Raw genomic sequence first — 72,089 nt, forward strand, 5'->3', positions numbered from 1 at the left:
GGAAAGGGAAATGGGTAGGGACGGAGGAGGAACAGGGGGATAGGATAGATGAGGGAAAGGGAGAGTTGAGAATTGGATAGGGAAGGAGGAAGCGGAGCACAAGGACGAAGGTGGGATAGAAGAGAGGAGGAAAGATGTATTAAGAGGAGGTATGGAGGCAAACTGTATACTTCTCATTTGTATTTTTATATTCATTTACTTACAAGTTATAGTTTCTGGTGTAGACAAGAGAGAGAGAGACAGAGAGAGATTATAACATCAAATCCTTACTCAAAATACACAAAACATTAATGTATTATAAATAATGGATGAATTAACTATACTGTGGGGCTACCAGCAAGAGAATCACCCTCACCTATTGCCATTATAACAGTACATGAAGCGCGCGCTAAGTGAGAGAGTTGGATCCTAGTTATTTATTTCCACAATCAGAAACCAGTGTGTGTGTAATAATAATAATAATAATAATTAACGGTTTATTGAAAGAGCTTGGCAGCAAGAAGGCTGAAAATATACAGTTACATATTTTGGGAATAGGTTTCGAATTACAAATAATATACAAGTAACATAAGTGATACAAATAAGATATATAATAACTAGATGGGGAAAAGCTCAAACTACAGTGCATTTCAACATAGTGACAGTGCAAGGAGTAGTGTTTACTGGGAGTGAATACACTGGTTTATTGCAAGTGTGTGTGTGTGTGTGTGTGTGTGTGTGATTACATCCGTGTGTGTATGGTTATATCCGTATATGTATAATAACATTCATGTATTTATGATACTGTCGATAAGGAGTTATATCTAGGCTTTGTGATAAATCATTCACTGAAGGCGGCGGAACAAGTGGGAATAGCAGTGAGAAAAGCAAATAGCGATTTAGGAATTATAAAGCAAACCTTCGAATACAAAGATAGGAAAATGCTCCTCCAACTCTACAAATCTCACGTATGTCCCAGCCTGGATTACTATATACAGGCATGAAAACCCTACTTCAGAAGGAGTTAGCATCCCTAGAAAAGGTGCAACACAGAGCGACTAAGATGATTCCGGAACTATGTAATCTTGATTCTCCAAGTAGACTGAGGGCCTTAGGACTAACAACCCTTCAGACAAGACACAATAGGGCAGATATCATTGAAACATTCAAAATCCAGAAAAGGATGGAAAACGTGAACCCAGGACATTTCTTTGTGATGTCACGCACCACCAACACGAGAGGACATAACTACAAATACGCCAAGTTATCAAGCAGAACGAATATAAGGAAATACTTTTTCACGCAGAGGCTGGTAGACCTTCAAAGCGGTCTATTGCCCTAATCTGTGGAGCTAAGAACAGTACTGGGATTCAAAATAGCCCTTGGCAAAATTATCAAGAACAATGGAAGGACCCTACACACGCCACTGGCCTCCTTCCCTCGTCATGGCCACCTCTAGTGGGTGGCTATTTAGGTAAATAAGGCATGATAAAATTCGTGTGTATGTAATGACATCCCTGTATGTATACATATGTCAACACACACACACACACGACCTTCACAACGCCCACCTCCTCAAATAACTCACAGACCCCCAGACTACGCCAGAGCTGAATGCCGACTGCCGTAGCGAAATTACTGTAATTCATGGCAATATTTCACCAGGAACAAGCTGGATAATAGAATGGATTAAGGGGGGATTTTTAACCATGTGGGAAGGTGAAGAAGATGAATTAACCCAGTGGGAATGTTAGGGCGATGAAGTTAACAATGTCACCTGGGGGTGGAGCTACTAGGAGTGTCTCACTATAGCCGTGTGGTGTGAGAGATGGTGCCCCCTGGGGAGTGGAGGAGAAAAAGGAAGGAGGGGGTTTTGAAGAGATATGGGGAGGAGATTTTCAAGGGGTGATAGGGAGATAGAAGGGGGGTTTTGATGGAGAGGGAGAGAAGGGGAGAAGGGAGTTTTGATGGAGATGAAGAAGAGGTGATGAGGCTTTGAAGGGAAGATGAGGAGGGGGTTTTGAAGGGGAGGGTTGAGGAGGTCTTGAAGGGGGTGTGGAGAGTATGGGGAGGTTATGAACTTATGGTGGCGAGGGAGAGGAAGGGAGGACGTTTGGAGGAAGGGATGGGTAGGAAAAGAGGAGGTGGTTGCTAGGGAGAGGGACAATGTTAGACGGGAAGAAGAAAATGGAATAGGTTGGGAGGAAGGGAATTGAGAAAGTTGAGGACAGAGACTTGGAGGGGAGAAGAAAAGGAGGAAAGGGGGAAGAAAGCGTTGGTGGGGAATTTCTGAAAGAGGGGAGAGAGGCGAAGATGTCATTTAACGTTTTTAATGCCAAACTCACAAACCTCTCTCTCTCTCTCTCTCTCTCTCTCTCTCTCTCTCTCTCTCTCTCTCTCTGTGTGTGTTGTGAGCGAGAAGGGAGTGATGCACATCTGTCACTAACAAGGTGTGTATTGCAGGTGCAGGTGATTACTAGAAAGGTGTTTATTACCTGTTATTGGGTGGTTGATAACATCTGAGGACTAATTTGATGACGTCACTAAATGGTGTGTGTTAGTGACGTCACGAAGGGTGTCGACATTAGAGACGGGTAAAAAAGTCAGTCTTGTATCTTTCCTTTAACTCGCACCAAAACATTATCCTTGAATAGAGTTAATTTTGTCTTTGTTTAAGAAGAGTTTGTGGTAAGATTATGACCTTAAATATGTTTAAGTGACCTCTTTTGTTGTCCCTGAACTAAGGTAGAGTCATCTTGTGTAAAACAGTGAGAACTACGCCTGAGTTGTGACGTAATTACTGACTTAAAACTAATGAACAGTTGAGTATAGTTGTTGACTTTTCAGTATTACTGATACTGTACAACACTTTCCTTATACTTACTCTGTTGACGTGGTTATGTCCTTTAGGAAAAGATACTTTCCAGTAAATTTAGTTGTTTTTAAAAATAAGTTTCTGGTATAGAAATACTGAGGTCCAAAGTGGGACAAAATAACTTTAGAGTTTTAAACCATGTAGACAAGAAACTCTTGAGCATACGAAAGTTTTAAATTCCTAATTGCTTCTACTGTGGGTTTATGATGACTAATGCAGAATGAGAGAGAGGGAGAGAAAAAAAATATTGAGCCCATATCTCACTTTTATGGACTGGACAAGGCCGCGAAAACCGCTATAGTGAATGACGCTCAAGAGATACGTTTAAACACCTCTTCCCGCCCCATGTAACTGGATCAAGGCTGGTGGCGGGGTGTAGGTGCTGAGAGGCTCCAGTTCTCACACCCAGCAAGCTCTTCTCATTCCCCGTGATGGACAGGTGTGAGGGTCGCTGTGTTTTACCGTGTGAGAGATTTCTGTCACCTTGAATGTACCCTGACAGCAGTGTTGACAGATTATGTTTACTTATTCTAGGTCACCCTTATGTCTCTCTTTATTTATTTATCTATATATGATTGAAAGTGATGTGGTGGCTGAGAGGATAAACTGCTCACGTTCTGTCCTAAGTTCGATTCCAGGAAACCCCCAGTCCGTCCAGCTGTAAACGACTACCTTTCTTTACAGTTTGGGATGTAAAGGCATCTGAGTACAGTGCCGGGGCCATGCTGCCCCCTTGTGTACCAAAGGCTGTTTATACAGTATGCTATATCCACGCTGTCCCTAGTGGACTATCAAACCTATGGGACCCACTCAGTTTCTACAATGGGAAGGCTTTATTAGTTATCTCCTCTCGGATATTTATACTTTGTACATTAGTGTGTGTGTGTGTGTGTGTGTGTGTGAGAGAGAGAGAGAGAGAGAGATGAAACATACAAGTCGAAATTATAGCCTGGAGCAAATAAATTCTGACAAACTCGGGAAGTGTTGCTGCAGGCCAGCTCTTGCTTCAAGTTCATCGGGAAGACGAGAAATCTGTTTGCAATACTTGGATCCTCAGTGATTCATGATTTAATATTTCCTCGTAATAGGAGACGAAATGACGCATTTATTAAGGGCATACTTTTGAATGGACCAGTCATTACGTTTTGACCCCCCCAATTAGGCTTTGCTGTAGGGTCTGCTTACGAAATAAAAATTTTGACTAACGTTTAATGTGAATTTAAAACGACAAAAAATGTAGGCTAAACGATGGACAAATAGAGGAGACTTTTACAGAGTACTAGAGGCTGGTCTTTCTTTAAATTATATGAATAGCAACCATGAAAGTAATAGCTGAACAGGGAAAGTAATAAAACAGGACGCTGGTGATTTGATCCTAATAAAGTACAGTACTGTCGAAAACTGTTGTATCGACTCAGATGCGCATCAGCTTAGATATTTGGTCTGTGTTTTGATATACTGTATAATTACTTGTTGGAGTAACTTCCTAAACTGCATCTTGACTATAGTTTATTCTACAAAACACACAATGATTTTAAAAGTTCGAAATAACCTTCCAGTACAGCGCGGGAAATTAATATTTAACTTTCAGCAGAAGGAATAAACATGGACGCTGATTTACACCTTCACAAAATATTCCATACTTGACCTTTCATGTAACCTTTTACTTAACTCCCCCTAAACAAATTATGAATAAACTCACGAGTGTTCGATCCATACCAACAAAAAGAATAAGAAAAAGATAACAAGGAGTGTTGTGTGTGGGCTACGTGTACGAGTCTCGGCCTTAACTCCGCCTGTTGTCTCATACGATAATACTCTTACATTCAGTACGGTGATTTACATGGCACCGCTGACCGCCTAAATGTGTTTGATAACCGTGGGAGAGCCGTGATTCGTGAAGCTGTGATGTAACGTGGTCTTATGTGGTGTTGTCTAATAGTTACATGCCCGTCATAGCAGATATTTTTAAAGTTTGTGCATTTTAATTGTATATATCGTATGTGAGGACAGAGAAGCGGAAGATCTTTTTATCGGGTGGCAAGGGCGGATCCAGGGGGGGGGGGGCATCCAACGGGGGGTCCGGACCCCTCCCCCCCGTTTTCACCAGAAATTTCAATAATTTTTTTTTAATGCAGTATTGAACTCAGACGCTTTTGTAAATTGCAAATTGATTGCTATTGAACTCAGAATATCTCCTAATATCAAGTGCACATGACTTCAATTGGCCTCCAAATGCCCATTATATTGGTCAAATTAAAAAAAAATATGGGGGGCCTTAACAGCGCCCCCCCCCCCCACCTCCCTAACCCCCAAGCAGCTAGGGCCTAGCTAGATGGGCTCGCTTTGCTCTTCATGTTACCCCAGTTGAAAATCGGAAAACTACTAGAAAAAATCTAAGTGGCGCCAGAAATGGCATTTTTTCTATTTATTAATAAGTTCAGACAAAAATAAAACGATTTTCATTTCTGACAACTTTTTTTTCATTTTACCCATAACCGAGATAATACGTGGATGATTGGCACCAACCAAACCGACCTGACCCCTAACTTCCTAACCGGTGGGCTCCATCCCCTGCATATTAAATATCTCGGTTCTAGGTCGTTTGCGAGGGAAATACCATAGAAGAAAAGTGTTTTAGAATTTTCTAAACTCCAGTCTATTGTCTGCAAAGAAGAAACCCGAGATTCTGTCCGTGGCAATAAATGCAATAAAAGCTTTCGAGTAGTTTTCTGACTTTCAACTCCAGATATTTCGATTGTGGGTAAAATGTGCTGAAAGTGTCAGATAAAAATCAACGTTTTTGTCTGAATTTTTCATAGAAAAAGGGTTATTGTATTTTCTCAATGTATGTCCAAAAAAAATAATAATAATTTTACCTTTTACGGAAGGGGTAATTTGCGTCTCCGGATAGAACATTATTTAATAGACACCTATTTCTTTTTTCTTCATATTTATTCAGGGTTTTTTGAGGTGAAGGATAGAAAAAATAAATCCCAATGATCGTAAATTAGGGAAGACTAGGTTGGTTATGTCAGGATGTACCTGGTTAGTTATAACACTTGTAGTATCTCTCACTGGCCAGCAGCAACTTACATTTCATAAACGATGCACCACCAATCCTCAGGATTACAATTAACATTTTGTTTACTCCTTTGGTACATCTTTTCAGTTTTATCGTTTTTATGATCTTCATACTTCAGTCACTTATTCTTCTATTTCTGTCACCGTATATTTGTTTCAGTAAATAAACTATAGTGCGTTAAGACGTGTTCTGGACGCTGAGTCAAATATCACAGTTAAAAAACAAAAACAGACAATTGAGGTAGACCGCAGATCGTCCTCAGTACAGTAATCAGTTTTTCATCTAATTCATCAGAGCAGTACATTTAGTAAAAGACGTACGATCAAACTTAACCCTCAGAACTAATGATACCACCCGCCAAAGTGTTGTTAGCGTCCCATAACTACATTATTGAGTATTAGCAAGTGGAGATAAATAGTGGTCAATGATTACCTGGGATCGGGGAGGTCTAATCTTTGCCGAAACCCGAACCTCGCAAGGACGACAGGTAGAATCTTAAATGTATAAAATGGAACCACTTTTTTCTTATATTTACAGTATTAAGATTTATTATTATTATTTTTTTTCACCGGGTCTTACAAATATGTCGGTCTTATAATCCCTCCAGGAGTTGAAAGAACGGCATCTTCCAATTTCAGGTAATTTCGTTTTAATTTCATGTACTGGTAAGACTATTCACAATTAATAATAATATAATAAAGTATAAAAAATCAAGTTTCATTTCTTAAAAATAAGGCTCCATTTCCTCTACTTGTCTTGCAAATTTTACATACAAGGGTATAGCTGGGGAAAATATAACCTTCAATTATTCCTTATCTTCTATATATTTTCCTCAATTTTAATATCATTAGTAATTATATAACAGATTACCTAAATGTCATTACCTTTAATTTTCAAGATTATTGTATTCTTCTCGGTGGTTGATCGGCATAGTTGGTGCTGTCGACAAAATTGTAAACAACGATTGATTGTGCTGCGGCCGAGGTTGGTTGTTATTGTTACGAATTACCTGACATACCGGTGCTTCCTCTTACTAGTGTAGCTCCTAAGACAATATACAGGGGTTTGGTGAGTTATTTACATTAATCAATAGAGGGTTTATTATTTGGTGGCATCATAACTTGTGTTCAAGGACTACAAACAAATAAGTCGTAATGTTGTCTTAAGAATTGATGGTGAGCCTTTTTATCATTAGAGATTTTGAGAAGGTGGTTAGAAGGAGTTCATTTATTCTCTTGAAATCTTAATATTTTATGTTTCTTTTGCATTTGAACTAGACACTTTGAAGACTTTGCATTGAAGTAAAGTTGGTAATGTTGCAGTGCATGTGCAACAAAAGAATTCAAGGTAAACTTTTATTTGGTCACCTTTTTTGGTAATAAATTAAGCAATGGAAATATCAAACCAAATTAATCCTTGTTTATTCTAGAGTCGATTTAAAAAAATGGTAGTAAGAACTTGAACTTATTACATCTATAATACTGAAGCTAGTTATCATGGCTAAACTAATTACTTTTTTAGTAAATTATATTGAATTTAAAGTGTTTCTTACCTTTAGTTCAGGAGAAGGGCTTGTGCATATTAAAAGATAGTAGTTTTCAGTGTCAGTAAAGGTGGAGGGAACTTTAAGCACCAGAAGGACTTAATAGAATTGCACCAAATTTCCTGATGTTGTTTGAATGATACTGTGTAATAAAATCAAAGTGAGAACATTGTATTTTTTCAAATGTTCTTTGTAGCCTATCCTTCAATTATAAATTACTTGTTAATGGGCAGGCATGAAGGAAGAGGGAAATAATGGGGTAAAAACTCTGCGAACACTGATCGTATGGCAGTTCAAGTAATTTCACGTCTCTACGTCCTTTGTAGGTGAAGAAATAAAATACTTACCTTAATTATAGTGCCACCGGATCTCCCATAGTGACCATGTTTTGGTTCACATTGTCTCATATACGGGAGCGTCCGTGGTCTTTGCTTGCGTATCAAGAAACCATTGATGATCTCATCGGGTGTGTTTATTACAATTGATATTGGATTGAATTCGTTCTTTTTTTTTGAGATGGTGTTTGGATGATGGTAAGAAAATCGAAACCACAATGCACAGGTTAGGAAGTTAGGTAGGTTAGGTCAGACTCTACTAGGCTTTGTGCATTCTTGCTTCCATTTTCGTGCTCAGTACCATACAAATAGTACCTCCAGAAATTTTGGTTCAATTCCGTAAGTTATTTCTGGTGCTAGTGGTCTCCACCTTTACCTCAGTGTCTTCTTGACGTCCAAGTACAGGTATTTATGTTTAGTAATAGTCTTGGGCATGGTTCCTGGTTAACTATGAACTTAACGAAAATCGTTCAATAAAAGATAACTTCATGCTTACCTCAAAAAAAAAAAAAAAAATTGGAGGATTTTTAGTTTTAGTGATAGCATTTTGGTATTTTTTATGACAAACACTAATATACATTGATGCTTTACCTTTTTACGGCACCACTTGATTGTGTATGTGAACATGGAATGTTTTGTAGACAGGAACACCCTAATCCTTCCCAGAGACTGTTCCATACACACAAATATAGTACTTCCAGCAACTGCTACATTACAGGTATCCCTCGATATATAATTATGCGTTAGGTTCCTGAAAACCATTCATTAAGTGAATTTTTGTATAGTGAATAAAAAAACATAATGGGAAAAATAGGGTTCAGTTCCCCTTTGACAAGAAAACACCTATATCATGCCTGAGAAACATAAAATGAGTTCACGAACAACAAAAAACTTATCTAACTAATGGTATATCGTACACAAGTACAGTGGTCCCTCGGTTAAAGAGCACAATCCGTTCCAGAAGGTTGTTCGTAAACCGAAAAACTCGTTAACCGAAACCATTGTTTCATTGGGTTTTTGGGTAATTGGTTCCAGCTCACCGAAAATTGCCTAAATTCATCAAAAAAGGTAGAAAAGTTCACTTACTTTAAGGTGTGTATGTAGAAGGCTCCTGGATGATGATGCTGATGTGAATTTGAAGTGGGAGGAGGAGAAGGGAGAGAAGGAAGTGGAGGTGGAGGAGAAGCATTTTACTGCTTCTTGGAAGGTGACTCACCTTCCATGAAAATGTCAGGAACCTCTGGACTGACATTTTCTCCACCATGAACATCCTCTCTCCTTCTTGAAGTGGAAGGCTGAGGGATAGCATCTTGTTCCCTCTGCCTTTTACTGAAGAAAGTGTCAATTGTGGTCTGTGGGGCATCTCTCCTCCTCATCATTAACTTATGTTTAAAGAAGGAGACCATTGTGTCCTCAACATGACACAAAGTTAGTTCAGATTTTTCCACATCTGGGTGCCTTGAAGCCAGTTTCCTGAACTTCTCCCAGTAGTAAATAACATCTTTCAACTCTGAAGTTGACATATGGTCATCGCTTTCCTTTTCCTCCTCACCATTGTCAGCCTTTAACATCTCATCCAGTTGCTGCAAGTCATCAGGAGTAAGTTCCTCCTCATGAGACATCACAAGCTCTTCCACATCATCCTCCTCCACTTCAAGGCCCAATGACTGACCAATGGACACAATCTCCTGGTCCAACTCCGCTTCTTCCTCAAATCCCTCAAAATCATGGATTACTGATGGCCACAGTGCTTTCCATGAAGAATTGAGGGATCTAGTGGAGACTTCTTGCCATGATGACACAATAAATCTTACAGCCTCCAGGATGTTGAATTGTGTCTTCCAGAACTGTTTCAGTGTTAGTTCAGGATCATTGGAAGTTGCCTAATGACACCTCCTAAACATTTTCTTCATGTACAACTTCTTGAAGTTGCTGATCACATTCTGGTCCATTAACTGTATGATTGATGTAGTGTTGGGAGACAAAAACAACACTTTCACAAAGTCAAATTGATACTCCAAATTTCTGGCAAGGTCAGGGTCATGACCAGGAGCATTATCCATGAGGAGAAGAGCCTTTAAAGGGAGTTTATTGGTGGTTAGGTAGCTCTTGACAGAAGGGCAAAACACCTCAACAGCCCATTCATTAAAGAGCTGTCTTGTCACCCATGCCTTGCGGTTGGACTTCCAAAAAACTCCAAGCTTTACCACTTTCTGTTGCTTGAACACCCTGGAATTTTCAGAGTGGTAGACAAGCATAGGCTTCAGTCGGAAATCCCCTGAAGCATTGGCACCAAGCAATAGAGTGAGACGGTCTTTCATGGGTTTATGCCCTAGTAAAGAGGCTTCATCTCTGGTGATGAATGTTCATTTGGGCATCTTTTTCCAAAACAGCCCAGTTTCGTCCACATTGAACACTTGCTGTGGAAGATAATTTTCTTCATCCATAAGTTCTTTAAACTCCACTAAAAACTTTGCTGCCCCTTCCTTATCAGCACTAGTAGCCTCACCATGCCTTACTACACTAAATATGTCACTTCTTTTCTTAAATTTTTCGAACCAGCCTTTGCTGGCCCTAAAATCTTCAAATTCTGTGCCTGAAGAACCAGGTTGATCTGTCTTTAAATGTTCATAAATCTCCCTGGCTCTTTCACAAATAAATTCAATAGAAACTGAATTACCTTTCATCTGTTTTTCCCTAATCCAGATGAGAAGTAACCTCTCTGTTTCTGCAATTAGGGATCTACTTTTAAACACTCTGGTAGATTTGTCTCTCACTTTCACTTCTTTAAATTTTTCTTTCTGTGCAAGAATTGTCGACACAGTTGATGTCGACATGCCATATTCTTTGCATAGCACATTTGTTCTAATGCCCTCTTCATGTTTTTTATAATTTCCTGCTTAGTTTGGATTGAAATCGCTTTTCTTGATCACTTAGGCCCCATGCTGGATTCAAACAATCTCAACACGTGATATTTTAAGTTTAAGTTTAAACTTGCTGTAAATAAAGAATATTTTCTTTAAAATAACACCGCACTGCGCTGTATATTGTCAATATGTAAAATTAATTTCAAAATGACCAATAATTTGCTTGGAAACCACAGAAAAAAAGCGTTTAGTTGGAGAGAGTCTCAAGCAAGATGTTACCTCCACTGAAAAGACAGAGAGACTAACGCTTGTATGGTGTGTTGGCAGGCTGGATGGCGCGCATGAAACTAGTTTCCTTACCTTCAATTATGTTCAATAATTGTTAAAATGACTAAAGAATCTAATATTAAACTTTTAAAATTATTGAATAGTATAAACTTCTTGATATTTACTAAAATAGTAAGGAATTTAAGCCCTAGAACCGATTACTGTATTGGCGGACTAATACTACAGCTGGTTGACCGCCAAGTGCAAGCGAAAACATGTTGAGGTCAGCTCGTAAGAAACTCGCTAATCGAGGGATTGCTCGCTAACCGAAGTTAAGAATCTTATGGAAGGTAACTCGTTAACCGAGGCTCTCTTTAACCGAGGGACCACTGTACTGTAATTAACTAACACATTAAAAACATTAATAACATACTTTCTAGGTGAAAATATTTAGCTAAAACCATTAATGAAAAGCTAAACGGAGTATAACACAACTGCCATTTGTATAGACACTGCTGCGTGGCCTCAAGCCTCGCCACAGTAACACAGCCCAGCTAGGACGCTGCCTCTGCTGACCTTAGCAACAGGGCTCCCACACTCTGCTCCTCCTTTCCACTCTAGTACACAAAGAAATGTTTTTGACCTTATGATAGTTATTTCCTTTACTTTTTTGCACATTATGTATGTAGGATTGTGTCTGCATGTAACTGAGTAAGAAAAAGAAGAAAGTTATGTTTATCTACCCAAAATTACAAGCTGAAGAGTTGGAACATAACCATAACATGACTGCCCCCAGTTCAACTTGTTAACTCATTGGTGCATGAAGAAATATTTATTCCTTTTATGTTTTGTACCTTATGATAATTATTATTATTACTATTACAGTATCGTCTGCATTTACGCGGCCAATTGAACCCGTGGAGGTCTACGTAAAACGAGAAACGCGTAAACGAAATAACAGAACATATGGGATTAATTGTAATTGAGACTGGGCCGACTCCCAAACTCCACTTTTTCCGACACAATACGTACCTTGTAGTAAAAATAACATCATAATTTTATGATGGTATTGACACACACATAATATCTAAATAAAAAACTACAAATATAAAGGTGTTTAACACTTACGTTTGTAGAAGAGATGGGTCGGCACACGTGGATAGCGGCTGGTTCCGAGGCAGGGGGCAGATTAGTGGCCCTCCGGTGAATCACTATCACTACTCACAGAGGTTTGCAGGGCCTCCCTGACAAACCTCTCAAAGTCCATATACTCACTGTCACTATCACTGACTTGGGCTGGCTGTGGTTGTGGTGGGTTGCGGGCGAGACTAGCATTGATGTTGTCGTGATACATCTGGACATACGGCTCCATAATTTTCGACAGAAGGTTATTAGACACTTCATACCGATGCTTGACTGTGTCTTTGTCAAGGATGAGCTTGATTTTCTCCCCCAACTCGATGACTTCCTTCACATAACCATGGCTTGGTCCAGGTAGTTCAAGATTTCTCGGGGGTGGTGGGGGTCCAGCGGAAGCCATTGTGAGGGGAATAGCGGGCACAAGAGAGAACAGTATACGCAGAGAACTGAGAACAATGAGACTGGCCCGGCTAGGTCAGCGACTTCTTCCCTCTGGTGGCAGGGCACGTCATGTTACATTAGACCAATCACAGCTAGTGGCGGAGGGAATGCGTGGGTGGTAAGGATGCGTGGCCCGATCACAGTCCGATACGTCATATGACGTCAGCGATAACGTAAGAGCGACCTAATGTGCACCCTCCAGGCGCCGCTTCCCGCGTAAATGATGGAATGAACCGCGTAACTTAAAATTTTCATTCTGGCAAGGTGCCGTGTAAATGACCAAACGCGTAAACAAAATCCGTAAATGGAGACTACTTTTTTTTTTTTGCACATTTGTATGTTAGGATTGAATGTGCATGTAACTAAATAAAACAAATATGAATAAATTTATGCTTAGCTACCTGAAATTATGAGTTGAAAATAACCATAAAATTACTCACACCTGGTAAGGATAGGGCTAGGGGGATGTGGCCGCCCCAGCTGACCCCCGGGGATGCACGATTTGAATTTTTGCCGAGACCCAAATTTGTATAAGTGGGAAAGCTTTTGTAACATGAAAAAAGAGGTGGTAATCTAAGAAATTTGTATAAGCGAATTTTCGTATCTCGAATGTTTGTACAGTATAGCCAGGGATACAGGTACCTGCACATCTATATGATGTAAAGTGAACCAACAAGACCTACTGTACCTATCCTAGGATGGAAATAGAGGCAGATCCTGATTTATGAAAGAGTTAAGTTTTTGAAAAGCCTTTCAAAAATTGTGTTTGTAAATTGAATTAAGTTCCTATAGACTACCATTATAGCAGCTTTGTTTCTAAGAAATCCCCAAAACTTAATGAATTGATGTTGAACATGTTTTTAATAAAATTGTTTTGGTTAAATAATGCTTATGACATTGAATTAAATGCAATACTGTAGTAAGTTTATGTAATTCATATTACTGTAATTATATACTGTACTGTACTTAGTGATGCAAAAAAAACAAACATGTTTTTGGGGGTTTGTGGGTTTTTTTCTCAAAAGAAACATTTAAAAAACAATTTTAATTTTGCTTGAAAAGATAATTGATTTGTTCTACACCATTTTCTATGCTTTTTTTTTGTCAGTCATTGTAGCCTGAGTCTTACTATCCTGGAAGGGGTGAAAATAGCCGTCTCCTTGCACACACTGGCTGAGGTGGATCGACAAGAGGTTTAAGTACTGTATTGCAAGAAACGAACCAAGTTCCTCCACCACATTAAAGGAGGTAGCAGGGCTTGAACCTCTGACCCTCAAGCTGAAAGACTTGAGTGCCTTACAGCCATAATGTCACCTGTGTTAAAATTTTATTTTTAATTCTTGTTCTTACCATAATTATTTAATTTTATCCTCTTCAACACTGATTGGCTCGTTAGCCGCTTGGGCGGTCGGTCACGTCTCTGTTACAAACTGCTGGCAAGTATACTGGGCATGCATTGGCTCCTGAATGTATCTGAACCTGCTCTAGTGTTGGTCAAGTCTGGTTCTTGAAAGAGCTCACACTCGTGTTTTTCACAACGCTCTCTGTCAGGCTGTTCCAAGAGTTTAAAATTCTCACTCCGAAAAAATTTGCCCTCATAGTTTTCTGAACTTGTGGCTTTTTCAACCTTGAGCTGTAACCCCTTGTGGGGTAGACGTCCACCAGCTTCAGGTATGTACATTCGACCGAGTAGTGCCCCCCCGAGATGTTTATACACTTCGATTAAGTCGCCCCTTGCCCGTCTGTAGTATAATCTAGGTAGTTGCAGGCACTTCAATCTCTCTGGGTAACTGATGTTCCGTAGAGCAGGCACCAGTTTGGTGGCCCTCCTTTGGACATTTTCAATCAATTGACAGTCTCTAGCATACCTCGGGAACTGGCCGGAGTGACTACTCCAGACGGGGAAACAACTCACTTTTGAAGATTGTGATGAGCGATGGACCATCCAGATATCTAAACGACCTTCTTATAAGACCTTCTAGTTTCGTTGCCTGATTCACCCTCTTCTCATAATGACCAAAGAACTTAAGTTCATTGTCAACATAAACACCCAGGTCCTTTTCATATTCCATCTCTGTTAATGCAGTCTCTTCATCCTGTTGGGACATGTGATAAGTCTCCTTACCATTGGTGCAACCCAGGGGCATCCTTTTACACTTTGTGACATTGAATCTTAGCAGCCATTTCCTCAACCATTCTTAAAGCTCACAGAGATCTTTCTGCAGCTCTTCACAGTCTGTTTGGTTTTTAATTTTCCTAAATAATTTGGCATCGTCCACAAACATTTGTAGGAGGAGTTTGTAGCTTCTGGCATGTCATTTATGAAACAAACAAACAACAACAGGCCCAATACACTACCCTGTGGCACTCCGCTAGTCACAGGTACACATGACTATTTTGTACCATTAATCACCAAACACTGTTTGCAGTCATGCAGAAAGTCTCCGATCCACGCCAGGACACTTCCCCAAATTCCGTACCCTTCCAGTTTAGTTCTCAGCCTTTCATGCAGTACGCTGTCAAAAGCCTCGGCAATATCTCGGTATATATTTCCACCGTGTTCTAGAAATTTTAGCCCAAGCATCTAGTACCTTGAGTAAATGTGTTAAGCAGGATTGCCCCGGCATAAAACCATGTTGGCATTCCTTTACAGAGTTGTTTCGTAGCAGATGTTTCATCATGGCATCTCTTACGATGCTCTCTAGTACTTTACACACTATGCTGGTCAGGCTCACTGGTCTATAATTATTTGTGGAGTGACGATCGCCCTTCTTGAATAAAAACCTCACATAGCCATTTTCCAGTCACCGGGGACCTTTTGCACATCCAGGCTACTTAAACCTAGGATTAATTAAGATAAGCAAAAATAATAAAATTTATAACCCGTCCCAATTGCACTACCGTCTGTTCATATTATTCCACAACTAGATATTATGTTGACAGTTTAATTACATTCTAAAACATCAACACAATGGCTGTACAGTCACTCAAAAACTATATCTGCTTGGGGGGCTGATGACTTTCAGAATGAACAATGCGACTCTTGTTGTCTCGTTAGGGTTGCCAAAATCTTTCGTCTGTTGTTATATTTTTTCAACACAATTTTGTTTTGATAGTTCTTAGGGTGACTGCGCATGTGCTGCGTAACTATGAATTTTGTCAACTTCTGTACACTGCTTGAATACACTTCTTAATGTTTAATAATGAGATACAGCATTTGTACTTATTTATTATACAGAGAGTTGTGTATACTGTAATTGAATTCTCCTTCTTGAACAGTTGGGCAACAATGAGCTACAACAGAGGCCGAGGTTTTGGTTTTGGAGGGTTTTCGTTTGCGAGGAAACAAGAAGCAATCCCACCTCCACCTAATGCCACCCTAAGCAAACATGGCTACCACACAATGACAGCCATTAGCCAGAATGCAATTTCTGGAGGTTGTGGTTATGGTCAGCCTCGCAAGAGACCTAGGGATGAGGATGAGTAAGTCTCTGAATTTTGTTCAGTGCATAATGATTAAAAAATGATATACTGTACAAGTTGTCTACAAAGTCCTGTTCTAGTTTTGAAATTTAATTGCAACAAAACTAAAAGAAATAGAATGATGCAGTTTTTTGCAATTTGTTACTTTACAAATAAAGATTTATAATTTCTGCATTGCACCCTAACATGCACACCATTAGTGGACCATAGCCCATCCCACCATTACTCCATTTGAGTCCATTTGTTGGTCTACATATCCTTCGTTACTTCTGATGTCCTTGGTCATCAATGTATAAAGTGTTTCAATGTCAGCAACTGAGGTCTGGAGATGGGCCTAGTATGTCCAGCCCATCTTCCAGAGGATTTCCCCTCAAGGAAGTTAAAATCAAATTCCAATAGTGAATGGTTGTGACTCTGGAAGCCAGATGACACATTGAGCTTTCTGCTGTGTAGACGCCTTCATTCAAGCTTCTATTGTTAGCGCCTGGACGCTCACATTACAAGCTGTAAATCAAGAAAAACTTCATAAATCTTTTTCGGTTTTGTTGTACAGTAATAGCATTTTAAAAACAGAACAGGACTTTGTAGACACACTGTTCTGTTTAGTACAAGTATAATTTTCATTACAGTAATCTGGGTACAGTACAAGTTATAAATATTAACTATATAGCTCTGTAAAAAATATGATGCTGCATACTGTACCTTTATTGTTCCTTATGGTTATGATTGGGAAGATAAACACTTTTTTAATTTTCTTTTCTAAACTTGAGGTCCAGTCAACAAATTGGGACCTGGGATTTTATGCTTTACAATGTAGACAGTTCTGAGAGTAGCTACATGGTTACTTGTTCCTTGCTCACTTATAAAATGAGATTTCAGGATTTATCTCTGATGTACAGTATAATCTGTGAATGGCTTCTTATGTCACAGCAGGTTTTTACCAGTTATGAGAAAACCTTTACTCTCTGCACCATTAATAAGTACCTAAAACTAACAGGTATTTTGATGATGAGGACGAGAGCTTCGAAGGAGCATACCAGCCTGCCCCAGGTAGTCCTGGACCCCAGAGAAAAGATTCTTCAGACTCTGATGAGGATCCACTGGATGCCTTCATGGCTGGAATTGAACAGGAGGTGCTTATACTCTTTTCATAGACACATACTTTGCAATGTATTTGATATTATGTTCATTGAATCATTGTTCAACAGGAGGTAGACTTGTACACTATAGGTTATGATATTGTTGATTTATTTGTTAGACGTTCAGTACATACTTTACATTTTAAGAGCTATGCACAGAATTACTGTGTTAATAAAAGGCATTTGCTATGGTAAATTTCCATTTGAGAGGCGTGGAGAATAATTGAGGTTCAAAGTGAAAAATATGTTGCAAAATAAAAATTGAAGTTCAATAATTTCCTTGTTCTATATACTGTACAGTACTGTAATTTGCTTGGAACCCCTTATCTTTACCTGCTGTATGAATCAATATTGAAAATGAAAAGAGAAAGTAGTTTCTTCACCTGTAATATGAACAATATGCCAAGATTTGGAAACATTTGGTGCTCAACTATTAGCCAAGTAATATTTAATAAAAAAATTAATTTAGTTCTGCATTTGCTGTTGAAGTGGGATATTATTTAACAGCTGTGATTAATAATTGTGGATAAATTTAATATTTTATAGGTAAAAAGGACAAAGGGTAAAGGTGCAGGAGAGAAAAAAGAAATGAAAGGAGTTCGAGATGACATAGATGAGGAGGACGATGAAGAGTCTTACTACAGATACATACAAGAAAACCCCAATGCTGGCAGGTAAGTACAGTACAGAGACCCAGTGGATCCTGAGTTCTTGGATAGGGTATGCTTTTTATTGCTATAGTTTCATAGAGGGTGTTTCATGTTTTTGTGTTGTGGCATAGCTGGATGCATCACGAGCAACAGCAGAGGGCCCCAAGGAAGAACTTAATGCTAGTCAGCTATCATCTTTGTATGTTGTGGCCAAGAGTGTCAATGAGCTGCATCTTGTCTTGGTGTGAGAGCACCAATCAGCAGTCACTAACTTAGAAGCCATTGAAGGTGTGTGTGTGGATATGATACAATGTTGACAAGCCAAGCTTTGTGCAAGCTAGTTGTGAGGTACAGTATTTTGTATTAAAATATGAATTATAAATTAGCAACAGGGTATGTTAAGATTTGTAAAGGTGTTTAGATGCCTGAAGAAATGTGAGTGTATATGAGGCGTCTATCGTAGGAATGACGAACTCGCCAAATCATAGTTTTGAGTAAACGCACGTCAAAGCTTTAGAACTGTAAAATCACACAGCGCCATGGAATATTGATAGAATTGCCTCAGTTATGTTCTATATTGATAATTTTTGTGTGTAGAAGGTGTGCATAATACAACGACAAGCCTGTTGTACCCAAAAAATATTATAAATAGCCAGTAAAATAAATATTATTCTTCCCAATGTACACGTAAAAAAAAAAGTTTCACAAGACAAACAATCACTTTTATAATTGCTTCATGCTTTAAACGCTTGCGTGATAGCCCAGAGGGGCCAGGCACATTATCACTTTCTGAAGAAATCATTATTAATCCACCAAAATGTCTATTTAATCAAAAACAACAGAGTTAACAGGAGCACTATCGATGAGAAACACATTCACGACGCTACCACTACTTTGCTGTCACTCGGAATCAAGTATGATGATCATCCAGCTATGATACAATGATATGAGTTATTAAGGATGTCACCTAGGTTGGTGAGTTTTGAGCTGACTAAAGAGGCCGATACGGGACCAGCAGGGTTGTCCACAGATGTTGCACCTGTGGAGGGCTACATCTAGTGTGGGAGAGGCGGAAGCAGCATCTTTCCGGCGTTGGCGCTTGTCTGCCTCATTATGCAGTCGGGCTAACTCAAAAGTATTGACACCTTCTCGTGTGGTGCTGCTCCAAGCGTTACGGTGTGGAGTAATAGACTCCCAGGTGAAGGGGTCGATTTGGCACTTTTTCAGGTTTGTCTTAAGACTAATGTTATACCTATTCAGTTGCCCGCCAGTTTTACGTTTACTATTCGTTAGGTGACTGTAAAGTAGCTGCTTTGGCAGTCTACTGTCGTCCACGCGGGTAACATGGCCAGTCCAGAGTAGTTGTTCATGGATAATGGGAGCCTCAATGCTCCTACAGTTGGTGTCAGCGAGAATACTGGCATTTGTTCTCTTGTCTTCCCAGCGAACTCGGAGGATGGAACATAGACTACTTTGGTGAAAGTTTTCAAGTGAATTGAGGTGCCTCCTGTATGTGACCCATGTCTCGCTGCTGTATAGCAGGGTGGGGAGGACCACTGCTCGATACTACATGTAACTTTGTAGATAATCTCAGCTCCCTACAGCTGAAGACACTGGTACGGAGTCTGCCAAAGGCTTGAGATGCACATCTGATCCGATGTTGAATCTCTTCATCGATGTCCGCAGTGGTGGACAGGTGGGAGCCGAGATACTGAAAGTGGGTAACATTAGAGAGGGTAGTACCGTTAAGCTGGATGGATAATGGAGATGTGGCTGAACCAGGGGCAGGATGAAAGAGAATCTGAGTCTCACGTACATTCACCTCAAGGCCGAAGTGTGCATACGCATCTTTGTAGGAGTTCAGGATCTCCTGTAGGTGGCATTCAGTGTGAGCGACAAGGGTGAGGTCGTCTGCATACTGCAGTTCGGTAATGGAAGCTGCTGACACGTTTGTTCCTTCCTGGAGTCGTCTTATGTTGAAAAGACCCTTCATCCGGTACTCGATGTACACTCCGCTGGCTAAATTGGCACTAGCACGAGTAAGGAAGGCAGCCAAGAAAATGGGAAAGAGAGTTGGTGTCAGTACACATCCTTGTTTAACCCCTGTTTGGATGGGGAAGAACTCAGACTGGGTGCCATTGTGCAGGACACTACCGTTCATGCCGTCGTGGAGCTGCCTCACAGTGGTGATGAATTTTGGTGGGCAGCCAAAACGGCTGAGGGTCTGCCAGAGGACTTCCCTGTTGACTGAGTCGAAGGCCTTGGTTAGGTCATTGAAGGCCATGTACAGGTCACGACGCTGTTCTCTTCACTTTTCCTGTATCTGGCTGGCAGCAAAGATCATGTCAGTGGTGCCACATTGAAATTCTGGCAGGAAGTTTTCCGCCTCAGGAAGAAGTCTGTTTAGGAGGACTCTGGCGATAATCTTGCCAGTTATGGACAGCAGCAAGATCCTACAGTAGTTGCCACAGTCTGACCGGTCTCCCTTGTTCTTATAAATATTGACGATGGAGGTGTCTTTAAGAGTTTGGAGGGATTTCCTCCTTTTCCCATATATTCTCCAGGAGAGAGTGGAGATGGCTGGTAAGCAGAGGTCCTCCTGCTTTATACACCTTAGCTGGGATTCCATCAGGCCCCAAGGCTTTGTTATTCTTCATCTGTTTGATGGCAGTAGCTACCTCATCCAGAGATGGAGGATAGCGGAGGTGGGTCAGCTCTGGATGCTGAGGGACCTGCTGGGTAGTCAGGACATCCACATTGGTATTTCGGTTTAGCAGTGAATGGTAGTGCTCTTTCCAGCGCTGAAGGATGCCTTTAATTAGGGAGTTACTGTCGAATGAGTGGAGGGGGGCTGCGCCATGAGTGGTTGGCCCATAGAATGTTTTAGTGGAATTTAAAAATTTGCACATCTTGTGCTGATCTGCAAGTTTTTGTGTTTCACATGCTTCATTTTTAAACCAGTCTTTCTTTAGAGTGTGAAATTCAATCTGGGCTGCCGCTTTCTTCTTGTGGAAGGTATCAGCTTTGGTCCGAGACTGAGGGTTGTTTTGCCAGTCAGTTAAAGCAGCACTTTTATCATCGATGAGTACGTTGATTTCTGGGTCATTTTCATCAAACCAGTCCTGGTGTATTCTTCGATCTGGTCGAGGGTCTCTGCAGGTTATTGTCATGACAGTGTTGAGAATACCCCATTTGGCACTGGGATTTGGGTTGTTTGTTGTCATGCTGTGTATCAGCCCATGTTTGAGCTGCTCTCTGAAAGCCTGTGCTATCGCTGGATCCTCCAGACTCTTAGTGTCTAAACCTTTTCTGGAGGCTTGCTGCCTTTGCCATTTTGGGGCAATGTGAAGTGAGAACTTGGACCTGATGAGCCGATGATCAGTGTCACAGTGGTCTGAGTCACACATGGCACGGGTGATGAGGACATCTCGGCGATCTCTCTCTTTGACAATGATGTAGTCAATGAGATGCCAGTGTTTGGATGGTGGGTGTTGCCACGAACCCTTGAACTTGTTGACTTGCCTAAACAAGGTATTGGTGACAGTGAGGTTATGCGCAGCACACTTGCTGAGGAGGAGTAGGCCTCTGGGATTACATGTGCCTAGTCAATTTCTCTCTATGGTTCCCTGCCAAATGTTAGCATTTCTGCCAACTTTGTCATTGAAGTCACTAAGGACCACAACCTTGTCTTCTCTGGGGATAAAGGTTAGCACTCTGTCAAGGTCGGCATAAAAGGCCTCCTTGATGTCATCCTCTGCATCCAGTGTTGGGGCGTATGCACTGATGAAAATTCATGACGCGAGTGATTCAGCGGGATTCGGAGTGTCATGAGGCGCTCGTTGATCCCAACCGGCATTTCAGTTAGCCTGTGTAGGTTGCGTTGGCGGATGGCAAAGCCAACTCCATAAGTACGGTTTCTCTCCACAGCAGGCTTACCCTTCCAGAAGAAGGTGTAGCCAGTCCCCCGTTTTGTGAGTTGACCCTCGTCTGGGAGCCAGGACTCACTAATGACTGCTATGTTGATGTTATACCTACCCAGCTCTTTTGCCACAAGGGCAGTTCTTCTTTCAGAACGCTCATTTGTGCCAGTATCCAGAAGGGTCCTGACATTCCATGCAGCGACCATAAGAGGTTGTATAGTTTGTTTTTGTTTTGGCCTGTGACTATGATTATGTTTTCGACCGCATAGGGATGACCTTATTGAGTGCTGTTGCCCAGTCAGGTTGTTTTTTTAGGTAGGCTATATTTAGGGCACCTTTTCTAGCCCCCTCCCCATGTGGGGTGAGCAGAGTGGGTCCTCGAAAGGGCTGCTCAGTCACACAGGCAGGACCGGATTGCACTGCTGCCTAGATTCCAGTGCATAAACGACCATCTTATCTGTGCCACCCATGTGCAGTGTTGACTAGAGATTCCCAGCAGTTATCTCTGCCTGTCCCCGTCGCCACTTGTCCTTTGCCATAGGACTTTTGGGGGTATAGGGGTATTGATGATGATGAGAAGCTGAAAGCAAGAGGGAGCAAGCAGTGCTTACACCTTATTACTAACATAATGCTGCCACACTAGATGCATTACACCACCCCGTGTGTACACACACACACACACACACACACACTCACTCACTCACTTTAAAGTTTTTGTGTGAGACACTGTGAGTTGGAGGGAGGGAGGAAGGCTGGCACTGCCCTTTTCACCAATGATTTTATTTGCCTACATTCATTATCATATTCTCGTAGCATCAGCCTCTTATGTTGTATGTTTTATCATTGGTAATATAAAATATTAAATACCATGGAAAAAATATGATGTATAATTATTCATTTGACATCAAAATTACATGACAAGGTGAATAGTAAGGCAATTTTTGTTCACCCAGACCTCTCCAGTGGGAGGTGGGTAAGCTTAGCCATGACCAAATTAGCCACTTGTTAATTTTATCATTACAGTACTGATACATTATATAAGTAAGTAGTGTATTGTACTATATATGAAGGGTACACATTACAGTAACATAGCTCTATTAATTAATACAGAAATAAAAAAAGACAATTTGAGTTACAGTAGGAATAGCATGAGTAGGGAGGAGTGGGAGATGACCCTTTTTTGGGGAAGAGCAGTCAGTTTCTCCCCCCCCCCTCCTCCTCTTCACACCACCAGCCAATCTCCCTCTTAATTCACACTGTCTTTTAAAATGTTATGTAACATTATGATGAAGGGATACAGTACAGGCATTAAATAAAAGAAAAAATATGATTTATATAATTTGTATAATGATAAGAACATCTGCGGTAAAATGAACGAAATCAAACAACCCCTTCTGGTTTCCTCGTAAATTACCGACGAATGAATTATAGGAATAACACATGAATTATATTAAGATGCTGTACAAATTTACGTTTGGTGTATAGCCAGCGAGAGGAAGGAGGGAGGACATCTCACTTCCTCCAGCTCTGCCATCCCTTTATAACAGCAGTATGCAATTCACCTTAATTCCGTATAATTTAGAAAACATGTATAATGTGTATCCATATGCCCTCCCTGGGTTATTCACTGATCAGTCATTTGTCTGAGTGCAAAAGTAGCCAAATCATGCCATCATGTTTCAGTTAATTTCAAAATTGAAATTATAAATTAAAATGTTATAAGACAATGGTTTAATAATGCTGCTAATATGTGTGCTGCTTTGGTGTCTTGTCATTGTCACCTCACCGACTGCCTCGTCCCCTCACTACCTGCCTCATCACCTCACCACCTGCCTCATCACCTCACCCTGCTTCGTCACCTCACCCCTTGCCTCCTCACCTCACCTTTCAACTCATCACCTCACCTTTCAACTCATCACCTCACCTTTCAACTCATCACCTCACTACCTGCCTCCTCACCCTTTGCCTTGTCATAAAAATAGGAAATTGTTACATAATGTACAGTGTTTAATACATTTTGTATACAGTACATTACTTACTAGTAGATGCTGTCACTTTGAGCTTGTGATGCAGGCAGGCAGGTGGTGTTAACTGTCACTTTCCTCACCCTCCATGGACAACAGAGGCAAGTCAGGAGTGACACTAATGATTTCCACTGCCAACAAAATGCTGGGTCGTGGTGATGATGACTCGTGTGGTGGTGTTGATGACATAGGTGGTGGTGATGGACTTAGTGGTAGGTCTGCTATCTATGACGTTCAGGGCCGTGGGCTGGGGCCAGAAATACTGCCACCACTGGTACTAGGGAGACAACTGGTACAGGAGGCAGCACTAGGACACCTGGGGGCTCTAGAGAAGTGGTCACCGATCTTATGCTGCTTCATCTGGATTCTCATCTGGGCCTTTCTTCGACCCCTTGGTGCCACGGGTTTTCTCTGTAGCTTTCGGCACTGTAGTACTGTACACGTAAACACAGTACAGTGGGGTATGCTATAATGAACGGATCCTACCACGAATATTCCTATAACGAACGGTTTTACCTATAAAATTGAGAATGCTATAACGAACGAAACTCCTACAACGAATATTATTTTAAAAATTATTATTTTTTTTTACTAATTTATTGTTTTTTTATTACAAGTATTAATGATATTCTTTATTTCAGGGGTTTAGATGCATATTTATGCACTTTTTTACAATTTTATATTATATTTTTCAGTGTTAAGTGGTTGTATTTGGGGGCCTGGAACGGATTAATCCTGTAACGAACGAATGCTATAACGAACAAGGTTCAAGAACCAATTACACTGCACACGATGCTACCGATGCTACAGTACACAAACACTGTCCACTGCTATGTGCGTTAGCGTACTTGCGGTGTTCACACAATGTTAATTCACAGCGTAAAATTATACCCTGTACCGTATTTTGCGGCGTAGAAGACGCTGCATCGTCAAAGACGCACCCTGATTTTGGAAATGTAATTCTAGGAAAAAACTTTTTATACATACTAACAGACACCAGTGAAACCGTTGCTTGATACACAGCCCTTTTGGCACAAGTACACACACCTCTTTGGATATCATCATATTTTCTCTTCGTATTCTGCAGGCATTTTCTGAGCTAACCTTGTTCTTGTTCGCAAACTTAAGCCATTTCGTTTCATGAAGCGAAAACACCGACAAGCAGTTCCTTTGAAGTCATCCACTCCTGTGTTTGCTGCACACCTTAATAATAATAATAATAATAATAATAATAATAAAAAACGGTTTATTAATAGAGTTGCAGCCGGTAGCTGAAAATATACAGACTTGCATCCAAAATGATCATCTTCGTAGTCACCGCAAAACCCAAGTTTCTTTGGTCTAATGTCCATGTTTACAAGTTTTCTTCTAAGTCTGGCCATTTAGCTGGTAGTATATGAAGATTATGCTTCTGTTTATTTGTTTGTTTAAATTCTTCCTCCTGCTTCCTCCACTGGCGAATCATCTTCTTAGTAGGTGGTGGTCTGAAGTTTCACTCTGTTGCCCTGTTTCCATGTTCTTTGGCATATCGCACTACTTCAAGTTTAAATGCGATATTATATTTATATCTCCTTGATACACCTGCCATACATGAGGGAGATAAATTGCAGGAATGAAAATGGCTTGTGACACCAGTGAAGGCCTGGTAGTGAATGAATAAAGTTCTAGACACTCAAGTGTGAAGAAACAAAAATTCCTGTGCTTTGAGACCAGCAGACAACCTTTCGCAATTCCTCAATAGATGGCGCTGCCGCACCACTGCCATTAGCAAACAAACCGCACAGCAGCAAGGGTTGTGTAGCTGCAGCCGTTTATTTTTTATATATTGCCTACTGAGTTAGTAAATAATCGTATTTTTCGCAGTACAGTATATCAACAATATTAGTTTAATCAATTGTTTTATAGTACAGTGAGTTCTGCTATAACGCGTGTTTTGATAACGCGAATTTGCTCTAACGCGATTTATGAATTAGGAACGATATTTGTATAACGCGAACGCTTGTTTGCTATAACGCGATTTTTGCTTACTATTTCTCCAATTTTGTGGTACAGTGGGGTATGCTATAACGAATCTAATTGGTTCTAGAACCTTGTTCGTTATAGCATTCGTTCGTTATAGGATTAATCCGTTCCAGGCCCCCAAATACAACCACTTAACACTGAAAAATATAATATAAAATTGTAAAAATTGTAAAAAAGTGCATAAATATGCATCTAAACCCCTGAAATAAAGAATATCATTAATATTTGTAATAAAAAAACAATAAATTAGAAAAAAACAAAAAAAAAATTAAATAATGTTCGTTGTAGGAGTTTCGTTCGTTATAGCATACCCCACTGTATTAACTGTGAATATAGTAAAGAATATCAACGAGAAGCGTTCTGGTGATAGAATTCCCGGTGATGATCGTAAAAGAAAGGATATAACACTTGAAGAGAAGCTCGATTTTATCAACCTCAAAATCACCCTTCTCCCCCATCAACTAAAGTGTTACATTTACTGTATGATTTCATTATTAGATATGAATGTAACATTTATTTAGACTGTGCTATCCTTTGTATTAGGCTAACTACTAAATTTTTTCGATTTCGAGTAATCTGCACCTAACCCTATTTTCTCCATAAGCCCTGTTATTTCTATTACGCGATTTTCTATAACACGATATTTTACATGAACACAATTATCGCGTTATAGGAGAACTACCTGTATAGAGAATACTTGTAATTGCTAAGTAATGAGGTAACAATCTTTGTAAGGGGCTAATTTCAGTTGACCCTAAGAAAACCTCTGCTACAACCCATCAACTAGCGTAATCACTTTTCACATCTTAACTCTGTACAGTACAGTACTTACTTGAGTGTGTCCTGGTACAGTAATGAGCGGTACACACACAATGGCCACTGCTATGTGAGGTAGCATATGTGCTGTGTTCACACAATGTTAATTTATAGTAAAATTACACTGTTGATGTCTTATCACTGCTTAAACACTGTGTTGTAGGTTGATTTTGTCCTATGTACAGCAATTGTACAGTACAGTGATCCCTCGGTTAACCACAGCCTCGGTTAACAAAATTTCGGTTAACGAATTACCTTCCATAAGATTCTTCATTTCGGTTAACGAGCAATCCCTCGATTAACGAATTCCTTACGAGCGCCCCTCAACATGTTTTCACTTGCTCACTAGCTGTCGTATTAGTCCGCCAATACAGTAATCGGTTCTAGGGCTTAAATTCCTTACCATTTTAGTAACTATCAAGACGGTTGTACTATTCAATCATTTTAAAAGTTTTATATTAAATTTTTTAGTCATTTTAACAATTATTGAACATAATTGAGGTACAGGAAACTAGTTTTATGCGCGCCAAACAGCCACTCAACACACCAAGCTTGGCGTCAGTTTGTTTACAGGTTCAGAGGAAGGAACATCTTGTTTGAGACTCTTCAACATAAATGCTTTTTTTCCGTGTTTCCAGTCAAATTATTGGCCATTTTGAATTATATTTTACATATTGATAAGATATAGCGCAGTGCAGTGTTGATTTAAAGAAAATAATCTTGAATTACACCAAGTGAAATTTTATGGGTGAAATGGCGGCATGGGGTGACTTCTCTTCCACCCCTATGCCTTCTCTTCTCCCTTCTCCACCCACATTCTAATTCCCATCATCACCATCAACCAGGAGCCTTCTACATGCACACCTCAGAGTAAGTGTACTTTACTGCATTTATTTTTCGTTTGTATGTAATTTTCGGTGAGCTGGAACCAATTACCCAAAAACCCATTGAAACAATGGTTTCGGTTGACGAATTTTCAATTAACAAGCAACCTTCTGGAACGAATTGTGCTCGTTAACCGAGGGACCACTGTACTGCACAACAAACTGTACACAAAAAGAGTAGCGAGCAACAGATGAGCCTTGTAGAGTGGCTGGTGACAAAGAGTAATGAACTAAGTGTAACCTGATGCTAGCCTGGGGTGGGGGGTCATCTACGAGATGCATCATAAGAACATAAGAATGGAGGAAACTGTAGCGGGCCTATTGGCCTATACTGGGCTGTCCCATTTAAACCCAACCCCTATTGCTCATACCCATCCAACCTATGTTTGAAGCTATCCAGCATATTCGAGTTAATGATGATATTTGGTAACTTGTTCCACTTGTCCACTATACTGTACAGTATAGTCTTGATTTACGTGGCTTTGGTTTACGCGTTTGGTCATTTACGCGGCACCTTGCCAGACCGACATTTTTATTTACATGGTTCATTCCATCGTTTACGCGGGAAGCGGCGCGGGCAGGGTACGCACAAGGTCGCCCAGTCAACAAAACATTACCGAGTTCTTCACCCGCCACCCACCACAGCTAGCCCAAGTCAGTGATAGTGAGGATATGGAGTTTGAGGGGTTTGACAAAGAGGCCCTGCAAGCCTCTGTGGTGGATAGTGATACAATTGATACAAGTGATACAGGTGAGGGCCAATAATCTGCCCTCTGCCTCGGAACCAACCCTCCATCCCCGTGTGCCCAGCCATCTTTTCTACTAACGTAAGTGTTAAAAAACCTAATATTATTGATATTTCTCTTAAATATTAATTGTGTGTGCATACCATCATAAAATTAAGATGTTATTTTTACTACAACATACGTATTGTGTTGGAAAAAGTGTAGTTTGGGGGTCGGCCCAGTCTCTATTTCAATTAGTCCCATATGTTCTTTTATTTCGTTTACGCGTTTCTCGTTTTACGCGGACCTCCACGGGTTCAATTGACCGCATAAATGAAGACTATACTGTATTTCCAAACCAATGTTTACCTATTTCTCGCCTAAATCTAAATTTTTCTAATTTAAAACCATTGTTGCGAGTTTGCTTCTGGTTGGATAGTTTGAGTACCTTTGTAATGTCCCCTTTGTTTAGCCCTGAATCCCATTTATACACCTCTATCATATCGCCCCTCACTCTATGTCTCTCGAGGGAGTGCAAATTAAGATGCTTTAACCTGTCTCTGTACTCAAGGTTCCTAATGCCTGTGATTAGTCTTGTCATTCTCCTCTGAATTCTTTCCAAGGATTCTATATCCATTCTGTAATACGGTGACCAGAATTGAACTGCGTAATCCAAGTGAGGTCTCACAAGTGCAAGATATAGTTTTAGGATGATCTCGCTGCTTTAGGATGACCTCCTACCACAGATATCCCAGGAGGCCACATGACAGCATTAGCCAATCAAAGTGCACAAGCATATGACCTAAATTATTCAAGTGTCTTCCCAATCTCCCCCCACCCACGCACAGAGGACCCAGGAGCATGACGCAATATTTTGTCATTTACCGATACCGAGAACCTTTGTCCCCAGGGCCGGAGTAGAAAGGTTTGTAAATAATTTTTTGCAATTTTCTCAGATTTTTCAGGTAATTGTGCATTAGTTTTTATTTTTATTTTTTTCAGATTCTCAGAAAATTTTCAACCTCAGAATTTGTTCCCAAGCCTGGAATTTAAGAAATTTTCTGTAAAAATTTCGAGCAAATTTCAATTCCGGCTATTGTCGAGTTCTGGGTGTGAGGGATTCCGTCTAACTGAGACATTACTACAGGTTGACAATCCTTTATTCGAAATCCTTGGGGCCAGAGGCATTTCGGTTTTCGGAATTTTTCGGTTTTCAGAATGGTTAGGGTTTTTTTTTTTTTTTTTTTTTTATGTGTGTATTTATTAGCCCACCCGGGCATAGATCACTGACCCACATTGGGGCCTGGGGGTCTAAAATATAATAAAAATTATAATAAAAATAATAATAATTCATAGGTCTAGGTCGTGTTTCTCACTTTTGATCTTTTTTTCATTCTTGTATTTCTTTACTGTATTATTATTTTATTATTACAGTATTATTGTTATTATTATTATTATTATTATTAATTTTATTATTATATTTTATTATTATTATTATTATTATTGTAATCATTATTATTTTATTTTGGTGTATAATTATTAAAAATTTTATTTTCTAAGAATAATTATTATTAATATTACATTTTTGCCCCCCAGGCCCCGATGTGGGTCAGTGATCTGTGCCTGGCTGGGCTAATAATCCTGTAAAAAAAAAAAAAATAAAAAAATAAATGCCCCACAAAAAACTTTCCGCTTTTAGAGCTTTTCGGTTTTCGGAATTTCGGATAAAGGGTTGTCAACCTGTATATTATTATGTAGGACTGTATGTGATTGTGTATATGGGATTAAGAGTGTTGTAAATATGTGTAAAGAGTGAGTGAATATGTATAAAGAGTGTTTGTATCAGAGTGTGTCTGAAAGAGCTTCTTCATTGTTCATGTGTAGGCAAAAATGTGGATACATGTACAGTATACCTGTACATATTTTTTTGTCTTCATTTACATTTGCTCTGTTCGTCCTTCATCATCTTAATACCACACCCTTACCTTTTTCACTTTTTGTAGCCTAATGTATCTGTTTAAACCCTTTATACTGTATGTACTGTACTTACACTTTGTGTCTATGTTTGCATAAATTTTTGTCTGAACAATTTTTGGAACACACTTATATTACAAAATGTTTGACAGGCAACAAGAGGATAGCGAAGATGAAATTGAATATGATGAGGATGGAAACCCTATTGCTCCTAAGAAGCCGAAGTACATAGATCCGCTGCCACCCATTGAACACATTACCATTGAATATTCAGATTTTACCAAAAACTTCTATCAAGAGCATGAGGATATTGCTGCTCTCACGCCCACTCAAGTTCATGATCTGAGAGTCAAACTAGGGATTAAGGTATACATTAATAGGTTTTTATAATGTTTTTATAAATAGATATTAATTGTCATTTCTATATGTTGGTGGTAAGTTCTGGCAAGTTTTATGTTCTGAGTGCACATTGATTGAAAAGTTCATTCCTCCAGTGATGCTTCTCACCAAGAGGGTGTAATAATTATGTGGTTAATCCTAATCTGAAATTTTGTCAGAAGCCTACAATTGTTTAACATTTATAAATGATATTTCTGTGAGTTATGTAATAAGAGGGGGCCATATTGAGTACAGTACAAGGGAAAAGGGTTTGTACAAATTGGAGTTTCTGACGGTGTTGTTAGTTTTGGAAAAGTTTTAAAGAGATTGTGTATGTCTGCATCTTTAACTAATTATAGAAAGTGTTTTTTGAGCTGTAATTGAATGATTGCATTATGCTTTAACCCCCTCTGTACTGAATGGTCCAACTGGCATATACTGTACAGTATTTGTGTATGACAGCAGTAGTACATGTTGAAAGGGTTTGTTTAGAGCATGACATAACGAGGGAACTAAGTGCTTACAGTGTAGAAGGAGAGCCATAAGAAGCATCAAAATTTTCTGTTAAGTGGGTTGAAGTAACAAGAAGGATTTAGTCCCTATAAAGGAACAGAAATCTTGTAGACAACACTGAAAAATAGGTAGAATTGCCAGACCTCTGAAAAGAGTAATGCAAAACAAATCATAATTTTCATGGTTAATGGGGTTTGGTGCAAGGTTCACTGTAACTCATAGCAAGCATATAATTTTGGATTATTAATCTTAACAGCAACATGACAAGGAGAGTGAATGGGGAGAATTGTAAGAAATTACGAAAGTGGGTTGAAGTCACGAGTATGGATAAATGAAAAATTAAGATAATGGGGAATATGAAGCAAGAGATGATGTCTTGAGATGGGATGGATTTAGACAGTAAATGTGGATGAAGGGAATAAAAGAGTGCATCTAATAGTAGGTGGAATGAGTGTCTTGGGTAGGACAGAAAACAACTTCAAATGACAGAGGAGGACATGTGGGTGTGAGAGTCATCATGAAAGAATGCTTAGATGTAGGTACCTTATAATGTTTAGTGAAGGACTTGTATGAGTTTTATAGTGAGAAATGTTTACTGAAAATGTAAAGATTTTTATGTCATGCCTGAAGAGTTATTTTACTGTGTATTGTTTACAGGTTACAGGTTTTGATGCCCCTAAACCCGTAACAAGTTTTGGGCACTTTGGTTTTGATGAGGCCCTAATGAAAGCCATCCGTAAATCAGAATACACCCAACCCACACCCATTCAGTCCCAGTCAGTTCCAATTGCATTAAGTGGACGGGATGCCATTGGAATTGCAAAAACAGGCAGTGGTAAGACAGCAGCTTTTATCTGGCCGATGTTGGTTCATATTATGGACCAAAGAGAACTAGCTCCAGAAGAAGGACCAATTGGTCTCATCTTAGCGCCTACCCGTGAGCTGGCACAGCAAATTTATACAGAGGCACGAAGATTTGGCAAGGTTTATAACATACAGGTCAGTTACAGTCATTTTCCTCTGTATATACTTATGCAACCATTATTCATATGTAATGCAATATTCCACCATCTACATTTCAAATTTTTTGTTTTTTGGTTGATACCTCTTTCACAAGCCTACAAAGTGAATGCCTTTCTATTAAATGTGTTTATATGATTCTGGTCGATCTTCATATTTTCTTTTTTAGTTTCTTTCCTGTTATGTTGCAGGATGGTGAGAACAAAAAGCAGGCACGCACTCACTCTTATTTATTGTCATCCATTCACTGAGGTTGTAACATTTCCTTAAAGTACTCAACGCTATGCTCTCATACCCTCTGAAGAATGTAAGGATTGTTAGAGAATGTTGTGGTGGATAGAGAAATGAATTGTAATTTGATTGATGTGGATGCGTTGATATGAGAGGAGATAAGGAAGTGAAAGAAGTATTGCACAGAGATTGGATGAGGGTCTGTGCAGATGGAGTGGACTTATTGAGAGAATGGGAAGTTTTGAAAGATTGGAAAAAGAATACATAGTAGGAGGGAAGAAGTAAGACCTAGAAGATGGAAGGATGGGCTGAGGGGAATGGACATCCACAAAACAGTATGTGTGTGTGTGTGTGTGTGTGTGTAATTGAATGGAATGATTTTTTGGGGGGGAAGAGATGATTCTGGTGGGTGTTGCTCGCTTGTGTGGAGAGACGAGGGTAAACCACATTTGGGGCTTTGTGTAAGAGGAGTACAGGCATCCCCCGCGTTACGGAAGGGTTCTGTTCCCGGAACATTGACCGTATCGCGAAATTCCGTAACGAGAAACCTATTTTCCCATTGACTTCCATTATAAAACTGGAGATGCGTTCCTAAGGAATTTTTTGGGCCCCAAAAAAGTAATTCAAGCACTTTTATTAATGAAAATAAACATTTATAAACACATACAATACAGTACATTAAATAATTTATGATATACCTTCTTAAAACACCAATTTAGGGGTTAATATTGCATAATATTGTATTATACAGCTATGTGTATGTTTATTTGAGTGCCCCGTCATAGGAGTCCGTTTTCTCTCACTTCAAGGCCGCCTGAGTCGTCCGTTTTCTTTTAATCTTAAGAGTGCACCAGTTACTACTGTTTTATTTTTTAGTGGTGACACAGAATTTGATATTGCAACTGGGGTTGCAATTGTTGAGGCAACTTAGGTATGTCTGATTACAGTTGGAATATTCAAGATCCATTGTGAGTGGTGTTTAAAGCTTCAACTGTCTTTATGGTTGGTAAAACTTGTCAAGTCTGTCAGTCTGAATGGCATGTGTGAGGCCTTGTGTTTGTTAAAATTTACCCCAATTTCCGTAAGGGCGGATTTACGGGCCGTAACGCGAAATTATTGGTCATAATTTACAAATTCCGTAAGAGCGAAATTCCGTTACCCGGGCTTCCATAACGCGGGGGATGCCTGTACTATAGCAGAACGTATAAATTACATCAGTAAGAATGAATGAAGGAAGAATGTCTGTGTGTGTTTGTTCCTGAATCTGGCTATGTTGTATTAAAGGGGAAAAGGTTTGAAAGCATTAAAAAATATTTTATGTATTTGGCTTACAGGTTGTGTGTGCTTATGGTGGTGGCAGCAAATGGGAACAGAGTAAAGCACTAGAAGCAGGAGCAGAAATTGTTGTAGCCACACCTGGTCGAATGATTGATATGATTAAGATGAAAGCCACGAATCTCCAGCGTGTGACATTCCTGATTCTTGACGAGGCGGATCGCATGTTTGATATGGGTTTTGAACCTCAAGTAAGTTCATTTCTGTCATGTTTTTGGAAATTTTTAATACTGTATCACCATTTATTTGGGTTGAAAATGATGGATTTTATATTATTTGTTCATTGATCATAATCCTTGGTTTTGTTTACTGTGTACAGGAATACTTGAATACAGTAAAATAATTTTGAGGGGTTAAAAATTAATGTATTTCCGTGAATCATTTATGGTGCACGATAGCTACCTAGTACATGGTTGTGGTAGGTTAACCTTACTAGTAAGCTCCTTTATCTTGGGCTTGTCTACCATATACCCCTTGCTCATTAACTGAATATGCCACTTTAAATGGGGAGTTTGGTTTAAGGTGTAGGTGCTTTTAATTTTGGTCGATTGTTATGATATATTCTTGTCATCAATCAAGGATCATATGTACATCAATTCTAGCCCCATAGCCCCCTTCTACCCTTTCAAATTTTTCAACCCTTTACACCCTTTCTCACCCCTTTCTCAATTTTCAAGGTATTATTTCTCCATTGCTTCTTTCTTTGCCTTTAAATTGATATTGCTAAGAGATCTAGTACTGTCATTGAATATTACAGGGCAATATGTTTGCTTTTGTCTTTTTGTTTTAGGGATATAAATTTATTAAGTTTGGTAGAAATTGTTGTCAAAATATCAAGATAAAATATTCAACCAACAATAAATCTTACAAGATAGAAAATATTGGAATCTGTAGTTATGTTGAGGAAAGGTTCTTCCTGTGCTGAGTGTTTGTTTCGCTAAAATTGGTCACAAACTGGCAGAGAACTGTCAGTCTGTGTTAGAAAAGTTCATTTTAAGATACAGGCCAATAAAGTTTCTCAACCTTTCTCCCCTGTGTAAGTGATCATTCTGAGCCAATTTTACATGTAATATCTTGTTTTGTTTTTTTTGTGTATTTTTACATCTCCAACTGAACTCCAGTTATATTCTTTATGTGAGGTAGAGGGGAGGGGTGGAAGGCTGGGGCTGGGTTGCCTCAGGTGCCCACTGAGACGGCTGTTACTGTCTTCAGTTTTAGTGGTTATTTTCTTCTTTCATCCTCTTGGATTTAGCAATGCCCTTGGTACGTGCTTCCGTTTGTTGTCTTTTATGTTTTGAATCACATGCCATCCTGATATTTGAGGAGAGAAGCCTGGTACAGCAGTACAGCAGTACTCTACTGCACCAGCAGAGTACACACCTCTCCTTGACAAGGACCGAGACTCACTGATAACACTGCGTCCACCTCCCTACACTTACCAGATAGGAAGAGAGTTGCCTGAAATGAATTTCAAAATTCTTTTTTGTGCTATTTATTCCATATTTTTGGGGAAATTTTCTTTACCACAATCATACTCAAGGATGCGTGGGAAGGTGGGGGGGACCATACACAACTACAAAATATTGCGAATATCGCTATAAGACTCCGTCCACTTATAGCCGTAGGCAACACATTTGCTTAGGATTTTTGTTTTTTTAGTTTTTCATCGATCTAAGCCAGACAATCCCCTTATTTCTATAAATACCTGACACAAATGAAGATTTACAGATACAGGACTGTAATTTTTTTTTTGCATTTGCATTTGTTAACATCACTGGCAGCTTTGTTACCAAGTTAGACTCGTCAGTATAGCCACATTCCCCTAACCCTCTTGTAACCAGGCTGAGCTGTGAGGTGTTTGGTTATTTTTCAACCCATAATTTTGGGTAGATACAGTATTATCTCAATTTAACGAAGTAATTGGAGCCACCTCTGTTTGTTCAATCGAATTTTCTGCTAAATCGAGCTTTCTGTTATGTTCACTCAATTTACCGAACTATTTCACTAAATCAAGCGTGATTCCGTTAAATTTCACGCTTAACACGCCACGTGTCGCTTGGCACGTCAGGTTTGTTTACATCCGCTTAGTCTGTGTCCTACTACCTCTCAGTCAACTAAGTACACTGGAGCACCTTAGCTTTCATTTTTATTCAAGACATCATCAGAGGCAACTGAATTTACAGGGATGGAATATCAGGTCACCTTTTTTGGGTGGGGGATTAGTGGGTCTCATGACCTGAAGATGTCTTGAATAAACACGAAAGCTGAAGTATTTTTAAGGAGATTGTGACACGTATAAATGAGCAAAGTTATATCCCTTTAACATTACATTGCATAACATTTTAAAAATTTGAGTGAGAAAGCAGAAAGGTCACCTCACCTACTGCCTCGTCACCTCACCTACTGCCTCGTCACCTCACCTACTGCCTCGTCACCTCACCTACTGCCTTGTTACCTCACCTACTGCCTCGTCACCTAACCACCTGACTGGTCACATCACCTACTGCCTCGTCCTCACCTCACCTCTGACCTTGTTACCTCACCTACTGCCTCATCACCTCACCTACTGCCCTCATCACCTCACCTACTGCCTCATCACCTCTCCTACTGCCTCGTCACCTCACCACTTGACTGGTCACCTCACCTACTGCCTCCTCATCACCTGCCTACCTCGTCACCTGCCCTACTGCCTCGTCCCCACCTCACCTACTGCCTCGTCACCTCTCACCTACTGCCTGCGTCACCTCACCTACTGCCCTCGTCACCTCACCTACTGCCTTGTCACCTCACCTACTGCCGTCACCTCATCTACTGCCTCGTCACCTCTTCTGCCTGCGTCACCTCACCTACTGCCTCTTCACCTCACCTCACCACCTGCCTCGTCACCTCACCACCTGACTGGTCACCTCACCACCTGCCTCGTCACCTCACCAACTGACTGGTCACCTCACCACCTGCTTCGTCACCTCACCACCGGACTCGTCATCTCACCTACTGCTTCGTTACTTCACCTACTGCCTCGTTCCCTCACCTACTGACTCGTCTCCTCACCACCTGACTGGTCACCTCACCTACTGCCTCGTCACCTCATCTACTGCCTCGTCACCTCACCTACTGCCTCGTTACCTCACCTATTGACTCGTCTCCTCACCACCTGACTGGTCACCTCACCTACTGCCTCGTCGCCTCACCTACTGTCTCGTCACCTCACCACCTGCCTCTTCGCCTCACCACCTGCCTCGTCACCTCACCCTTCACCTCATTAGCTCAGCTCTGAATTACATTGATTTATTATTGTATTATTTTACCTTTTTAGTATTATATGAACATTTAAAGAAATATATATATTTGTACAGTAATTATAAATAGACCCAGAGCAGAAAAAATCCAGCATTACCCCAGTGGTTGGTCTTCCCACCCACGCACCAACCATGTGGGGATGAGGTTAAACATTGTGCAGTCTTTCATAATGCTGGGAACCTTCGTCCCCAGGCCTGGAGCAGAAGGGTTTGGAGTGATTTTCACAAAATTTTCTCAGGTAGCTACCTAACAGGGAGGTACTGCCACCTTGGAATATATTGGAAGTATAATGTGTTGTCTGATGGTAGACCCTGCTGCTATATGGCATCACAAAAATTGTGACCAGGTCCCAGGTTGCTGATTTGACTTTCTGCCTCATTTACACACAATTGCAGTCTCAATTGTTTCTTTTACTTTGACAACACAGCATACGTATAATGTTTATTGTTTCTCAATCTTGATCATTTTCTTTTTCTTTTTTTGTATTTATGGTCCTTTATTATTATTTTTATTATATTACAGTATGATCTCATATTTCGCAATATTTCATTTCGCATTTTTGAATTTTGCAAGCACTGCCTAATGTAACCAAGTCTTATATTTGGGGTAAAATATTGTGAATTTTGAAAGATCCAGCCAGCTGAACGCTGGCCAACGTCTTGAATGACGTCGCAACCGTCGTACTAGTTGTTCCCGCGCCATCCGACTGACCGCCCGGGTTGTTATTGTGCAAGTTTTTTGTTGGTGCTACCACTTGTCGAGTCAAGATAATGGCCTTTACCTCTACTGGGGGTCGTGCTGGTAGGGGTGGGACAGACCCACCTAAGTGGCCAAATAAGGAAAAGGAGAAGCGGGACTATCATAAGGGAGTTAAGTTTGCCAAGTACTCGATGCAGGATAAGCAGCGTGTGATTAAGTTACTTGAGGAAGGCCTTAAAACTAGTGAGATAAGAAAGATTACTGGTTTTCCGAAAAGCACAATCAGGTCAATGAAGGCAAAGAAAGATGAGATAAAGAAGTCTTTGGGAGTGGCAAAGAAGTTCTTTGGTGGAAATGTTGGTGTGTCAAATAGAGTTGTGTATGAATCCTCTGAGAAAACCAGGCTGATATCTATGACAGAACATTTTTTGAGCAAGTGACTTGTCCGCTGTGTGACAGAAAATGCAAGTGTTGATGGATCACAAATTTGAGACCAAGCCCTGGTCTCTTATGCTGCAATATTTCGCAAGAAAAACATAAATAATCCCCCTCAATTTGGTGCTTCTGTTGGCTGGCTGGCAAACTTTAAGAGACGTGGTGGTGTGAAATATGCACGGTACCGTGGAGAGGTTTCGTCTGCAGATGAGGAGGCTGCAAGTTCATTTCCCGAGATAGCAAAGCAACTTGTAGAAGAAGGTAGATACTCGTTGGATCAAAGTTATATTTGTGATGAAACGGGTTTCTACTGGAAACAATCTCTCCGTGCTACTTTTATATCAAAGGATGACAAACAGGCACGTGGGGTAAATATGGCTAAAGACCAATTCACTCCTTTACTAGCCACAAATGCATCAGGTCAGCATAAGATGAAGCCCTTAGTTGTTTACCGATCAAAGAAGCCTCATGCCTACCGCAATTTTGACATGAATAACTTGTATGTGTATTGGAAACAAAATCACAAGGGCTACATGACGCAAAATATTTCCCATGAGTGGTTTGTGCCCGACTCACGACATAACTGCCGAACTTGAATTTAGATATTAAATTGCTTCTATTTATGGACAATGCTCCTGGCCATGCCCGGTATCTGGTTGGCAGACATCCTAATGTTCAGGTGGTGTTCCTGCCCCCCCTAATGCAACCTCCATACTGCAACGACTTGATCAAAAAATAATTGCCAATGTGAGGTTGCTTTACTATAAGGCAGTTCACGACAGAATGGGGAAAGCCACAGACTCTCAAGATTTAAGTGAACGAAATCAACAACACTAATGATAGCGATGTGGAAGACGACCCTTCTTCAGTCGGCACCTCTGGCAACTCCCCCACCTTGCCGCAAGACCCTGCTAGCAACTCCCGTAGTGACATCACTCGACATAATGTGCTCTCTGTCAAGCAGTTCTGGAAGCAATTTCATATCCGACATGCTGTGGACCACATTGTAGCCTCACGGAACAAAATCATATTGGCAACCATTAAACATGCTTGGAAACCCCTCTTCCCACACCTGAGTAACGCAAGGTTGGCTGTGCAGCATGAGGCGGAGCTGCAGTAGGAAGTGCAAGGAGTGTCCCAGCACCTGGTTTCTGTGAGGTGGTTGCAGAACAGACTCAACAAAATGCTGAAGGAGAATGATGAATAAATGCTGGATGAGTCATCTGACGAGGCAGGTGAAGGCGATGCTGGAGAGGAACTGGAACGCAAGATCACAACCAGCAAGTTGTCTCTGATGCTCAGCACTTGTTTGAACCTCCAAGAACTGGTTGAAGAGTTGTCCGAGAATGAGAATGAGCGTGCATCACTGGTGAGCAAAGTGGAGGCCATCACCAACACTTTTATGCCAAGATACCAGCGAAAGATAAACAAACACCAGCAGTCATTAATCACACTGTACCCCACACAATGCCAACACGTTAGTGATGCACTCCAGAACATCGATGTTGGAGAAGAGGTGGAGGAAAAAACACAGGATTTGCCAGATATTACCACCGAGGACTTCCTAGGATTTGAACCAGGAGAGCCAGGTGGAGAGGAGAGCTGGGGAGGAGGCTCCAACCAGCCTGCCCATCCCCAGCCTCGGATATCCAACATCACCCAAGCTCATCAAGTTTGGGCTAACTGGTAAGTGCTACTATATTTAAGTGTTTATGCATTGTTTAATAATGATTTATCTTTATCTGCATAATTTTTATCATTTGGAGGTTATAAATGGGAAAATCAGAGGTTGATGTAGAGTGGCCAGTCTATATTTTTATTTTTCCCATTAGTTTATGTACAGTATTTGCATTTGGCAAATTTGAATTTGGAGCAATTTTTCCAGTCTATATTACTCGCGAAATACAAGATCTTACTGTATAGTAAATTGTATTTTTATTTAATATTTTTTAAATTTTATTATTATTATTATGATGAATGATGAATGATGATGATGATGATGATGATGATGATGATGATGATGATGATGATGATGATGATGATGATGATGATGATGATGATGATGATGATGATGATGATGATGATGATGATGATGATGATGATGATGATGATGATGATGATGATGATGATGATGATGATGATGATGATGATGATGATGATGATGATGATGATGATGATGATGATGATGATGATGATGATGATGATGATGATGATGATGATGATGATGATGATGATGATGATGATGATGATGATGATGATGATGATGATGATGATGATGATGATGATGATGATGATGATGATGATGATGATGATGATGATGATGATGATGATGATGATGATGATGATGATGATGATGATGATGATGATGATGATGATGATGATGATGATGATGATGATGATGATGATGATGATGATGATGATGATGATGATGATGATGATGATGATGATGATGATGATGATGATGATGATGATGATGATGATGATGATGATGATGATGATGATGATGATGATGATGATGATGATGATGATGATGATGATGATGATGATGATGATGATGATGATGATGATGATGATGATGATGATGATGATGATGATGATGATGATGATGATGATCCCAGGCCCTGATGTAGGTCATTGACCTGTGCCTTGGTTGGCTAATTCTGTAAAGAAAAAAACCAAAAACAATAAAATGCCTTTTATCGTTTTTGTACATTTAGTACATTCACCGTAGGTGAAGCAGGTTTTACTGTACTGTATCATGTGTCTGTAGGTGTGAGTGTATTAACGGAATTAATCTTGATTTAGCGAACTAGTTCACTAAATCAAGCAAAAATAACGGAAAAAATGCATTCCACTAAATTGAGAGTTCGTTATATCTGATTACGTTAAATTTAGAGTATAATGTATATGTAACCTTTTTCTTGTCTTTTTTTTTGTCAGATATGTGTACACACAATCCTACATACAAAATATGTACACAAAAAAAGGGGGGTAAAATAAATAATTATGAGGCCAGACACATAAAGGACTAAGCATTTCTTTGTGGATGAGTTAGCAGGTTGAGTAGGGGAGGAGGAGGTAGTGGAGTGTGTGTTGGGGGGCATTGCTAGGGAGTCAACAGAGGCAGTGTCCCAGCTGGGCTCCGTTGCTATGACTGGTGTTGAGGCCAAGCAGCCAGTGTCTATGCAAATGGCAGTTGTGTTAAACTTTCATTTAGCTTTTCTTTAATGGTTTTAGCTGCATTTTTCATCTAGGTCGTATACAAATGTTGTTTGAAGTAGCACAATTATTAATAACATAAGCAAGGTAGGTAGTATGGTTTATGAATACTGGGAAAGGAGGTTGAGAGTTTGCTTCACTCTTTTAATGTACCTTGTAGGCCGTTACTTTACATCTGTAATAATATTCCTTATGTTTTTTGTATTTTATTTTAGTTTTGTATTTGTAATAGTAACACAAGACCCGTCACTATAGTTACAGTGAGTTCTGCTATAACGCGTGTTTTGACAACGCAAATTGGCTCTAACGCGATTTATGAATAGAGGAACGATATTTGTATAACGCGAACGCTTGTTTGCTGTAACGCAATTTTTGCTTACTATTTCTCCAATTTTGTTGTATTAACTGTGAATATGGTAAAGAAGAATATCTCCAAGAAGCGTTCTGGTGATCGAATTCCCGGTGATGATCGTAAAAGAAAGGATATAACCCTTGAAGAGAAGCTCGATGTTATCAACCTCAAAATCACCCTTCTCCCCCATCAAGTTATATTCATATTTTTTCAAGGTAAAGTGTTACATTTACTGTATGATTTCATTATTAGATATGAATGTAACATTTATTTAGACTGTGCTATCCTTTGTGTTAGGCTAACTACTAAATTTTTTTCGATTTCGAGTAGTAATCTGCACCTAATCCTATTTTCTCCATAAGCCCTGTTATTTCTATTACGCGAATTTCTATAACACGATGTTTTACAAGAACACAACTATCGCGTTATAGAAGAACTGACTGTACATCCCCTTAGCCCTCCCCTACCACTCCAGGCCAGCTGTTATGGTTATTTTTCAATTTGTAAATTCAGGCAGATATACGTAATTTTCTTCTTTTTTTGTTACATGCACACTCAATCTTACATTCAGAATGTGCCCCAAAATTTTTTCATAAAGTCAAAAACATAAAAGGAATAAACTTTCTTCGTGTGTTAAGAGTTCACACTGAACGGGGGTGATAACTCAGCTGTTTTGAGCTGTCTCCCTTGTGTATTTAAATGATTGACAAATTTTATCAGCAGCCAAATGGCATTATAGTATTCTTTTGTTTTATTTTACATACAGTATTAATATTTATCTAACCTTCACATGATAAAAATTTACTGGTACAGGTCTACGTATATCATTTTATCTTATTCCTTATAGGAGTTTGGTAACGGGTGGGAATTCAGTTTCAGAGTTGGTAACAGTGTTCATAGCATCAGCTGTTGTGGTGGTGATCATGGCAAAGGCACGTTGGTGTGAATCTGGTGTCTTGCTACAAATTATGTCGAGGATTATATCTAGTATTTCTCAAAAGCTCGGATCAAATTTTACAAGTTATATGAAAAACTCGGGCTTTTTTTTGCCCCAAAATCAGAGGTCGAACTACTGTATATATGAGATCAGTTTATACATGAGTATATACGGTATTATTTTTATATATGTTTTTTATAATATTTAATGTTATCTGTCCAATAAGATAGTCAATATAACCTGCAATATTATTTTAGGTAAGGTCTATATGTGACCATGTTCGGCCAGATCGTCAAACTCTCCTCTTCTCAGCCACTTTCAAGAGAAAAGTTGAGAGACTGGCTAGAGATGTCTTGACAGACCCTGTCCGTGTAGTACAAGGAGAACTTGGAGAAGCAAACCAGGATGTAACACAGGTATGAAACTTCAGAAATTTATTTGTACTGTACATTGTTTTCTAGGGATAAAATTATCTCACGTTGTTCATATTGGCTTTATGTACTTATAAACCATTGTGTGACTTGTTCAGTAAAGTACAGTTTACAGGTATTTTGTATTTTTACAACAAACTTATATAAAAAATATTTTACGGTCATTGTTCAAACATACATGAGTTAGCGATGATTATTAAATATTTTTTGCTCATAGTTGTTATACAAATTAGGAGTACATATAGAAGCACTTATGCACCACCAAGAATTCACCCTCATGATTTTGAGATGTTTTTTGAATTTGTGAGATTATTAATACAGTACCAGTGGTCCCTCGGTTAACGAACACAATTCGTTCCACAGTCTTTCATGAACCGAAAATGTCGTTAACCGAAACCATTGTTTCAATGGGATATTGAGTAATTGGTTCCAGCTCACAGAAAAGTACATACAGTGAACCCTCACTTTACGCGGTTTCACTTTACGCGTTTCTACATTTACGCGGTACCCTGCCAGAATTGGAATTCCCACTTTACGCGGTGCATCTACTCATGTACGCGGGTGAAGTATAATTTTTTTTATTTAGCTCATAAAATTCATACAAATTATCCGGCCAGAATATAATTTACATTGCTGGAATTCTTACAATTTGATGATCATTTTGAATATAAACATCATAGATTTTGCATTAGATATACAAATTTTAGATCTAATGCAAGTATTTTGTTTACTCAGAGCAAATATGTTATCTTTTGCGCAAAATATATGACATTTATATTCAAAATATTCCTGGTCTTGCAAGGAATCCAGCAATGTGAATTATATTATCCTAACTTTAGTCTGAGGTATTATTTATTACTAAAAAGGTAAATATTCTTGTTTCTCCCACACATTTCTCTGGTAGGGAGGGACCGACCAACCATCTGGCACGGTTGGAAGAGGGGGGAGGCAAGGTGGGGTACTTTGATTGACAGATAGTGTCGTGAAGAATATATATTTTTTTTTATTAACTTAAGATATTTGTTTTAGCTCATAAAATTCATACAAATTACCCGGCCAGAATATAATTTACATTGCTGGAATTCTTACAATTTGATGATCATTTTGAATATAAACATCGTAGATTTTGCATTAGACATACAAATTTTAGATCTACTCTAAGTATTTTGTTTACTCTGAGTAAATATGTTATCTTTTGTGCAAAATATATGATATTTATATTCAAAATATTCCTGGTCTTACAAGGAATCCAGCAATGTCAATTATATTCAAACTAAGCACTATCTTATAAGAATTCCAGCAATACAAATTAAATTCACCCTGGTCACTTCTATTAAATTTTATAAACAAAAAACAAAAACTCAATCTAAAAGAAAAAAAAATAAACTAACAATTAAATACTTCACACCACAGGCGCCAACTGTCAAACATGTCACTGTCACCCCTCCCTCCCTACCCTCCACCTTCCTGAGAAACGTTTGGGTAAAAAGACTAGGATTACAGGTTTAAAAATAAATAATACCTCAGACAAAAGTTAGGGTAATATAATTTTTGAATAATATTTTGAATATTTTGAATATAAGCTTCATATATTTTGCACAAAAGATAAAATTTTTGCTCTCCCTTATAAAATTCTTAAATCAGATCTAAAATTTGTATGTCTAATGCAAATTTTAGCTTGTTTATATTCAAATTAATCTCTATCTTATAAGAATTCCATCAATGTAAATTATATTCTGACTTTACTTTGTATATACTTTTCTGTGAGCCGGAACCAATTACCAATATCCCATTGAAACAATGGTTTCGGTTAACGAAATTTTTGGTTAACGAACGACCTTCTGGAACCGAGGGACCACTGTATTGGTGGACTAGCCAATCAGCTGATGCTCATAACAAAACGTGTTTGTCATAAGGATTTCATTAATCGGAGTTTTGTTCGTTAACCGAATTGACGATCCTTATGGGAGCTTATTCGTTAACTGAGGGACCACTGTATCTCCGTTAGCCGGAATCCCTCTTCACCAAAACTCTCTGATAGCCGGAATTTCCGAGGGGCACATTTTCTGGAACTTCCGAGAACATTTTTCCATTATCCAGAAAATTCCTGAGATGAGGGATTTTTTTCCCGTTTTAAGAGAGTCGTCTTGTTACCCAGAAATCTCTCATTCCCGGAAGTGCTCTCCACCAATTGTTCCGGCTAATAGAGAAATTACTGTATTGGAGAACTGAAGTGTTTAGTAAATTTTAAAATAATGCTGCCTCTTTTGTGTGCACAGTACTGTACTTTTACAATATGTGATACTGTAACTGCAAAGTTTCCTTAAAGGTAAGTATTACACATTTCTTGTCTAGCAAATAATGAAACATGGTGATACTATAGAATAAAATTTTATGCTTATTTTCTAAGTGTCAGTCAGTGCCAGGTTTAATGTATGTATGTACAGTATACAGTCAACCCTCACTTTACGTGGTCCCACATTCCGCGTTTCCACCGGTGCCCTGCCAGACGCGGGTGAAGTGTAATTTTTTTATTTAGCTCATAAAATTCATACAAATTATCCGGCCAGAATATAATTTACATTGCTGGAATTCTTATAATTTGAGGATCATTTTGAATATAAATATCATAGATTTTGCATTAGACATACAAATTTTAGATATAATGTTTACTCGGAGTAAATATGTTATGTTTTGTGCAAAATATATGACATTTATATTCAAAATATTCCTGGTCTTACAAGGAATCCAGCAATGTCAATTATATTATCCTAACTTTAGTCTGATTTATTAATTATTACTAAAAAGGTAAACAGTCTGGTATTCCCACACATTCATCTGGTAGGGAGGGTTGGTGGGGGGTGGGAGGGAGAGAGGGACCGGCGACCGACCACCTGGCACGGGTGAAGAATATTTTTTTTTTTATTAACTGAAGATATTTGTTTTAGCTCATAAAATTCATACAAATTATCCGGCCAGAATATAATTTACATTGCTGGAATTCTTACAATTTGATGATCATTTTGAATATAAACATCATATATTTTGCATTAGACATACAAATTTTAGATATAATGTTTACTCTGAGTAATATGTTATCTTTTGTGCAAAATATATGACATTTATATTCAAAATATTCCTGGTTTTACAAGGGATCCAGCAATGTCAACTATATTATCCTAACTTTAATCTGAGGTATTATTTAATACTAAATGCTAAAATCTAGTTTTTTCACCCAACCTTTCTCTTGAAGGGAGGGGTGGGGGGGAGGGTTGGGACTAACTGACCATCTGGTCGGTTGAAAGAGGGGGGGAGGCAAGGTGGGGTACTTTGATTGACAGATAGTGTCGTGAAGAATATTTTTTTTTTATTAACTGAAGATATTTGTTTTAGCTCATAAAATTCATACAAATTACCCGGCCAGAATATAATTTACATTGCTGGAATTCTTACAATTTGATGATCATTTTGAATATAAACATCATAGATTTTGCATTAAACATACAAATTTTAGATATAATGTTTACTCTGAGTAAATATGTTATCTTTTGTGCAAAATATATGACATTTATATTCAAAATATTCCCTAGTCTTACAAGGAATCCAGCAATGTCAATTATATTATCTAACTTTAGTTTGAGGTATTATTTATTACTATACCTGGTTTCCCCAAAATTTCTCAGAGAGGAAAAGGCCAGTGAGTGTAGTGTGAAGAGAATGAATCGGCTGCTTGTCCAATTAACCAGTCCGTTCACACATATTTATATTTGGGTTTTAAGTAACGAAACCCAAACGGTAGTTCCTTTGTTTTATTATAAAAGGTTGTAGATATAATTCCTGAGTGTATATCAACCGTAAGTCTCACTGTCTAGGAGTGAATGAGAAAGGGACGGCGTTTATGTATGATAAACGTTAGGTCACGTCCTTACGATATGAGTTGAGGTGAGCTACTGAAGCTTAGGGGCATCGCAGTGCGTGCTTACAGAAATGCTGAGCTATGGGTCTCGCCCTCTTGGGTGAGTTGCCCGCTCACGTGTCCATCTCATGTCTTACTCATAGACAGTGGAAAGTTACAGGGTGGTGAATCTGAATATAATATCAGATGTATTGACCCATTTATATAATACGTTCTGTTGATGAGACAGGGGCCTATTACAGGGGGAGGGAGTTGAGTCCATTATTTGAATGGACATTAACTTGGCGACTGTATTTCTCTATTTCTGTTAAGTATTAATTGTGTGCATGTACCATCATAAAATTAAGATGTTATTTTTACTAGAACATAGGTATTGTGTTGGAAAAAGTGGAGTTTGGGGGTCAGCTGGTCTCTATTTCATTTAATCCCATATGTTATGTTATTCACTTTACGCGTTTCTCACTTTCCGCGGTACCCTGTGGGTTACATTAACCGCGTAAAGTGAGGGTTGACTGTACAGTATTACCCCGCTTTACACGGTTTCACTTTCCGCGATTTCTGATTTCTCATTTACGCGGTACCTTGCCAGAACCAGACTTTCACTTTCCGCGGTGCTTCTACTCATATACGCGGTGAAGTATAAATTTTTTATTTTTTTATTTAGCTCATAAAATTCATGCAAATTACCCGGCCAGAATGTAACTTACATTGCTGGAATTCTTACAATATGATGATCATTTTGAATATAAACATCATGGATTTTGCATTAGACATACAAATTTTAGATCTAATGTAATAATTTAGTTTACACAAAGCAAATATTTTATCCTTTGTGCAGAATATATGAAGTTTACATTCAAAATATTCCCTGACCTGCAAGAAATCCAGAAATGTCAATTATATTATCCTAACTTTAGTCTGAGTTATTATTTATTACTAAAAATGTAAATATACTATTTTCTTCCAATCACTTCTCTGGTAGGGAGGGAGGGAGGGAGGGAGGGAGGGACAGACCCAGCTAGGGCGGAGTATTTTGATTGATAGATAGTGTCCTTGAAGAATTTTCTTTGTTTATTTACTGAAGATATATGTTTTAGCTCATAAAATTCATACAAATTACCCGGCCAGAATATAATTTACATTGCTGGAATTCTTACAATATGATGATCATTTTGAATATAAACATCATGGATTTTGCATTAGACATACAAATTTTAGATCTAAAGTAATAATTTGGTTTACACAAAGCAAATATTTTATCTTTTGTGCAAAATATATGAAGTTTACATTCAAAATATTCCCTGACCTGCAAGGAATCCAGAAATGTCAATTATATTATCCTAACTTTAGTCTGAGGTATTATTTATTACTAAACGTTAAAATCTAGAGTTTTCACCCAAACATTAATCAGAGAGGTAGGAGCTAGTGAGCTGGGAAGAGGGGATTTGAGTCCATTATTTAAATGGACATTAACCTGGCGACTGTATTTCTCTTAAATATTAATTGTGTGATCATACCATCATAAAATTTAGATGTTATTTTTACTACAATATAGGTATTGTGTCGGAAAAAGTGGAGGTTGGGGGGTCTTCGGGGGTCAGGCCAGTCTCTATTGGAATTAATCCCATATGTTCTGTTGTTCACTTTACGCGGTTTTCACTTTCCGCGGTACCTTGTGGGTTCAATTGACCGCTTAAATCGGGGTACTACTGTATATATTTTTGTAAGAATAATGTTACTATCATTATGAATACGTCACTAATTATTGGTGAATGATTTTTTATTTCCATCCACAGATTATTCGGCTTTTGAGTTCAAGTGGTCATAAATGGTCTTGGCTCGTTCAGTACCTTGTAGAATTTATGTCTGCTGGCAGTGTGTTAATATTTGTTACTAAGAAAGCTAATGCTGAGGAATTAAGCAAAAATCTGGTGACCAAAGAATTTGAAGCTCTGCTCCTGCATGGTGATATGAGTCAGTTTGAGAGAAATGAAGTTATAACTGCATTTAAAAAAAAAGATAAGCCAATTTTGGTTGCAACTGATGTAGCAGCACGAGGTCTAGACATCCCCCATATCAGAACTGTTATTAACTATGATGTAGCCAGAGACATAGACACTCACACGCATCGAATTGGTCGTACAGGTGAGTTATATTCTTCTGCAGTTCTTCACACATGATTTGTGTTGTTGATGGACTAGTGTGATTACTAATCTAGGTATGCACATAACCCTTTCACTATGGGGATACTTTTAATATTTTATTTTACTAATGCCAAACAATTTTATTCAGTACAGAGGGGATCCCATACACAAGTGATTAAAGACTGTAGCTGTTAAAGTGTAGTAGTAATGCATTATAACATCAACATGTGAAGGTTGCTTTGGTATTCTCCAACAAGTAGGCAGGATGATTTCCCAGGTGAAAATTAAGAGGAAAGATGTTTTGTATATAAGGTTCAAGCATATACAGTACAGTACACAAACATCTGCTCACCTACCCATATTTTAATTTTTAATCTAATTAGCAGTCTGGGGATTTTACCTTGTTTAAGCTGCTAGTTGTGTTTGACTGATTTATGAACAGGAAACAAATTTAGCTTCATAATTTTAATGTTAAGACTGTAATAGATCGTACCACCTAGGTATTGTGTTTAGAATATCTTCCTATTGAACCAGCATTTGTGGTTGGCCATTCAAAACATCACTCATGATGAATAAGGGAAGTTGGTAAATAAAATTCCGTAGGAACTGAGTTAAGGACCTCCTGGGTCATGTTGTTTTACTTCTTAAACCACAGAAATAAATTTTGTAAAATCAGTCTTTTGTTTATGTGCAGGACAGTTTGTAAAATTCCCAAATAGAGAAAATTGTAGGCAGGTCTCTTCATTCTCAGGGAAGGTCATATACTGAGCCCCCCAGATCAATGACTGAAATAGAATCTCCTGTTACTCTATCTCAGCCCACACCAGGGAAGTCCTGCTCTGGCCCTTATACTTTTCTGAGCAGACACTACTGCACACACTCCCAGATTACTGTACTTAAAAAATTTGTTTCACAATAATATTTACATTCATTGTTATGCTTTATTCTATATACAGACGGACTATACATGATATCTACCATTTCTTTGGCAGTCTACTTTCTCTCATATATAAATTATCAGTACACTCTTGTCATCCATTCTCTTTTCACATCCCTTCCTTAGAATTCCAGAAGTGATTCCATTCACTCTAGGTGCCTTACTATTCCTAAGCTCTCTCATCTTCACACTCACACTTTTCATGTCTCCACACCAAATAGATTATTTTCAACTCTTTTTACCCATTACATTCAGTGAATGCTCAAAATGTTTTCTCTGTGTTGAGAAATTAGAAATGCTGATTTTTATATTCCTCCTCAAGGTCGAGCTGGTGAGAAGGGTACGGCATACACACTGGTAACAGATAAGGATAAGGAGTTTGCAGGACATTTGGTACGGAACCTTGAAGGAGCTGCGCAGGAAGTACCGTCTGAACTATTGGAACTAGCCTTGCAGAGCTCTTGGTTCCGTAAGTCTCGATTTAAGCAAGGTAAAGCGAAGGCTCTTGGGGGACGAGGATTAGGCTTCAGAGAACGTCCAGGACTAGGCTGTACTCCAATCAGTGAATCCACAGGTTAGTTTATAAAAATTATATACCCTATATATTTAGTAGTGTAAAAATACCATCTCCCACTGTTCTGGAAGATGGCCTATTATAAAGTACCACATGTGTTTTTGTCTAACCTGACATTTGCACTCTTCTGGCCAAACATCTTGTTTTATTAATATATATATATACCGTATATATACACACACACACACACACACACACACACACACACACACACACACACACACACACACACACACACACACACACACAGTGATATCCCCGTTAGCCGGAACAATTGGTGCAGAGCACTTCCGGGGATGAGAGATTTCCAGGTAACAAGACGACTTTCTCAAACCCGGAAAAATTCCTTATCCTCAGAACCTTTTCGGTTACTGGGAAAAGTTTCCGAGTGTCTAAACTAGACATCTTGCACAGACAGACACTAGCCCACTTCCCCAGAATGTTTCTGGGTGCTGGAGATGTTTTACTTGAGTCTAAACTACCAGAGTCCGTAAATACAGTTCTAATTAAGTTAGAAACTTCATTTCTTTGCTATAATAATCCAGAATAGTTTATCTAAAGGTTTGGTAAAATAAATATATATGAAAATTAAAAATCTTTATGGGCGTGAATGAAGCTGTGTGTTACAGCAAAGACTGGTATTTTCCACTCCCATGGAGCTGTGGGGGATTAGTGGGCCTTGTGTACCTGACCTGTACTCAGTGTCAGGTGGAGGTAGGGTGGGGGATTAGTGGTCTCATATTACTGACCTTCTGATGGAATATCAGGTCACCCTTTCTTGGGTGGGGGATAAGTGGGTCTCATGACCTGAAGATGTCTTCAATAAACACGAAACCTAGAGTTTTTTAGAGAGATTGATAAGTACAGTGGTTCCTTGGTTAACGAACGCCTCGGTTAACGAAAAGAATATTCAATTCGTTTAACGAAAAAAAATTAGTTGACGAATTCCTTACGAATTCCTCTCAACATGTTTTCTCTTGCTCACCAGCTGGAATATTATTCTGCCAATACAGTAATTGGTTCTAGGGCTTAAATTCATTCCCATTTGAGTAAATATCAAGAGGGTTGTACTATTCAATAATTTTCCAAGTTTTATATTAAATTTTTTGTAATTTTAACAATTATTTAACGTAATTGAAGTACAGGAAATGAGTTTTTAGTGCGCCAAACAGCCACTCAACTCACCAAACAGGCGTCAGTTTGTATCTCTGGTCAGTAGAGGTAACATCTTGCTTGAGACTCTTGAACATAAACTATTTTTATGTTTTTACTATTGTGGAGTCGAAGACAAAACCTTCGACTCCGACTCCTCAAATTTTTATGCTTCCGACTCCGACTCCGACCCTTGGCCTATTTGTAACAACTATTTCTACCATCCTAATTGTAATTTGTATGTTGTAACCTGCATAGGTAAAAAGTAAAACACCGTGGCTATACTGCTACAGCTTTATTAATGATCTGGACGATATTTAAGAACTACAAAAAGATGATAGGCTTGACTTTCAAAGTTTCAATCAAAAGAAAAATAAATTTATTAAGAATTCAAGATATTAACTAGAAAACACCATTTACATGTATATCTAAAAGTTCGATCTCAGCATATGAATTTTGTTTAAGCTCATAATCTGATGTGGATCTAAATGATGATCCTACAATTCCTTTTAAAGTAAAGTTATATATTTATGTACATTAAAGAAATGAATACCTTATTAAGGAAAATGGATAAACCTTACATGATTAAGTTATTAAATTAAATTTGCCTTAATCTCACCAAAAACAGGTTGTAGCTAATTGTTTTGTAGCTGAGAGCCTCTGTGCAGTTTTCAACGAAACAAAATTTGATATAATTCAAAATTTCAAATGGTAAAGAAGAGACTATCGTCCAAAATTATAGTGCTATACTGTGCCTGCTACAATAAATTCATAATAATGCTTATAAAATGGAAATAAATTCTTTTAATAATTTAAGAAAATTAGTGGGATCAGTGGAATCACTGCAATGAATATGCCTGAGTTCATATATTTGTTCTTAGGAACAGAATAGCTTCAGTCAGATCTTCCTTCATGGAAGCCCTTAAATCTGATCTGATTATTTTCAGTGCAGAAAACAGTCTTTCTACACTGACCTGAGTGGGTGGCATTGCTGTCACAGCTCTAGCTACATCTTTTACAATCTCTGGGTAAGCAGGTATGGCTTCTTCCACTGTCACTTTTGAAGACCGGTCAAATTTCTCCACTTCCATCAGTGCACCAAAGAAATCTTGCTGAAATCTCGTATTTTTAATGTCTACCGCTGCTGCGTTTTCACTCAGTCGGAGTCGGAGTCGGAGTCTGGACAATTTTACCGACTCCGACTCCGACTCCACAAGCCGAAATTTCCTCCGACTCCTCGACTCCGACTCCGACTCCACAGCCCTGGTTTTTACAGTACAATTATTGGTCATTCTGAAATTTATTTTACATATTGACAATATATAGTGCAGTGCAGTGTTGATTTAAAGAAAATAATCTTGAATTACACCAAGTGAACTTAAAATTTTATGGGTGAAATGATGGCATGAAGCTTGGGGTGATTTCTCTTCTACCCCCACTTCCTTCTCTTCTTCCTTCTCCTCCACCCCCACTTCTAATTCCCATCATCATCAACCAGGAGCCTTCTACATACACACCTCAAAGTAAGTGTACTTTACTGCATTTATTTTTAATTTGTATGCAATTTTCGGTAAGCTGGAACCAATTACCCATAATCCCATTGAATCAATGGTTTCGGTCAACGAAATTTTCGGTTAATGAACGACCTTCTGGAATGAATTGTGTTCGTTAACCAAGGGACCACTGTACCGGTAATAGAATTAACAAAACATTAAACATAAACAAAATACAGTATTGTACAGTATACTCTACAATAATAAATAAAACAAAAAATAAAATATTTTAACACAATGTGAGGTATGCATGTAGAATTCCCGGCAGTTTTGTTTACATAGTGGCAGCGCAAACAGCCGATTGTAGGCATAGTCGATGACGACATGCCATATTCTTTACAGAGTGCATTGGTTCTAATACCTTCTTCGTAGTATTTCTTAATATTTTCTTGTTTCACTTGAATTGAAATCGCCTTCCAAGATTTCTTCGGGCCCATGCTTGATAATTTCACCAATAAAATTTTAAGTTCACAACAATTTATTTAACTAATCCCAGATTTTTTATTTAAACCAACACTACACTGTATATTATCAATGTGTTAACTAAATTTCAGAATGACCAATAATTTTAATGTAAAAATGCAAAAATTTTCAAGAGCACAACTTTCTCGATGTTTACTCCACTGGAAGCAAAGGTAAACATAGAACCGATTTTATTGGCGGACGAGTTGATCAGCTGATGTGCCCACCAAAACGTGTTTCTCGTAAGGTTGAATTGAATTGAATTGAATTGAAACAGTTTATTTAGCCAGAAAAACACAGATACAGAGTGGATAATAATAACAATATTAACATGGCTGAGCCAGTTGAGAACCTGAGATCTCTTTTAGGCACCTGATGTATACTATACATCTATCTCAAGGAAGTATTATGAAACATTTAGTGTCATCTGGAACAGTACAATAGCATGGTGGTAATAAGATCATCTCATAATGTTACCACGGTTATCACTTCAATATTTATTTATTTTATTTACTTATTATTATTTTTATTTTTTTTTATTTTTTTATTATAAGTATATACATCTCCTCCCTGACTTATGACCTGCTTAACTTACGACCACCCACACTTACGACTTGCCTCAGTCGTACCAAAATTTGGTAAAATTACGTATTTTTGAGTCCCAAAGTCAGTACACAGACAAAATTTTCGTTTGTAATTTACTTTAAAATGGCTGGCAAGCTTAAAAGTAAGTGTTTTGTGGTGCTGAGAAGAAAAAGAGGCACCCATTTTCGATTTTCTGTGTATTATTTAAGTACTGTAATGTATTTCCGACTTAGACCATTTCGACTTACGACCTGGATTTGGGTCCCTAACCCCGTCGTAAGTCGGGGAGGAGCTGTACATAAATTACAGTGGAATTGAAAAACATAAGTACAATGGGGTAGCAGTACAACATGGGTTATACAGTATTAAGGTTGAACAAGAGGACAGAGCTTTCAGGATTGTCTGGTTGGCAATTATGTTTATTGCAATTGTAATTTCTTATCTATTTACATGATAATTTCCGATAAAACGGTTTTGATGGTACAATAAAAGCAGGTACTGTAAATATAGTAGGTATTACAAGAAATATTAATACTTAGACAATAGATATTTTTTTAGAGATGATTTAAAGGAAGGGAGCGTAGTCTTTGCTCGGATTGGTGGGGGTAAGCTGTTCCACACCTTCACACCATGATATTTTATGGAGGTCTGGGACTGAGAGGCTGTCATTAATAGAATTTGTACTCGTTAATAGAACTGAAAGTCCTTACTCTTTAACTGAAATCTCGTAAATTGAACCACTCGTTAATGGAGGGTGCTATATGGACTGATGAGATTTTTTATTAGTCTCATGCCTTTATATTAAGTAGCAGGGAATGGAAAGTGTTCAGTGTAATTTGAGCATCTGTTATCAGCATATTACCAATGAATACTTTTTTCCTATGGGGTGTCTGCAAGTGACCTGTGAGAACTCTCATGTGGGTTTAATGGTAATTTATACTATCCCTCACAGATGGACAAAAAGAGAGCATTTAGTGGTAAAATGAGGCTTGATAAAACAATCCACAATCCTTATTTATGTGCTGCAGCATTATTTATGTATTTTGATGGTAGGAGGGGTACTGTACAGTATTTTTTATTCCATTTTTTTTGCTCATTCTCAAAAGATGTTTGATACAATTTTCAAATACAATAATACTGTACCTGGTTAATTTTCCATGGAATTCTGAACATCTCTCCATACTCCACCAGCAGGTAGTGGTGGTGGTTGTGTTGGTGGTGGAGGTGTTGGGGGTGTTGGTGCTAGTATGGCAGTAGGCCCAGCGAGTCAGGCCTATGGAGGTGGAGACCCCAGCATGACCGGCCCAGCTACTAATCGTCTTGCTGCCATGAAAGCTGCGTTTCATTCACAGTACAAGAATCAGGTTAGTATAAAGTCTGAAATTTATTGCCTTTGTGGATGAGTTGTATTGCTCAGACTATGCTTACTCAAATTCCTTTAATTATGTTTGTTTATGGTGCACAGTTTGTGACAATACAACGTGTATTTCCAACTTCACCGCTTACTGTCTCATGCAGAATTTTTAACAAATTCCATCGTCATTGGCAATCTAATTCATGTTCATTAATACATATACAGTATTCTCTTACCTACAATGCCTTTCCTTTGGCCTCTTTGAATGGTTCTCCCTCTCCATACATTTCTCATTCCATACATTTCTCTCTTGCTATACTGTGATTCATTTCATTACTCATTCCTCCACTTCTTTTAGTCTATATCCATGTTTTACAAACTCCTCCATCTTTTAATTTCATGTTGAATACTATTCTCATTAAATAGGTTAGGTCAAACACAGTTTTCTCCAGACTGTTTGGTTTTGTACACAACTCTGTATATTAGTTGAGATTTTTTTTATATGAACATATCTGTTGATATTTTACTCCCTTTTACATTTTTCAGTTTACTGCAGCCAGTGCTGACACTTCATGGACTTTAGGTGATGCTAAGGCTGTTCAGCTCGCTCCACCACGGGACCGCAAGAGAAAGTCCAGATGGGATGACTAAGTGTTGAACTGCAATTGTTTTGATTTTTAATATATAAATTTGTAGTTCTCACTCTTAGTTACTAAACCTTATAGATGAAACCCATTATACAAATTCAATAAACTAAAACTAACATCACAAACTGACATTTCAATTTGTAAATTCCTACTGTTAGCCAAAATATGGTTTGTTTTTCAAGCTTTGACATTTTAAGTGTGGTAACTGAAAGTGATCGTGTTATCCATTTCTCCCAGCTAAGCTACTGAACTGACACATGTCTAAGTTGGGATGTCTGTCTCCTCAATTGTTTAATCCCTTTTCATTCTTGTGATATAAGTGGGTCTTGAAAAGTCAGTCTGTGCTGTCGGAGTTACTGAGACATTCAGTGTAAAGCAAAAAATGTATTGAATAATGATAGAAAATACTTAGTCATTAATGTCAGTTACAAGGATCAAATGGAGGATAAAAGTTTAATGTATAGCTTACACAGTAGCAGTATTTGGGGAAGAGACCATAGGGGTAAGAAAAGTTAATATTCTTGGGAAATTGATGTAAAGTTGTTAGTAAGAGAAATAATAACTCGCATGTGTAATGTATCTTACTACATACGTGGAATGTGGAGGATGAATGGTTGTAACAAAACTCTTAATAAATAATATGAAGATACAAAAAAATATTTAATGAATTATGCAACTGTGTTACATTGTTATAGATTAGGTTTTATTAATGTTTTAATACCGGATTGTTTTCAGATACAATAATGCCTATAGTGACTTTTTCTGACAGTGATGTGTAACTGCTCTCTTAGTAATCGTCTTCTGTGAGATATGTAATGGAGTGAGATATAAACCAGAATTTACCTAATTATGTTTGATTTAAAACAAAATTTTGCTCTATATGGGAAATTAACTATGGGCATCCCTCAAATTATGAAGGATTGATGTACAAATGGTTTTCAGGAACGGAACCTTTATGCAAAACAAAGGATACAGGTAACCCCTGAGATATGGTAGGGTTATGCTCCTGAAAAACCCATCGCTAGGTGAAATATCGTAGATAGGGAACATTATAACATGGCCTTCAATTGGATACGTTTTCAGTCAGGCCCCAAGCACACATGTATCGCCGACAAAACAATTCCTACAATAATACTATCAGTACAAAACAAGTAAACAACACTCGCCACATCATATTGGATAAGTCTGGTCATCATCACATGTCCCCTTCGAGGCTAAGGTGACTCTTGTAGGTGGAGTGGAGACGTCACTCTGACTTCCACACAGCCTCTGGGGAGTCTCATGCTGCTTAACACTGCCAAGCTTCACCTCAGAGACAGGGTTGTCTTGGATGCCTTGACCTTCCCAGACATTTTCAAAGTTACACTGCTCACTTCACAGTCACAAAAACTGAGCGAACGATGATAATTTAAAAACAATAATAACCACTGCCACTGCTCGCATTTTCAAAACAACAGTCAACGCACCTTACAGTCACAAAAAACCAGACAATATCACTTCATAGTCGCCATAACACAGTTCAATCTGAATGTTAGTGGTGTCCTCTCACTATATAAGAAAAAACACTGATGATAAGCGCAATGCTAGCTACTAATCGTGGAACCATGCGATGCCAGGTTTACGATCGACAAGGAAACAGACACAGCTGTAGTGCACGGGTTGGCCGTGTGGCGGGGCGTGGGTAGGCTGACAAGCGAAGGTGCCTTCAGTTAAATATTGTTTCCTTATAAAATGTCACTGACTTGACGTAGAAAAATATAACTTGCATTACTGGAATCCTTGTAAGACTGTGATTAATTTGAGTTTAAACAACCCATAATTTGCACGAGAAATTTTTTTTGATCAATGGATATCAATGGCTATTGGATGGATGTAGTTAAAGCGAGTTGTTTTGATCGTATAGAGGGTCATATGCAAGAACAATTGTCCTGTAAACAATGCTTTGGTATCCCGATGGGCATCACACAAGAATCATTCAGTGCTTTAAAAAATAAAATAAAATAAATAAATTGAGGTTCATGACTGGAACGTTGGCTCGTGGTGCTCTCGCCCCCTCCTGATGCATACTGCAATGGAACTATATTTTAAAACTAAAAGAAAAAAAAATGGAAGTGGATGTACAGTACATAAATTGTAGAAATCTGCAAAGAAATAATATTTTTTATAAGATATCCTTCATATACAACAGCATATGAAGAATTTTATTGTTCTTTTTAAAAGAATTCCATGTTTGTATGGGAACATCCACCAGCCTCTACTTGCCTCATCGCCGCTTATATCCTCCAATTTCTCCTCACCATCATCAGAGGTAAGTCTAAGTCCAAATATGCCAGTTGACCTGTACTAGGGTAGTTGCCAGTCCCAAACACATTTGCCAGTTTTTGCATATGTGATTTTTTCATGTTTTTGTTTTCATTATAGAAGGCAAGTATCAAGGGTTCAACATGTTTAATAGCAATGGTGATATACAGTGGTCCCTCGGTTAACGAGCGCCTCGGTTAACGAGATTTCGGTTAGCGAGTTACCTCCCATAAGATTCTTAAATTCGGTTAACCAACAACCCCTCGGTTAACGAGTTTCTTACGAGCCGACCTCAACAAGTTTTGACTTGCACTGGGCGGTCAACCAGCTGTAGTATTAGTCCGCCAATACATTAATCAGTTCTAGGGCTTAAATTCCTTACTATTTTAGTAAATATCAAGAAGTTTATACTATTCAATAATTTTAAAAGTTTAATATTAAATTTTTTAGTCATTTTAACAATTATTGAACATAATTGAAGGTAAAGTGACTAGTTTAATGCGCGGCATCCAGCCTCTTAACACAGCAAACAGGCGTTAGTCTCTCTGTTTTCACTAGAGGTAACATCTTGCTTGAGACTCTCTTCAACTAAACGCTTTTTTTCTGTGTTTCCAAGCAAATTATTGGTCATTTTGAAATTTATTTTACATATTGACAATATATAGCGCAGTGCAGTGTTATTTTAAAGAAAATATTCTTTATTTACAACAAGTTTAACTTTGAAAAGCACGTGTTGACATTGTTTGAATCCAGTATGGGGCCTAAGAGATCAAGAAAAGCGCTTTCAATCCAAACCAAGCAGGAAATCATAAAAAAACATGAACAAGGCATTAGAACAAATGCGCTATGCAAAGAATATGGCATGTCAACATCAACTGTGCCGACAATTCTTGCACAGAAAGACAAATTTAAAGAAGTGAAAGTGAGAGACAAATCTACAAGAGTGTTTAAAAGTAGATCCCTAATTGCAGAAACTGAGAGGTTACTTATCATCTGGATTAGGGAAAAACAGATGAAAGGTGATTCAGTTTCTACTGAATTCATTTGTGAAAGAGCCAGGGAGATTTACGAACATTTAAAGACAGATCAACCTGGTTCTTCAGGCACAGAATTTGAAGATTTTTGGGCCAGCAAGGGCTGGTTCGAAAAATTTAAGACAAGAAGTGACATTTTCAGTGTTGTTAGGCATGGTGAAGCTACTAGTGCTGATAAGGAAGGGGCAGCAAAGTTTTTAGATTAATTTAAAAAACTGATGGAAGAAGAAAATTATCTTCCACAGCAAGTGTTCAATGTGGACGAAACTGGGCTGTTCTGGAAAAAGATGCCCAAAAGAACATTCATCACCTAAGATGAAGCCTCTTTACCTGGTCATAAACCCATAAAAGACCGTCTCACTCTATTGCTTGGAGCCAATGCTTCAGGAGATTTCCGATTGAAGCCTATGCTTGTCTGCCACTCTGAAAACCCCAGGGTGTTCAAGCAACAGAAAGTGGTAAGAACAAAGCTTGGAGTTTATTGGAAATCCAACCGTAAGGCATGGGTGACAAGACAGCTCTTTAATGAATGGGCTGTTGATGTGTTTTGCCCTTCTGTCAAGAGCTACCTAACCACCAAAAAACTCCCTTTAAAGGCTCTTCTCCTCATGGATAATGCTCCTGGTCATGACCCTGACCTTGCCAGAAATTTGGAGTATCATTTTGACTTTGTGAAAGTGTTGTTTTTGCCTCCAAACACTACATCAATCATACAGTTAATGGACCAGAATGTGATCAGCAACTTCAAGAAGTTGTACATGAAGAAAATGTTTAGGAGGTGTCATCAGGCAATTTCCAATGATCCTGAACTAACACTGAAACATTTCTGGAAAAGACAATTCAACATCCTGGAGGCTGTAAAATTGATTGTGTCATCATGGCAAGAAGTCTCCACTAGATCCCTCAATTCTTCATGGAAAGCACTGTGGCCATCAGTAGTCCATGTTTTTGAAGGATTTGAGGAAGAAACAGAGTTGGACCAGGAGATTGTGTCCATTGGTCAGTCATTGGGCCTTGAAGTGGAGGAGGAGGAAGTGGAAGAGCTTGTGATGTCTCATGAGGAGGAACTTACTCCTGATGACTTGAAGCAACTGGATGAGATGTTACAGGTAGAGGCTGACAGTGGTGAGGAGGAAATTGAAAGTGATGACCATATGTCAGCTAAACAATTGAAAGATGTGATTTACTACTGGGAGAAGTTCAGGGAACTGGCTTCAAAGCACCCAGAAGTGGAAAAAACTGAACTAACTTTGTGTCATGTTGAGGACTCTGTGGTCTCCTTCTTTAAACATAAGTTAATGGTGAGGAGGACAGATGCCCCACAGACCACAATTGACACTTTCTTCAGTAAAAGGCAGAGGGAACAAGATGCTATCCATCAGCCTTCCACTTCAAGGAGAGAGGATGTTCATGGTGGAGAATCTGTCAGTCCAGAGGTTCCTGACATTTTCATGGAAGGTGACTCACCTTCCAAGAAGCAGTAAAATGCTTCTCCTCCACCTCCACTTCCTTCTCTTCTCCCTTCTCCTTCTCCACCTCCCACTTCAAATTCACATCATCATCATCATCATCCAGGAGCCTTCTACATACACATCTCAAAGTAAGTGAACTTTTCTACCATTTTTGTTGAATTTAGGCAATTTTCGGTGAGCTGGAACCAATTACCCAAAAACCCATTGAAACAATGGTTTCGGTTAACGAGCAACCTGCTGGAACGGATTGTGCTCGTTAACCGAGTGACCACTGTACATTACTGTAGAGTCATTCCATATTTTGTCTACAAGTAGTAAACTCCTGCTTTACGCTGTTTCACGTTACGCGTTTACGCGGTACCCTGCCGAAACCGGAATGCTCACTTTCCGCGGTGTGTGTACCCTTTTACGCGGAGAGCGGCGCGAGCAGGGTGCGCACAAGGTCGCCCAGTCATCAAAACATTACCGAGTTATTCACCCGCCACCCACCACAGCCGGCCCAAGTCAGTGATAGTGATAATGATAGTGAGGATATGGACTTATATGGACTTTGAGGGGTTTGACAAAGAGGCCCTGCAAGCCTCTGTGGTGGATAGTGATACAATTGATACAAGTGATACAGGTGAGGGCCAATAATCTGCCCTCTGCCTCGGAACTAACCGTCCATCCCCGTGTGCCCAGCCATCTTTTCTAATTATGTAAGTGTTTAAAAACCTAATATTATTGATATTTCTCTTAATTATTAATTGTGTCCATACCATCATAAAATTAAGAAGTTATTTTTACTACAACATAGGTATTGTGTCTGAAAAAGTGGAGTTTGGGGGTCGGCCCGGTCTCTATTTCAATTAATCCCATATGTTATGTTGTTCACTTTACGCGGGCCGCCGTGGGTTCAATTGACCGCGTAAAGTGAGGGTTCACTGTATGGTAGAATCAACTGTGAATACATTGGCCTTTTATGTCGATGATTCAAAAAAAAATTAATAATGCCTTCCAAAATAAAATAAATTGATGGTATTATTATCTTTTCGGTTATCCAGTGAATTTTAGAACTTTAAGTTGACCTAATTTTACCAGTTAGGTTAGGTTAACATTTCAATGTAGAGCATTAAAAGTTTAAAGGGCTATAATTTTTCCCTATTAATTCCCCCCTCCCCCCAAAAAGGACCACATTTTTGGAATCACCATAGAAATCTACATTAGAAAAAAATATTTGTTGATTTTTTGAGTGCTGTATATGAAACCAAAAAGATCCGAGTTTCCAGCTGAAATTTAATTTATTTTATTATTTTAATAGACAAAATTACCGACAATATTAGCCCTTTAAACTTTTAATGTTCTTCATCAAAATGTAAACCTAACCTAACCTGAATTTCCATAGGGTCTCTATACAGTATAAGACTCAATATAGATGTAGGTGTTGGCAACTTCTGAATATTAACCCTCATAAATAAAGATGTTTCAGAATTAGCAAATTTAACTAACACAATATTAATGCCTTTATTTTCACTTACAGGTGGAGATACAGCTGACTATTCACCTTTCACCAATACTGAAGAAATAATTCTTGGTTTCATAGATGATGTGGAATTTTTCTGGTTACTGGGAAGATTCTGGAAATTTCTACCTAACCTAACCTCAGAATTGGTTCCCAGATTCAGAACAGGAAAAATTTGGAGACTTGCGTAATTTCCCGTAATTATTCATTATTTCATCCTCGCAATTTGCTCACAGACCAGGAAAAAATGGAGAGAGTTTCTGGAATTTTCAGAAAATACGCCTGATTTTCAACCTTGGGTATTCGTTTGAAGAGCCGGAATGGAGAGAGTTTCCCGGAGAAATTCGAGCCGATTTCAATTCCGGGTTGTGGAGAGTTCCGGCTAATGGAAAAGGACTTAAGTTAAGTTTCCAAGATCCCAGACTCTAGTGCACTTAAATTGCTTTGTACATATGGTCTTAGCTTAGGCAGATGACTTAGTGTGTTAGCAGAGGGTTAAAAGCACCAGCAGAGACTTAAAATATTGTAAATAGATTCTTTTAGTGTATTTGTTGACATGCAAGTTCTGTTTTTCTTCTGTTGTCATTGAAAGTTTATAATATTGAGCTTATTTTTACATTGTTTTTTTTTTCTATTTTTTAGATTTTGTAAATTCCTTCTTAATTCATTTCTCTGTAGTGAGTTGTCATCATGTTTTGTTATTTTGTTATACCCGTACAGTATAGTCTGGATTTATGCGGTTTTGTTTATGCGTTTGGTCATTTACGCGGTGCCTTGCCAGAATCAAATGTTTTAATTACGCGGTAAATTTCATTATTTACGCGGCGAGCGGCTGGAGAGGTCCAGACTTGCCGCGCCTTTTTGTATTCACGCGGTCCATGCTTGACCATACACGGGAAATGCAGTATGTCGCTGTTGCGTTATTGCTGACGTCATATGATGTATCAGACTGTGATTGGGCCACGCAACCTTACCTCCCTCCCCCGCTAGCTGTGATTGGTCTAATGTTATATGACGTGGCCTGGCACGGGAGAGAAGCTACTGACCTAGCCGCGTCAGTCTCATTTCTCAGTCACCGCTTATGCTGTTCTCTCTTGTGCCCACTAATCTGTTCAACAATGGCTTCCGCTGGACCCCCACCACCCCAGAAAAACCTTGCATTACCGGGACCCAGCCGCCCCAAGCCCAAGAAGATACGATGTGCCCTAAGTATCGAAGTTAAGTACAAAATCGTGCAAGATTTGGAGAAAGGAACGAGACAAGTTGATTTGGCGCGCCAGCATGGCGTGAACGAATCTACGATCCGGACGATCAAAAAGAATGCCGCCAAGATTAAAGAGCACATGAGCATCACAAAGTCTGCAGGTGCTTCAATGGTGAAGTATTTGCAGAATAAGGTGCTGCTCAAGACTGAGAATTTGCTGGTGAGCTACTTGATTCGTCAGGCAAGACGGAACATGGCTGTGGACACGCGGTCAGTGCAGGAGTACGCCTGTGAACTGTACAGTACGTAGCAGTGGCGCGTAAGATGGGAATTGCAGAGCCCAGACCCTTCACTGCTTCCTCTGGGTGGCTGCAAGGGTTTAAGAAGAGGAACAAGATCACCAACATTAACATTGGTGGTGAAGGTGGTAGTGCTGATCGTGTTGCGGCGAGTGATTTTCCTCCATTCTTACGAGAAGTTATGGAGGAAGGACAGTACACCGACGACCAGGTGTTTAACATGGATGAATCCGGTCTGTTTTGGAAAAAGCTACCTTCCAAGACCTTCGTTGTCAAGTCTGCCAGCAAGTGTCGCGGCCGGAAGTTCAGAAGGAGCGTATCAAACGTCCTGTTTACCACCAATGCCTCCGGTACCTGTAAGCTCAAGTTATCGGTGATCGACACAGCACGCAAGCCGCACGCCTACAAGAACATGGACATGGCCAAGCTAAATGTCCACTGGCTAACTGCACATAAGGCGTGGATGTTCACTGGTCTGTCCCTCTCCTGGTTTGACGACTGTTTCGTTCCCGACGTGAAGAAATTCTGCGAGCAACAGAATGTTCCATTCAACATTTTGTTGCTCGTTGACAACACACCAGGACACTCGCCCCTACTGTTGGATCGTCACCCCAACGTAAACGTGATCTTCCTTCCCCCTAACACTACGTCATTAATCCAGCCCACGGATCAAGAGTTAATTTGTAATGTTAAGGCTGCTTTCTCCTCAAAGAAGTTTCGGCTCCTTAATGACTTGACCAACACCAAAGATGAGTTGCTGAACCTGAGTGACACCGATAGCTAGAGCGAGGACGAGGAGGAAGAAGAGTTGGCGGAGCATGAGGTTCGCGTCAAACAGTTTTGGAAGAAATTCAATATCAAGAAAGCTGTTGATTTCTTGGTGGAGGCATTGGGGCAGCTGTCTGTGGCAATGATTCGTCACGCGTGGCGGCATTTTTTTTTTTTTTTTTTTATTACGGGATTAGTCCACCGGCACAGGTCACTGACCCACATCGGGGCCGAAGGTGCGAAATTTAATAATAATAATAATTCGTAGTAAATAAAATTTATAATAAAAAGTAAAATAAAATATTAATGGTAATAATAATAATAATAATAATAACAACACTGAGATAATAATAAATACAAAGAAATGCAAGAATGAAAAAAATCAACATTGAAAAACGCTATACTGTATATGTATGTTGTTTTGTCATGTAATAGAAACAATTGAGACCCTACAATTGTGTGTAAATGAGGCAGAAAGTCAGATCAGGAGCCTGGGACTTGGTCACAATTTTCTTGATGCCATATGGCAGCAGGGTCTACCATTAAGCAACACATTATGCTGCCAATATCTTCCCAGGCGGTAGTACCTCCCTGTTCGGTAGCTGCCTACTATCTACTACCTAGGTGGGAGGCAGAGGCAACCTGTGACTGGTGAGGTTCAGTCTGTTGCAGTGGCAGTGGACCTTGCAAGAGAAGCTGCACAGTGTTACAGCTGCAGGCTTCTCAGAGACCACCAACGACGACATCTTGGAGGTGATCAGGGTTCCTGAGGTGACTGCTGACGAGATGTTGGAAGACGATGACGTCAGTGAGGAGGCAGGTGGTGCGGCAGCCCGAGAACAGAAGTTAACACATGGTAATGTAAAGGATGCCATCGAGTTTGCAGAGAAACTCAAGCTCATCCTTTCCAACGAACCTCTCAATCACCGATATGAAGTCTCCAATAACCATCTAGACCAAACTATGGAGCCGTATATCAAGATGTATCACGACCACATCAACACTAGCTGTCAGCGTAGCATCACCGACTTCTTCGCCCGCAACCCACCACAGCCAGCCCAAGTCAGTGATAGTGACAGTGATAGTCACTTTGAGGGGTTTGTCAGGGAGGCCCTGATATCTGTGGTGGATAGTGATAGTGATTCACCTGAGGGCCAGTAATCTGCCCTCTGCCTCGGAGCCAGCCCCCATCCACGTATGCCGACCCATCTCTTCTACTAACGTCAGTGTTAAACCTTGATTTTTCTTTTACCTGGTACAGTATATTATTCTCTTATTGATATTTATCTTCTATATTATGTGTGTGTGCATACCATCATAAAATTAAGATGTTATTTTTACTACAACGTACGTATTGTGTTGGAAAAAGTGGAGTTTGGGGGTCGGCCCAGTCTCTATTTCAATTAATCCCATATGTTCTGTTATTTCCTTTACGCGTTTCTCACTTTACGCGGGCTGCCGTGGGTTCAATTAACCGCGTAAAATGAGGGTTCACTGTGAGAAACGCGTAAAGGAAATAACAGAACATATGGAATTAATTGAAATAGAGACTGGGCCGACTCCCAAACTCCACTTTTTCCCGACACAATACGTACGTTTTACTAAAAATAACATCTTAACTTTATGATGGTATTCACACACACATAATATAGAAGGGAACAATCAATAAGAGAATAATATATTGAAGGTTAGGTTAGAAAAAAACAAGGTTGGGGTTAACACTTACGTTAGTAGAAGAGATGGGTCGGCATAGGGGAATGGAGGCTGGTTCCCAAGCAGAGGGCAGGCTACTGGCCCTCAGGTGAGTCTTCATTGCTGTCATCCACACTTACTAGTGCCTCCCTGACAAATCCCTCAAAGTCATCATCACTGTCTCTGCCTCTGTCACTATCACTGGCTTGGGCTGGCTGTGGTGGGTTGTAGGCAAAGAACTCGATTATGCTTTGCTGACGGCTGGTGTTTATGTTGTCGTGATAAACCTTGATGTAGGGCTCCATAGTCTGCAACAGCTGGGTAGTGAAGATTTCATACCTGTTAGCGTCAGGGTCGTTGGAAAGGAGGAGCTTGACTTTCTCAATACACTTGATGGCACCCCTTACATTACTATGGGATAACTGGCATTCTTCTTGGGATGATGCACCACCTGCCTCTTCACTGATGTCATCATCATCTACCATCTCGTCGGTAGTCACATCAGGATCCCTTATCACCTCCAGGATGTCGTCGTTGGTGGTCTCGGAGAAGCCTGCAGCTGTAACACTCTGCGCAGCTTCTCTGGCAAGGTCCACTGCTACTGCAACAGTCTGAACCTCACCAGTCACAGATTTACTCTGCCTAACACCCGGAATACCTTGCAACACATGTCTCCATGCGTGACGAACAGTTGCTACAGACAGCTGATCCCATTCCTCCACCAAGAAGTCCACAGCTTTCTTGACGTTGAATGTTCTCCAAAATTGTCTCACAAGTACTTCTTGCTCTGCCAACTGTTGATCCTCGTCATTTTTGCTCTTGCTATCGGTGTTGGTGTCACTCAGGTTACGCAACTCTTCCTTGGTGTTGGTGTAGTCGTTCAGGAGCTTGAATTTCTTGGCAGAGAATGCAGCTTTTACATTACAGATCAATTCTTGGTCCATGGGCTGTATTACAGACGTAGTGTTGGGAGGAAGGAAGACCACTTTTACGTTGGGGTGACAATCTAACAGTAGGGGCGAGTGTCCTGGTGCGTTGTGAAGCAGCAACAAAATCTTGAATGGAACATTCTGTTGCTCACAGAATTTCTTCACATCGGGAACGAAACAGTCATCAAACCAGGAGAGGGACAGAGTAGAGAACATCCACGCCTTACGTGCGGTCAGCCAGTGGACATTTAGCTTGGTCATGTCCATGCTCTTGTAGGCGTGCGGCTTGCATGCTGTGTGGATCACTGATAACTTGAGCTTACAGGTACCGGAGGCATTGGTGGTAAACAGGACGGTGATGCGCTCCTTCTGCTACTTCCGGCCCCGACACTTGCTGGCATTCTTCACAACGAAGGTCTTGGAAGGTGGCTTTTTCCAAAAAAGACCAGATTCGTCCATGTTAAACACCTGGTCGTCGGTGTAATGTCCTTCCTTCATAATCTCACGTAAAAACAGAGGAAATTCCCTAGCCGCAACACGGTCAGAACTAGCTTCTTCACCACCAATGTTGATATTGGTGATCTTGTTCCTCTTCTTAAACCTCTGTAACCACCCAGAGGAAGCATTAAAGGGTTTGGGCTTTGCAATTCCCATCTCTCGTGACACTGCAGCATACAGTTCACATGCGTACTCCTTAACTGAGCGTGTGTCCACCGCCATGTTCCGTCGCGCCTGACGAACCAAGTAGCTCACAAGTAATTTTTCCGTCTTGAGAAGCACCTGGTTGTGGAAATACTTGATCATAGAAGCACCTGTAGACTTTGTGATGTTCATGTGCTCCTTTATCTTGGCTGCATCCTTCTTAATTGTCCTGATAGTTGATTCGTTAACACCATGCTGGCGCGCGAGATCAACCTGTCTTGTTCCTTTCTCCAACTCTTGTATGATCTTATATTTGATTTCGTAGCTTAAGGAACGTCGTGTCTTCTTTGGCTTAGGGCGGCTGGATCCAGGTAATGCAAGGTTTCTATGTGGTGGTGGTGGTGGTGGTCCGGTGGAAGCCATTCTTATGGAACAATGGATACCGATATACACTGTGTAGCCGGGAGGGGTGTAACTGACGCGGGTAGGTCAAGGGGCTTGAACGCTCCCGCGGCGGGGCACGTCATAGTACATTAAACCAATCACAGCTAGCGGGGAGGGAGGTAAGGATGCTTTGCCCAATCACAGTCCGATAAGTCATATGACGTCACCGATAACGCAACAAAGACATACACTGCGCAACCTACTCGCGCCGCTTACACAACATGGCGGGAGGTTTGGATCCAAAAATAGCGCGGCGCGAGAGGACCGCTAGCCGCTCTCCGCGTAAAAGGGTACACACACCGCGGAAAGTGAGCATTCCGTGTTCGGCAGGGTACCGCGTAAACGTGGAAACTCGTAAAGTGAAACCGCATAAAGCGAGAGTTCACTGTATATATTTTTTTTTGGGGAACATATAATAAAATAGATTCAAAACTACCCAAATGCTTTGTACACTATCAATATTTAACGTTTGTTGTGTTTGGAATTACAGTATTTATGGTACAGTATTTACCTTCACTTTGAGGAGTCTTTCCCACTTTGGGTGTTTTGTTGCCACCGTGTCTTCCATGTCTCTGACTGTCATTATGTGTTGTTTGCTTGTCTTTATTATTTTCTTTTTGTTTCTTTGTCAGGCAGCCATTTTTTGCCTACTGTACTTGACTCTTGGGGTTTTTTGTTTTTTAAATATGATGGGCTTCTTTTTTTCTGGCCTTTTTGTTTTTGTTCTGTTTAGAATTTTCTTTCTTTCATTTTGAATATTCTTTCTACTCTGACTTTGTCTTCATCCCTTTCTTTCATCAATTGCTGATTTTCTTGTTGCTTTCTTCTGGGACTGAGTAGTAACTCCTTGTGGCTTTTTCAACTTTACATTTTGATCTATCAATTTTGATGATTTTCTAATGTTTGTCCTATTAGACTTTGCTTTCTTTGTCTTATCATCATTTGTATTAGACTTTCTTGTTGAAGAAGAATCATCGTCTCCTTTTTTCAGGGAAGTGATTCACTCTGTCTTTCCTCAACAAAGGTTTTGTCCTCATCATTTCCTGCAGCTCAGAAAACTCTAAGAAAATTGTTTGTTCCTGAAGCTATGTTTTCTTTGAATTGGAGTTCCACCTGGAAGGGTGTATTGTATTTTTGTGAGCCCCCAACTTCATTATCTGTCTCCTGGATTACGTCCCCAGCCACCTCGCAAATCTGCAAGTACGGTACTGTATATCGTTGAAGAATTATTGTACTATCATTATTCGTGGAATAACAGATGTGAAGAGTAACGACAAATTCGTCATAGCAAGAGGGTGTGCGGGGTTGCTAATCAATTATTCCTGTTATTTTGTTTGATCTGAAGACTAGTCTTTTACACTCTCCTCTAATGCCAGGAAGACGATTTTCTTCTGAAACACATCATCACGGAGTGGTTTTATGAAATCATATTAATGAGGGAAGATATAATGTACTGATCTGTTCATGTTGACTATTTTTTGTACTAATATTATTTAAGAAGTCTAATTAGAAATACGGAGTAACATCATTAGCAAAACCCAAGCTAAGATTAACATTTCTGTATTGTACAGTGCAGTATATAATAAATAATAATGGTTGCTCCTTGTGTAATGAGGATGGCCGGCCCAAGGGCCATCTAGATGTGAATTTGTTTAAAGTGTAGAAGCTGTTGCCAAAACAATAACAACACTCTATGTTAATGAGTTGCATGACCCAGTGTCAAAGAATAGTCCGAGAAGACCGGACAACTCGCCAACTGCACTGGTTAACCATTACCCCGGAACACGATCTTCAAATAGATTAACATCCAGGTCCCCAATTACTGCTGGGTAGACAGAGGCAAATAGCGTAAAGAAACTTGCAGTTAACGGGACCTTTACTGAGCCTAGGCTAGTACTGCAAGTACATGTATTACTGGTATGCTGTCTCTGGTGTATACATGTACGTATACATACATACAGGTACATGGAATATCTAAATTAAATATCAGTAGAAGTAGTTATAATGAAATGATATAATCAAGGGCATAAATCCAAAAGGGTTGAGAGGGTCAGGACCCATCACTTTTTTCTTTGATGGGTCTGAGTGTCTCAGGACCCCCCCCAACACACACACACACACACACACACACACACACACACACATTTACTTTTTCTGTTAAAATTAACCATGCTCCAGATGCCACCAAAACTTGTTTTTTAAGTACAGAACTTCATTTTAAAAATGTTTTAAACTGCCCACTCCCACCAGCTGGACCCTACCTCTACCCCCTCTGGTCACATTTATATGTGGATTTATGCCCCTGGATATAACTAATTTATAACAAAACAGGGAAAATTCTGACAACATTTGGAGGAGACGAGGAGAACCAGAAAGATCCATTGCAAAACGATGGACCTTCCACCACCCATTTTGTGGCATGGCGCCAAGCAACTCACGGTGTGAATGTGACTGACTCCACCTGCTGTCTTGTTCTGCCATCATATAACTATCATCTACCATACTGCACATGCTCATTAAAAATTATTATTTTGGGTGACTCAAGTGACACCTGTTATCCAGTTATTTATTTTTCTTCATACGCCGGCGGAACAAGTGGGGGCAGCAAACCGAGAATTGGGAATTATAAAGCAAACCTTCGAATACAAAGATAGGAAAACGCTCCTCCAACTCTACAAATCTCACGTATGTCCCAGCCTGGATTACTACGGTATATACAGGCATGAAAACCCTACATTCAGAAGGAGTTAGCATCCCTAGAAAAGGTGCAACACAGAGCGACTAAGATGATTCCGGAACTATGTAATCTTGATTCTCCAAGTAGACTGAGGGCCTTAGGACTAACAACCCTTCAGACAAGACACAATAGGGCAGATATCATTGAAACATTCAAAATCCAGAAAAGGATGGAAAACGTGAACCCGGGACATTTCTTTGTGATGTCACGCACCACCAACACGAGAGGACATAACTACTGTACTAATTCATCAAGTTACCATGCACAATGAACAATACTGGGCTTTAAAATAGCCCTTGACAAAATTATTAGAGCAATGGAGGGCTCCTACACAGGCCATTCTTTGCCTTCCCTCAGCATGACCACCTCTAGTGGGTGGCAATTAGCTAAATAAGGTAAATAAACATTATAATTTTCCTTTGAATACTTAAAAATATCTACAGCATTTATAAACAAACAATTTTTTTTCATTTAATTGAAACATGGGAATTATATATTATAGGTGGACAAGGTAGTGACATATAGGAATTGAAGTATGCAAACATTTCAGAGAGCCCACCCCACAAGGGGTCACAGCTTAGGGTTGAAGAAGCCACAAATTCAGAAAATTGTCAGTACAAACTCTTTTGGAGTGAGAGTTGTAAACTCTTGGAAGAGTCTGCCAGAGTGTTGTGATGGCACCTAGTGTGAGCTCATTCAGGACCAGACTTAACCAACACTGGA

General features: G+C 39.4%; 1 protein-coding gene across 4 annotated transcripts; it reads left to right on the plus strand.

The window, feature by feature from the left end:
• Positions 1-6,790: 6,790 nt before the first annotated feature.
• Positions 6,791-57,190, plus strand: LOC121862372 (ATP-dependent RNA helicase DDX42-like). 4 transcript variants are annotated; one of them, XM_042360626.1, is made up of 12 exons: positions 6,791-6,923; positions 15,812-16,015; positions 17,013-17,148; positions 17,701-17,828; positions 30,322-30,535; positions 31,718-32,059; positions 33,646-33,837; positions 42,846-43,004; positions 48,732-49,080; positions 50,339-50,590; positions 55,534-55,706; positions 56,243-57,190. In XM_042360626.1, the coding sequence occupies exons 1-12, from the start codon at positions 6,814-6,816 to the stop codon at positions 56,345-56,347; spliced, it is 2,364 nt and encodes a 787-aa protein (XP_042216560.1). In that variant the 5' UTR covers positions 6,791-6,813; the 3' UTR covers positions 56,348-57,190. The 4 variants fall into 4 exon arrangements, with proteins under 4 accessions (XP_042216560.1, XP_042216564.1, XP_042216561.1 ...); XM_042360627.1 differs by having other exon boundaries at positions 6,885-7,007; XM_042360630.1 differs by lacking the exon at positions 15,812-16,015 and having other exon boundaries at positions 6,858-6,923.
• Positions 57,191-72,089: the final 14,899 nt, after the last annotated feature.

Source organism: Homarus americanus, unplaced genomic scaffold (genome assembly GCF_018991925.1).
Source record: "Homarus americanus isolate GMGI-L3 unplaced genomic scaffold, GMGI_Hamer_2.0 scaffold31037, whole genome shotgun sequence".
In the NCBI taxonomy this organism is placed as follows: Eukaryota; Metazoa; Arthropoda; class Malacostraca; order Decapoda; family Nephropidae; genus Homarus; species Homarus americanus.

Excerpts from the sequence above, each read along its gene's own strand:
- LOC121862372 (XM_042360626.1), top strand. The coding sequence starts at position 6,814 with ATGTCATTACCTTTAATTTTCAAGATTATTGTATTCTTCTCGGTGGTT. Across the intron at positions 17,149-17,700 it reads TGGCTGGAATTGAACAGGAG|GTAAAAAGGACAAAGGGTAA; the intron begins GTGCTTATACTC and ends AATATTTTATAG. Across the intron at positions 43,005-48,731 it reads CAAACCAGGATGTAACACAG|ATTATTCGGCTTTTGAGTTC; the intron begins GTATGAAACTTC and ends TTCCATCCACAG.